This window comes from Ixodes scapularis, unplaced genomic scaffold (assembly GCF_016920785.2).
Source record: "Ixodes scapularis isolate PalLabHiFi unplaced genomic scaffold, ASM1692078v2 PGA_scaffold3__209_contigs__length_174095766, whole genome shotgun sequence".
Classification (NCBI taxonomy): Eukaryota; Metazoa; Arthropoda; class Arachnida; order Ixodida; family Ixodidae; genus Ixodes; species Ixodes scapularis.
Window position 1 is genome coordinate 68,300,078 of NW_024609868.1, and position 72,089 is coordinate 68,372,166.

General features: G+C 43.1%; 1 protein-coding gene across 1 annotated transcript; it reads left to right on the forward strand.

Annotated features, from left to right (window-relative positions):
• The first annotated feature begins 6,480 nt into the window (after positions 1 to 6,480).
• Positions 6,481 to 58,459, forward strand: LOC121046936 (nose resistant to fluoxetine protein 6). The gene is made up of 15 exons (XM_040501686.2): positions 6,481 to 6,745; positions 14,657 to 14,865; positions 15,596 to 15,716; positions 18,258 to 18,345; positions 18,424 to 18,518; positions 20,966 to 21,142; positions 21,232 to 21,325; positions 22,118 to 22,219; positions 25,947 to 26,112; positions 34,566 to 34,648; positions 36,598 to 36,720; positions 43,210 to 43,330; positions 48,046 to 48,232; positions 57,077 to 57,219; positions 58,280 to 58,459. Exons 1-15 carry the CDS (start codon positions 6,481 to 6,483, stop codon positions 58,457 to 58,459), a joined length of 2,154 nt encoding a protein of 717 aa, XP_040357620.1.
• Positions 58,460 to 72,089: the final 13,630 nt, after the last annotated feature.

A 72,089-nucleotide genomic window follows, 5' to 3' on the forward strand; every position in this document is an offset into this window, starting at 1 on the left:
TGATTTGTTTTAAGTTTGAATATTGTCTTCATGATAGTTAAAAGAACTGACTACCGGTCGAATATTAGGTGTAAACTAACTGAAATACGGTCCGATGAATTACATTAAAAACGACTTTCAAACTCGTATATCGGCGGCCTTAAAAATACTGAAAAAGTAGGCAGAGCTACTCAGCAAGCAGAAGGCAATGGCGCTAAGATATATAGATACGTTTTATGCAATCCATTCAGTCGTACTTTGGCAAAAACACGACCGTAATTAACATTAACACCAATGTTGACGATGTTGCGACATTACGTACACCAACTTCTGCCCTATGGGCAGAAACAGGGTAACTGGGGGAAGGTTGAGTGCATGGGCGTACCAACCGGGGGGGGGGGGGGGGGCAAGGGGGGCACTTGCCCCCCCAGTTCTCAGAGTGGGGGGGCAAGGCATGCGTTTTGCCCCCCCTGAGACGGCCGCCACTGGGCAGAGCAGACACAAGCTGGCGGCGCCCAAGGAATACCAAGGGCACTGCCCCCCGACCCGCGCGGGCATATTTTGAACGCGCATGCGATACAAACCCTAGCAACGGTGCTCACGCACGCCGGATTGGCTGGTTCGTAAAGCCTTGCTCCACGAACAAGGCTACACGGTAACCTTACGGAATCCATCCGCGAGACATGGGCCGGACGGGCCGTCCAGACCAGGACGTAGGCCCTTACACAAAATAAAGTTTTGCTTGCTTGCTTGGAGATAGGCGCTGCCGCCGTCAACATAGGCAGCGGATGCAATGCGAGTTTCCGAAGAGGTAGCGTAACTTAGTGGTGAGATGTCTGCCTCATACGTGTCAGACCCGGGTTCTATTTATGGTGTGGGCCGGCTTACTTCTTTTTATTTTTTTTCTCGAACATTTTGTTTTGTCGAGGCATTTGGCGATATTTACATTTCTTTTTTACCATTAACACTAAAAAAACGAATGTTGTTGACGAAACATCGCTAAACTAAATCGTATCGACTCTATTTACGGAAGTGCATGGGGGGCAGCGGGGCTTGGGTTGCCGACCGGACGCCGCAAAGCGGCGTGTACGGGGGGTGGGGGGGGGCTAGGTGGGTTAATAGATTTGTAATTAGCAGCCGCACACCGTCACCGCGAAGCGGCGTGAACGCAGGCGCGGGGGTGGGTTAACGCGCTTCGAGTGATACACGAGCAGCCCATCCGGCGTGAGCGTCGTTGTTAGGGGTTCTATCGCCTACACCGTAAAATGAGCAGTGTGTGCACCTCCTGTAGTGGGCAAGAATTTCTACATTGGAGAGAAGCGGGGACAAGCCCTTTCTTCAAATGCGTCAAGTCTCCTTGAGCTTCGGAATACAAAGAAACGCCACTATTCGGAGCTAATCCCACAGTTACTCGACCTCTCTTGCGTCGTGTCTGTTCGCTCCCCGCGCCTCGTAGCAGTGTTGTTGCAGTGGGGGGGCTCGTTAAAATTTTGGGGTTTTTTGGACTATCTAAATCACTTTCTTCCTTCCCATCCCCCCCTTTTCTTCTCCGCATGCTTCCCCCTCTGCAAATATCAGCTGACCTTCCGACCTCTGTTCTCTGTTGATAGCCAAACAACCACTAAAATTAGAAAGTAATTTGTAATTTGAGTGGAAGTCACTCGGAAAAGTAGTTAAAGTAAACTAGTGATTACTAGAATAGAAATGTAATTAAAAGTTACTAAACTACCCAGAAAAGTAGTTCAACTACAGTAACTTGAGTAAAGTAGTTGAACTACGTACAAGTCTGGCCTGGCAAGCGCTCTGCGTAAGTGTTTTCACTGATCTGTCTAGCCCCGCACACCATCACATGGGCCAAGAAAGGTGTAGTTTTACTGCAGAGGAGAAATCAGCAGGGTCCAAGATGGTGACAATGGAGGATGGGGGACTGTTCCAGTGGCTGATGGCTTGAGAAAGGAATGACCAATTGAAAGCGTTCGTAGAGCCAGAAGTGTGTTTGATGGTGCAGACGTTGTTGAGGCGAGAAGATGTTCGGTCGAGGTGTAATAACAAAGTGGTTTTGAGGTCGGGAATGTGGTAGTAGATTTTGTGAATAAGGCACAGCTGAGAGACTTTCCTGCGAAGCTGCAAAAAGGACATGGTTAGTTCAGTTTTTAGCGCCGAGACACTGAAAGAAAAGTCATAAGTGGATGAAATGAAGCGAGCAGCTCTGTTCTGAACTGCCTCTACAGCGTATTGATGAGGTACAGTCGATGGGTATTCCAGATGGTTGAAGCATATTCTATTTTTGGTCTGACGTACGTGTTAAAGGTTAGCTTAGGGACAAAGGGTGGAGCGATTTTTTAAGTTACGTCTGCTTAGTCCAAGAGTTCCAGATGAATTGGCGGTAATTACTTCAATGTGGTTATTCCAGGGAAGGTTAGATGTTAGTCTTACACCAAGGTATTTATACACAGTAGCGGTCTCAATCAGATCGGAGTCCAAGAAGTAATTAAATGACGGAGTGGTTTTTTTCTTGGTGAAGTGGATTAGTTTGCGTTTATACTTGTTTGGTGACATAATCCACTCTTTGCACCAATTGTTAATTTTATCTAGATCTTCCTGAAGCTGGTTATTATTTTGCACACAAGTTACTTTGATATGGATGACGCAGTCGTCGGCGAAAAAGCGTTTTTTTGAAGAAATCCCAATGGGAATGTCATTAATAAATATTAAAAAGAGTAAGGGCCCAAGTACGAACCCCAGGGGAACACCAGGAGATACATTTATTAAGGAAGATTCATGATCATCATGGACGTGACCTGTACACGGGAAAAAAGAAAGTCACGAATCCATGCAAACGGTTATTGGTCGAGGCAAAAAGATGATAGCTTAGAAAGAAGGCGTTGATGGAGGACACGGCCGAACGCTTTGGAAAAAAAAAAAAAAAAAAAGCTGCGTCAGTTTGGACGTGACATTCAAGGTTAGTGTGCAAGTCATGGATGAAGTCGCAGAGTTGCGTTTCGCAGGAAAGTACCTTTTGAAAACCGTGCTGCTGTTTAAAGAAAAGAAATGGGATGATAGGTGCCTCATGATATTGGAGTAGAGGATATGCTCAAGTAGTTTGCAAGAAATTGAAGTCAATGAATTAGGGCGATAATTAGATGCGGAAGAGCGGCTGCCCTGTTTAAAGACTGGGAATTACCCTTCCCACCTTTTGGTCAGATGGAAGGCAGCTTTGAGATGAGGACTGAATGAAGATGAGTTTCAAATACTCACTAGAAATAACACGGGTGTTTCTTTTAAATTTTAGGGTTGATGTTATCGGTTCCAGCGGACGAAGTAAGTTTTAGTTTATCAATCAATGTTTTAATACCAGCGGAGTCAACGTTAATAGGATGCATGCGCTCGTAAAGCTCTTCAGGGAGAGTGGGGACGAAGTCCAAGCACTCGTTAGTAAACACTGATGAAAAGTATTCGTTAAACACAGAACTATCATGCTCGACGTTGCACATCCGACATTCCTAACTCTCCCCATCTTCCTAAACGTCCGTGTGTGTCCTAACGCCAGAAACCGGAATTTTAAAGGTGAAAAACGGCACGTTGCGAATATGGAACGCGCACTTTCATGCAAAGCTGACGTCAAGTGACTCAAATCGAAAAACATGCATATTTACAGTATTGTTATCTCTTCTGGTGAAGGCTAAACAACCGTTGCATTCGTTTTCGCGCACGAAACGGTGACTCCCAGAGAAAGTAAGAACGCAGTGATTGTCTTTATTTTAACAATGTAAACACACTTGCAGGCGTGCGCTGATGAAGCCCCAAAATCAAAACTCTCGTAGTGTGATTCGTAACTGCTCCGGCTACTACCCAACCTCGTTGTCACGCCACTTTCTGCAAGCAAACACTAAAATTGCCAGTAAACACACAAAAGCGACATCGATACAATTATCTTGTAGAATATCACCTTATTTAATCATAACTGTTTCAATAGGCACTACAAGTTGTATTTATTTTAAGAAGAAGAAGCAAAATTTTTTTCGTGAGAAAAAACAAAATATTAATGTTAAGTCTCGTAACGTTGTAATTTTGCCGAATCATTGCCACATCTTTAGAAAAGTTCGACAAAAGTTGCGCCGAATTTTCGATTAAGGGGGGGGGGAGAGGGTCGGGTTTGCCCCCTCACTCAAAAACAAGTTGGTACGCCACTCGTTGAGTGCATATTGTCTGCGATGGAAAATGAATCTTTTGTGGTTTTTATGGTAAACATAAATTTTGCGCTAAAGTTTGCGCAAACCCACGTAATCTCTTGACGTCATGGCGTAAATTGTATTGCATCAAAAGATAGAGCAACGGGCGAATGACGTCCTGACTTTGTACAGCAACCAATAGATAGCGTAACCGGCGCGATAAACCTCCCTTTGCGATTACTTCAGTTACCCTAAGGCGGTACTCGCAATCCAAGATCACTAAAAACCCAAAGTGCTACACGCACCCTCAGAAGAAGAAAAACCCACGGAACGTCCTCCTTACCTCCTCACACACTCCACTGCTAAATACAATTACATTTGCCTTGATCCTAATCATAAACCCGCGGAGCAGAAGAGTGTGTCGTGTGTGGAACGCATCCAACACCACGTAAATCTTGACGTAAGCATAACAAAATACGACGCGTGCTTTATGCACGCGTAACACGTCCTCTGCTCTCCTGGTTTAGTAGAATGATAAAGAAAAGTTATTTTAATTCAGCTTACTGCACTGGCGATTGTCCTGTGCGAAAACCCAGACACTCAATATGGTTCATTGCTATACACTGCTTTTGTTCTTGGCGTACAATATTGAATTCTGACGTAGCTGAGTTGGGGAAAATAGCAAACTACTTTGCGTGTCGATTGGAAGGCGCTAGAATTCAACAGATTCATGCCAATATTTTTACTTTTTTTATATATGCTTTTTGCTTTAGTTACGCTTAAACAATTTACTTTAGTTTTTGTTGCTCGACACAGACACGTAAACGTCACCAAAAGAATGTAACTAAATACACTTAGTCGTCACTAACTCGAAAAGTAACTAAATATGTTACTCGTTACCGATACTCAAAAAGGACGCGTTACCTTAGCTCAAAAGTAGCGAGTTACTTTTACAGTTAATTTGACGAGCAAACACACAACTGCTTTCGTTTCATGATTTATTTCTTGTTTTCAGCAGTCGTTGCACTTAAGCAGTAGCTGCCTCTGGTAGTTTTTATCAGCTATTTTTCCCCCGCTTCATTGAGAATACATCTCCGGCGACGCTAAGGAGTCGTTCTACTGACACGCTCAAATGAGCGGCAGTGTTGAGCTTCAGGAAGAGCTGGTGAATCTGAGATTCCCTTCTATTGTTTTATATCTCTGCTTCTAATGTTTGCAGTTGACAATGAGTTCTGTGCCTTCCCACGTTGACAACCTCTGGGTTTACATTCGGCCTGTACACGATTCTATACTCAGCGATTAACGTTGCTCTACTGGCATACTATTTAGCTGTATTTCGGGTTGCTTATCTGCCTTTGTCGCAAGAGACGCATACTCAGGTTAGAATTAAAACGAGACAGTTGAAACTGCGTTGTATACGTTGCTCCTCAAATGTAACGAAAGACCGTTACTCCTTACTTGGCCTTAAACTAATTAAATACGTTACTCGTTACCGAAAAAAGTAACTAGTTAGAAGTAATTCGTTACTAGTAACGCGCTACGTACGTGTCTGGCCCAACACCAATACGTCATATTTCAATATGGCAACCGACGCCCGAACACGGTTTATACCTCGATTAATAAATAAATTAACCCAAGTGAATACGTAAAAAAAAAACGCTTCGTGTTTCAAAATGCGTGGCATGCGTTCAATGCAATTCACGGTCAGCAGGCGGCTGCTACAAAGCGTTGCATGACCTGCCACTGAACCTAAAGCACGCGTTTATTTTCTGTTGACGCCTGACCCGTATGTTCTCTGGCTCAAGGCAACGGGGAAAAAAAAACGAAGAAAAAAAAAACGAAAAAAAAAAAACGATTCCAATCTGAAGAGGAAGGCCACACGCTCCACTCTCTTAAATGTCCTCGCCAGAAGCAGTGATGTGTACGATTAGGCTGAAAGATTATTTACGCCGTACTACCGTGGCGCTTACGTCCTTCACACAAAAACACAATCCGCGGAACACCGGATCATTACGTGCACTCCGAAGTGAGATTTACTCAGAGACACCCTTTTCATTCTTGAAAAGACTAGGTCTGGGGTTAAACCAGGAGTGTCGTCACTAGGAGAGGCGGAAGACCAAGTAAAGGAGACTGACTTATCACTCTCTCCATTTGAATGTATCGTTCCCTCTCCGAAACTGAGTAACACCTTGAACAGCTGGAATCAATTTCGTCAGTCTCGAAAATACTACCTTCCCTCTCTTGGCTCAAACGTCACAGTTGCCGAGACGCCCCAGTCTTGAAGTATTATATAGCGTGCCGCCGAAGTTGTGAGGGTTTTTGTTCCGCCATGGGTCTCTCGGGCTGGTGGGTTTCGCTGGCGTTGCTGCTAGCGGCAACGCCGTACACGCTGCGATCCTCAGAAGCGCAAGATGAAGAGAGCTTCACACGAAACTACGAGGAGGATATGAATGAGATCCTGAAGGTGGCCGTGCAAAAGTTCCTGCCTCTCATTTCGGATGTGATCACAAGACCCGAGGTGTCGGGAGATTGCTCTTCCGCCCTGCTCAAGACGTTTCGTGGATTGCAGCAGCGAAAGGCATGGGCACTCCGCAGTGAGTCGGTGATTGGGTTTATGAACTCATATCGAAAATTAGGGGGATATGCAAATATTGAGTTTACGTCCTAGGAAATTGCTGAAGATGTCTTTCCTTGATATTAACTGAGAGTTTAATCATCTGGGCCTGCTTGCTAGGAAAAAACGTCTTAGTTTATGATTGGGCTAAATAAAGCACTCCCTAAGCTAGTACATGAGCGGAGCGGGAAGTGAAGTCGAGACTCAAGCGGGCTTTCTTTCGGCAGGCTTTTTTTACAGCCTTGTGGAAAATCCACATGGTGAATTTGGAGCAATTTCGGAGAGCTTTTTTGTTGGTATTTTTTTGCTTGTCATCCTAAAGTTCTCCATGCTAGCGCCTTTAGTACGGTAAATGCGAGCGCGTGCTTGAAGTTCAAGCATGCGCTCGCATTTACCGCACAAAAGGCGCGAGCATAGAGAACTTTAGGATCACTATAAATTAGCCAAGGGAATTCCACTAGGCGTTGTTTCTAGCAAGTCCGTCTTAGAAATGAAGTTACTGCAGGTATATTTACCGGCGCACTTTGTTCGTAAACACATTCCTACAAAAGTTGAGACATCGCCTTCTCTCTGGTATGATATCCTCGAATGTTCTTGACTAAATGAGGATTCAAAACCCAGGTACATGGTCTCGCACCTGAGGAATGTGTCTGCGAACCAGATGATTCTTGAGTGTCACGTAAACAAACGTCTTAAAGTTAGTCCGGGGCCTGCTCCCTAGAGTCGGACCAAGATTATCGAAGTTTTAAAAGCTCGATTTGTATGTCCCATTTTTCATAACTAAGGTAAACTTAATGTGGCATTTAAAGAAGATTAATACAAAATAAATAAAGAGCGCGCGTAAACAGTTCTAGTCGGCTTCCAATGTGCTTTAGAGCATGTTTGTTAATAGCTTTTTCTTTCTTACACAACATTGTCCTGAATATAGTCCTTGGACGCGCCAGGAATCGATTACAGAAAAATGCTTGTGTGACTCTTTCGTGGGCCGTTTATTTTGTTTAGTTGTATCTTTTCTGACATTCGTCTGTTTGGTGCGTAACTTCTCTTCCAGAGCAAAACACACTAGCGTGGTGGGTTACATGCTCGCTAGACTTTGGGATTTGTCGTATTTCATCGGCTAATGCAACTTCTTCGAAATCCACTTTTTTGAAATCACGGATCCAGAGTCTCTGCTATGGAAACATATGGTAGCGTTCTCTAAATTCAGAGTGATCATGACATACTTTCAAGCAACAGTTTCGTGCCAACGCTTCTTGAAAGCGCGCGTGTTCTCTGTCCAAACATCTCGAATCGACGATTTCAGAACAAGGTGAGGTACACCACTTTTTCGTTTACTTTTGTCCTCAGCCACCCGGTGGACATGTCCGGTATGGACGTGGAAAAAAGAGTAAAACATTTCAACTTGAAAATAGCAAAAAAAAAAAAAAAATAGAGGTGAGACCAAACGAGAATGTGTGACGGTTACGCTTATATACTGAATTGACGTGACGCTATTGACGCTATTGAAGTGGTGATGGCAAAACAAAGCTTTCGCCTATACCGGAAGCGACGACATTCAAGATGACGGCGCCATTGGACTTCTATAATAAAAACACATATTCGGGTTTTATGAACTCACGAGCGACAAATCACATGGTTTTGAGCGAGCGCGTGCACACCACTTGCTTGTGCCAGCGCTCGTGGTGTGCTCACGTGTTCTCTGTCCTAAACGCCTCGAACTGGCAATGGTTGAAAATGGTGTATTGGGTTCAGAGTTGTTATTTTCAGACAGCTGCGGTGCTCCTCTATTGGATGACGCCAGTTTGTGCGAAATGTTCTACTAGCAAAATTAAAGAATAGTGCGGCTACATCGCAGCGTCTCTTGATCTTTTGTCCTTTTTAATGCCAGAGTGACCAGACACCAGAAAAAGTCGAATAGAGTGTCACGAGCGCTGCGTGACGGTTATATGTTAGCTTGGTGTAACACCAAGCCTACGTGCCCAAGGTCCCAACTTTTAGTGGTGCTGAACTTCCTTTGTAGTACACGCAGCAAAAGCAGCTATCAAAGGAACAAGCTCGGACTTGTAGTCCTACCTTCGGTATACAGTAATAATAGAGTTTATAGACTGCGAAGCTGTCCGTTATGACTTTGAAGTCACTCAACACGTATATTTTCCTCTGTTCGCTGGCCTCGTTTTTAAGATTTGTCCGCCGTTTGAATTTACCTAAAAAAAAATAAAGAAAAAAAAAACGGATCGTAATATCGTTTTACACCCATATGCGCATGCCGAAACGCATTCGCCCAAACCAAATTATTGGAGACTTCCCTACCCTTATTAACCGTTTCGGGGGATTTTAAGAAACCCAAAAAAGCTGGATCGATATAATGTTCCCGAAAAATTGGACGTTTCTGATTCTAGGTTAAAAAATGGAATCATCAGTATTTTAATAAATTTTTTACTTATCAATACTGCAGGCCCCACAATGGATCCAGGCAGGAGGGTTTTTGCCACATGACAAGGCAATACAAAGAAAAGAACACAAAACACGCATTACAGTTTAAGAAAATTTGTTGTTAAAATACAACTCTTGTCTTTACCTTGGCTTTTAAAGCGAATCTTTTAATACAATATTTCTTATTTCAACACAAATCTTGCAGTTTGTTTAAACTTCAAGTGCGATGATTTTGTTATCAACAGAGACGCATGTGTTTCAAGCTCAAGCTACGTTTTGGTTTGAAGATACTAAGCCCATAAAGAATTTAAGTGCACCAGTATATGTTCCATTTGACTTTCGAGACGGTACTACATTAAGAATATCTCGATTACATTAACCAAGCCCAGAATGCCATCCTTATATCATAATGCGTGGTGGACAGGCATCTTGAAGACGTCAAACGTGCAAACCACCCCTTCAATAGACGCATATGCCGCAATAATGCTTCTTTCCCCGCTTTAGGATAACATTCCTTACTCAAACGTATTTCCCTTTAGCATACGTACATAAAAGGAGCTGACGGTCATGAACGTGAGCGTAGTCTTGCTAAAACCTCGTCAGTTCGGAATGTGACATTATCTAGCCCTTTATACAAATATTTACCCCCAGTAATCTGGAAAATATATAACATTAGGAGCCTCAGCGGGAAAACGAAAATCGCGGACTCTAGACTGATGGCGAAAGACGGCGCATAATGAGATAATGAAGTATTTACGAGCAGGTATTCTGCATTGTTTTGCGCTGCGCTTATTATTTTTTTTTTTTTGTCGTGGCAGAGGCAGGGCCAAGGTCAATCTCGTGCAAGCGTTTATCTCTGGTCTTGTTGCAAAGCGGACGACGTGCAAGCCGGCTGTGAACGTGGCCATGTCCCCCTATAAAAAAGACCCTCAGTTTCTTTTACTTTCTACTGTGTTGTAACTCTAGCTGAAATCCAAATTACGTGAATATAAAATCTGCTCTGCAATCGTGAGTGGGGACTTCGATGTTGTTTAAGTTGAATCCCACAGAGATCTCTATCTTTTTAAAAAATGATTTGATACTTTTTGTTTGTTTATGGCTATAATAAAAATCTGCTGAATAACAGTTTGAAAACTACTGATTTCATTTTAGGCTCTGGTAACTAAACTTCCGTTTGTCTTAAAAGAAGTAAAACAAATTACGCGCGTCTGTTAAATTATTTTGTTTTTAGAGTGCTACTCTTAGGCCCCCGTTTCCGGCTTGAGCGGCGTCGGCGTCGGCGTAACCCGAGGTCACGTGAGCCCCCCCCCCCCCCCCCTGAGGAGGAAGGGGAGGAGGAGGAGGTGAAGGAGAAGAAGGGGGAGGAGGAGTAGCAGGCAGGATCACGAGGTGAAGAGGAGGGAGGAAGGGTATACCCTCCCCTCAGTACCCTTCCCTCCTCCTCCTCAAGAGCTGCTCTCGAATTCGGTGTGACAGGGAGTTGTAAACGGCTTTCATTTTTTGTCTTATTATATGCAATGTCATGTACCCCGATTTCACCAGGTTGGTGTACTCCTAAATACTTCGGGGAACTATACATATTCTCTTATTTCTTGGGTTAATGCCTCTATCTTAACTGTTTAGCTACACCTTTTTAATTATTCTTTAAGCTGCAATTCGATTCGCATTTGTAGCAACGCAGCTTCACAAATGAGACAGAGTATGGATTAGGGTGTATGGACTATACGAGTGTGATGCCGTTTAGAACGCTCAGGTTGTTTTTGATTATATATTCTAATCAGCAGGCTTTTGGCTCACGTCACGCTGCGATACCTTTTGTTCCCGCCTTCCTCTCCGCATTAACTAAGGACACACACATGAAAAAAGGAAAAGGAAGAACGAAAGAATGAAAGCAAGGAAAAGCGCCGAAACTGAAACAATCAACAGACGCTTCACGTACATGAATGCAAAATGATTACATGAACAAATTGAACGTTACGTAAATTGATTATTCGGGTAAAGGTAGAATATTACCATAAAATTTGATTAAATATGACATATTTCAGCGATAATGTCATTCTGAATAGTTATTACCTTCTTTCAAGTGGCGTAAATAAAAAAAAAGTTCCGTTAATTATCCGGGGTTTAAATAGGTGTTAGCGTGCTATTTCTTAGAATGGGCCCTTCAGGTAAGTATGGATATGGTTTAGTGGGCATACGCTGTTTGGGAAATAACTCTACGTAAGTTAGGGAAAGAGAAATTGGGTAATCTGAAAACGTGCTGTCTTTTTTTTGTATTGAAAGAATAAATTACTGTTATATAACATTCAGCACTGATACAAATACAAAAACTCGGCAGCAAGTGTACAGGCACCCGACGTTTTGGTCACTGAGAAGCGATATTTTACGCGGCATCATGAATAAGAGAAGGTGGCTACTTGCCTTTACTCTGTCTATTAGGTTTTTCCTCACTCGTTAGACTTTGCATTCAAAAGCGACAAGCTTTGCCGGGTTCCCTCGAATTTATTTGCTTTGTTAAAGTTAAAAAAAAGCTAACTGCTTCACTCACTTTATTTCGTCACCTATAAAAAACAAAAACTCGGAATATAAAATGAAATTCTTGAGTCGATATATATTTTTTAATCGCATCGTTCATGCATCTTTGACGTATGTGATTGTTTGAACATGTGGAAGGTTGAGGTATTCTTATTATCACCCGAAGTCCGAGGCTCGTTAATAAAAATAATAAAATACCCTCAGTAAATTCCCCATGTAGAAACTCCGGTTTTCACAAATTTCTACACCAAAATTGTAATTGAGGTTTACGGTTTGCATTAAAAAACTCCGCGTGCCTAGTACATTTTTTACATTAAGAGCTGTACATTTTCTTTAAATTGACACATTAAGTTTTAAAGTACATTTAATGTAATTGTTTCCAAATGCAGATTATTAGTTCATTTTCGTTCACGATACTGTTGGCATCTATCTCTTTACAACAAACGCTTAGTGCTGCTAGCTTTATACATGCAAGCAAAAATATGCAAGCAAACATGCTTGCATATATAAGTGCTTCACATGGTGCAAGCTGGCGCCATACTCTTGTTTAGAGTACGGCACTGTTTAAAGACATTACGAATACAATGTTCGTTGCGTTGCAATTGCTCAATTTTAATGTTTTTATGGTAGCTCCTATTAAACTGGCCAGTGACCTTTGGTGAACTTCCGTCCACGCTGGGACTGCTAACAATGCGCGCTTGATGCATAGAAAAGAACGTTCATCGGTGGTGAAGGTCATTAGAAAAGCATTGAAGGTACTATGTTGAGCGGCAACAATGAAAGATGAACCAGAAGTTGCAACTCGAGAACAATAAAAATGCCTTGATCGCTCTTAATTACTAAAGGTATAGTGAAAAAGCAGTCAAAATGACTCTTAGAAAACATGATTGCGCTTTGAAGACGGGGGCATAGGAAGGACAGACACAACAGAGCGCTCTCACTCACTTTAACTCAGAAAAAGGTTTATTCGAGATATCTAAAAAAAATCAAACACGTTATTTTTGTATTTTATTACTCCTAAACTTTATTGGTTTCTTCTAAGTAAAGGTTGTGTTCCTTCTGAAAAGATTATTGTGTAAACCAGTTTTTACTTTACTTGTATAAAGGTCCTCCCATGTATGGGGTCAAATATGCAGCGAAAAATTTAGCCCAGCTCGTGCACCTTGCGCCCGCCCGACAAACTTCGGGGATTGTTCGCTGAATATTTTTTTTTTCACCATAGCTTCCACCCTTAACAAGCAATATTTATTTAATCTGGTAAAAACGACAGGTGCGCAGATGTCATGCGTTCACAGCGCCGGGTCGAAAGTGCCATATCCTTGTTTCAACGGATGTATAGTTTCCTTAATCTCACAAAGACTGCAATACAAAACGATGGATTCGATATGCCAATTACTAACGCATCCGCATATCACATAGATAAAAAAGCAATCCCACTTGTATAGGAAACCGTTTAGAACTTGATTAGGACTATGTGTCTCTCTTTGTAACTCGCCAGTTTTCTTCATGGTGCGAGATCTCAGAGGATAAATGAATGCATAATTTTTTTAACTCGTTGCATCATTATTACTTAAACATCTTGGCGAGTATACTTGTAGGCACTCAGTGCAGAATTGTATTAATCCACGGAGGAAGCTTGGCAAATAATAAGGCGCAGAAATTGGTCGGATCTCCATTGAAAATACCGAACTCGTCAAACGTGAAATGCGAGTTTCGAGAGCAGATTGCATCCTTGGGTCCAATTACTGTACAGACTTCGTGATTTACCATCTAGCCACCAAATATTGCAGTGCTGCTTCCTCTGTCCGGACGAGGTATTTGAAGTATGTTTAATGTCTACAGTTCGGCACCTAAAAGCCTACACCAAGTTTCTTCATATGTTAAGGAAACCGCAATAATAACTCAGTGTGTTCCTTCCTCTTGGTGGTCGTACAGTATTGACAAGCGTGATGCTTTCAGGTTGTCAGATCTCAAAATGTGCAATGACATGTAGTTGTTATTGATAAGGAAGTTATATTAGAAGCGGGAGTAACAGCTTGTTAATTTTAACATTCAAAAGAACGATCGGTAACGGACTGTTTTCTTTTTTTGTAATGATCTGGGAGTTTATAATTTTCATTCTTCTTAAACTTTGAATTGTATCGAGGTCGACCTCAACCTGCATTTTGATATTAGGATACGTTTTAGTACATTTTTAAGGCGTAATTAAAGGGATTTATCACGGCCGGTTGCCAAATTGATGAAGTATATAAAGCTGGCGTAGTTCGGAGTGACAGTTTTGTTCGAATGAATATGCAGGCGCTTATATGTTGTAGCACGGGCTTTACTTACAGTCAGGGTTAAAAGCGTAATGTTTCACTCCATCTAAGAAATAATAATTTCATCAAATTTAAAGTAGGTTTTAAATTGTTTGTCAAAGGTTTCGCTGTGACGGTTGCATAGAGGGCAAACTACAAAAAAGAAATCAGCTGTTAAGCATGCAGCTTTTATTGATATCTAAGGGATTGTTTTTTTTTTTCTTCTTTTTTTTCAGCAATCGCAAAGCATACACGCGTATATTCAACCTGCCTGTTCGTAAGAGTTTGCAGTCATAAAGAAATGAAACGCGGTGCTCAATTATACCTTTAAGCAAACTTTAGGACCATTCATATGGAAGTAAAGTTGAAAATGTTAAGTATAGGTATTCACAGGATATAGGCGCAGGGTGTCTGTTTCGGAGCTTACAGCACTCGCTTATAGCCTCCCGTCGTGCCTGGGCCGAGTGTGCGCACACCAAGGTCACCACAGGTCGTCAAATATCTATCGGGTGAAGAACTTCTCCGCGGTTCTGTCAGTGATTGATAACATTCTGTCAGTGATTGATAACTTAGAGGAGAGTAATTATTTTTACCATTTCTTATAATGAACACTGACAACCTTGCAGTGGCCATGTCCAACGCGTTATTCGCGCCAAATGCTCTGGAAGGAACGTACGTCAACATGGGCGGCTACGAGCAGTGCCTGAGAGCGAGGGTGCGCTCTTCCAGCGGGGAGCTGTACTTCAAGGGCCAGTACTGCTCTCTCTTCTTCGCACTGCCGAAGGACTACTACACCAAAATAATCGAGAGTTTCCACGAGATTGGTGAACTCCAGGTATGCGTTTTTGGTTCCTTGCGTGAAGGTGAGGTTTCCCTAGATCGTGTAGAACCTATTTTCCTGAAAACGTAGACCAAAATCACATTGCCACGGTTTATGCTTTGTCCTTTTTGGAAAATATGTAAACAGCATAGGTCTCGGAAAATCAGTTTGGTGCTGCACCATTACGTTATTTTGAGGGCTGCAATTGGGACATGGGCCATCTGCAAGTTTCACGTGCGATTGCCGTGACTAAAGAAATCAGAGGGATTCACTGATACCTGCTCTATTGAGCAAGCAGGGGTAGTCAATATGAATTATAAGTGGTTCATGCTAGTCAATAATTCATGTCCCATAGGGTATCCAACTGTCAAACCCATCTAGTACGTGTGTATAGTACGCAGGTGTACTTGAACATAGAAACAAGAGTTTACGAGATTGCCTTGAACGCAATTATTACATTATCTTTATCCCTGCTCAGTGTAAAATAAGATATATATCATTTTAATTAATTTTATGACGCGTGCCTCACAGTATACAGAAAGGCGATGGTTAACGTCCGCAGGCGCACTTATATTACTCAATTCGTAAGTTTTCAGGAACTAATTTTTGTTCGTATTCTGCCTATCTGTTTTCAATTCCGGCTAATCTTTAAAATCAGCTATGAACATTTAACTACTTCTTCACTTTGTTGATCAAGAACGAGGCTTATTTGGGTTTAGATCAAAACTCTGCGCTTCTTTTTCAGGGACGCCTCAACCCGCTCGCTGCAACGTCAGCTGAGCGTTACCAAAACGTCGATATCAGGGGAGCCATTTGCATACCATCTCTCTGCTCGTCAGAAGACATAAATTTTGTGTTGAGATCCGGTAAGTGGAGTGGTAAATTAATCTATTTTAATAACTCATGTAGCACTCGCAACAGTATTGCCGTATTTACTGTTTCTTAAAGGAGCAATAATCTATGCCTTTTTTTTATTGTGGCACACAAATGAAGTAGACCCCAAGCGCAATATGCGGCACTGTGTGGAGATTCTGAGCACAGAATTATGTTCAATGACCTATAGAGTGGCTCGCTGTATTGAATAATAACATTTTCCGAGCCGCGCCCTTCGCCCGCTTATTTACGTCCATCCAGACGTTTATCTCGCCCTTGATCTGCGGGAAAGTGAACGCTCGGGTTTTGTAATTAAGAGGTGCAAACGATAGATGCGATTAAGGGAAAAAGGCCTAATCGATATCTAAACAAGCAAGACGCGTTAAATTGTGTTTGTTGCTGTTGTAAGGCTTGAAGAAAAAAAAAAAAAGGAGATAAGCGCAACACTGCCACCGATTTTCATACTGGAAATTTGAAGTTCTGACATTAACATTCATGACTCGCACAGGTTCTCCTAAGTCACTAGCTGCCGTGTATTTATTTACACTGCGCAATAGGGTTTACAGGGTACTTTAGACTGCGCTTTCTAGCCTTAGTGCAAGCTTAGTGCAAGCAAGCGTCACTGTTTAGCTTCTAGGTTCAAGATTGGTTCTGCTCATACGCGCTCGATGACTAATGGTTTGATGGTCACTGTCTACCTGTACAACATAAAGAGAAAGAAAAAAACAGTAATAGCGTGTATGAGATGTACGAGCGGCGATATGTATACACAGCGCGACACTTTTATCGCGAGCGTGACATCGTCGCTTCTCGCATTTTAGTCGTTCAGAGCATAGACGGGCACCAAATCTCCTCGCTGAGTTCATTCCCCTCAGTGAGTAATTTCCGTTAGACTAGTATGTAGATTTTATGGCAGAATTTGAATTTCAAAAAAGAAAAAACAGGAAAGACAGCGCGGTAGCTTGTTCTCGCTAACAGTGCTGCGCTGTGTACCTTCTTTTACTGGACGTTTATGGAAATGCGGTCCGTCCGGCTTTTCTGCTTCAAAATGCCGGTCTCATCACATGCTTCGTCTGTGTTTTTTTGAAAGAGTGCAGAAATCACGCGGCATGGCACGCAATTTTCTATAATAATTAAATCCTACTTGAGGTTCTGGCAAAACGCATCATTCGCTTTCTCAACAGAGTGGAAGACCTCACGCTATCCATTTCGCGTACTACCCGGACGTATGTTTGGACGTTTATACAGTAATAAATTTGCGCGGACGTCGTCTTTTTTTTTTTCTTATTTCTTTGACTTATGCTTATGAATACAAATCTTTGTCAAGCCAAAGTAGGGGGAATTCTTTCCTTTTAGAGCGCAGCTCTTAGGCGCCCGTTTACGGGTTGAGCGGCGTCGGCGTCGGCGTAACCGCGCATTGCATTATGGGACGTTTCAACGCTAAAGTTAGCGGGAAATTTTTTCCGCTAAATCTAGCAGGATAATGCTTTCGCTAAATTTAGCGGGGGAAACTTTTCCGCTAAATTCAGTAGGAAAATATCCCCACTAAGTTTAGCGGAAACATTTCCCCGCTAACTTTAGTGGGTTAAGTTTCTCCGCTAAATTTAGCCGGCGAATTGACGTCACGTGACCTCAACAAGTGGCGCCAACACGTGAGAGGAGGAGGGGAGGTTACGAAAGAAGAGGGAGGGGCGTACCCTCCTCTCCGTACCCTCCTCTTCTCCTCCTCAAGAGCTTTGCTCTAGTTTCGCATTACAAAAATTTGTAAACGTCTTTCATTTTTTAAAACTAATTGTTTTGCTCTCTGTCCGAAAAGGCACAGCATGTGGCGTTACTTTGTCAATTGGGGTTGTCCATGATATTCCTTTACGCTGAGATCTTTTGAGTATGAAGGTCTGATTTAAATGATAGGATTTTGACCGATAAGGAAAGGCACAAGGTAATAAGATTACTAAGCACTTTCAAGAATGATACGAAGAGTTCTGAGGTTTTATGCATAAAAGAATCGGGAAATAGGAGATGTTAAAGAACGGTTATGACTATAATATTATATAGAAAATGTATCAGCCAACGCCACTTTTGTCTAGTTGAAAACAACAAGTACTTATGGGTTTTAAGAATGAGTGTTGTTGAAGGCTCTCCCCACAGTCTTCGAAGTGGTCCAAGTATACTTTTAGGCGTCATTTTAAGGTTGTCATTATCATATCCTGTATGTTTAAATTACCAAAAAGCAATTAAGTCTGGAAACAAATGTGAAAAAAGTGAAAAGTGGTTCTTCGCTTTTAGGTTGGTGCTCCCAATTTCTTTTCTTTTGGTTTTGCTGGAAGAAAGAATAGACAACCAAGCTAGCTAGAAAGCACCATAGTCCAATCCCTGAGACAAGGAATGCAAAATAGTCGCTTGGTTTCAGATGCTTGGTGTGCTTTTCACCTTTTGTTATTTTTTAGTCTCAGGTTGAAGACGGAAAAGACGCATAAAAACTTGCCTGCGTTTTCACCTTTTCTTCGTGTTTTTTTTTTTTCATATATTCGTAGTGCTCTATTTGTACGGAGCCAATGCCACTGCGGCGAGTTGCCGAACAGACGATCCGAAGGAAATCTCGTCTCTTCAAGCGGTTTCAATGTAAGTGTACCATGAATGCCGTTGCTGAGTTTTGCCTGGACTAAAGCGTTTTGAATCGTGTTTCATTTTTTTTTCCAGCGCAGTCCTTTCCACTCTATTCATCCTTGTTGTGATCGCCACTCTACTCGAGTGGATTCTTGAGCGTCACTGTCCCTCAGAGAGCAGAACTCACGGTCAGTATGTCTGGTTAAGTTCTGTTTTTACATCTCTATTGTTATCTACGTATTTTAACGTCTATTTATCATTTTGATTGCTAGAAGACTTGCGCTACTAAGTGTCAATTTATCTTAAAAATCTCGATATAATTGTAACTCCCCAGGTGTAGCACGGGTAATGCGAGGATTGAGCCGAGCTCAAAATAGGATATATGCAGACTGCTTGACCTTTCATCACTTTCCTTTGCGAAAGTACATTTCGTGCCCATTATTAGGTCACGTTAATTTAAGCCACTGACCTCTCGTGATCGTACCATATCTTGATTGTGTAAATAGCCTAGGACTTGTTCATTCTGGTAAAGAATTTGAAGTTTTTTGTATTGGGTTTTTGAGGGTTATGATTTGGATCCATACGAGATGCCACCTTACTTGATAGCATGAGCTTTTAAGTACTTGAGTTAATTAAAAAAAAAAAAGGTTGACCTGCCACCTAGGGTTGTATGAAAAGTTCTTATTTTGGTTCGTTTTAATCACTTGCCGTTACTGGCAAGATGATAGAAGTCATATAACTGCTCCAGTTATTCGAAAATTATAGCTTTAAACCACTATAATATAATCATAGGTAAATATTATTTTGTAATTATTTTGTAACCTTCTGCGGTGTAAAGCTTTTTTTTGTTTAAGGACGTGGCACCTAAAATATGTTGACAGCAAAGAAATCCATGGTTTTGTCTTACCCCGAGAACAATACGTTTTTAAAATGGCTTCATCATGTTTCCACAAGCCCATCATATTGTTCAGATGCTCATTTATTATGCACTTCGAAGGAAATCAGCTCAATGAAAAATATTATTTAGTCTATTATTGGGGAGCATGCAGCAAGGCAGCTTCGCGTATCATAACTTTGTAAGAAAAAAACAAAAGTAATTGCTTAGATGCTTCAAGCGGTGGGCTCCTGCATACATCTGTTCACCAGATGCACCGAAGAGCGCATGACTTCAAGGTGTATTTTTGCTTCTCTTGAATGTACAGAGATCGCGTTATAGTAGCATTCACGATGCGCCATTCTTGACAGTATATTTTGGGAGAGAAGGTGGCCTTGAGGTTTTGTTCGAGCACCTATTCCGTCACGCACTTCTTAAGGAAAATGAAACCGGCTGTTTTGTCAGGTACTCTATACATATGTTTTTTTTTCACACAAAGCACACTATGATAAAAATATACCATATACGCAAATTGATAGCTACAAAATATTAATATGGATGTTGTGTTAATATTTATTAGTCAACAACCCAAAGGCGCAACAATAAATCTGACGCATTTAACCATAATGAATGATCCCAAATGCGGCTGATATATACGCAGAGGTACAAGGGCATGAAATGACATACATCGCATTCTGATGTTTATGTTCAGTGTATAATGCTCCGAAGTTCCAATATTTTATTTGTGGCAATTAACATTGTTCCCTCTTTGCTTCAGCTGAAATGAACACGAAACGCAATTAACTACATTCTTTCTTTGGCAGCGTCCAAAGAGGCTTGAGATATACATAACACTGAGTAGAATACAAGTGAGACCTTAAAAATATACGGTCTCGTATATCACCCGGTTTGTTTATGAATTCGCTGGCACAACATAAGAAAAGCGTGATAAAGCAAAATCGCGTCTTAAATACGTTATGTAGTGTCCTTGAATACGGATAGAACACACAAAGACGTTATCACTGAGTAAATGATTGAGCAATGAGGATAAAGATGGACGGTATTTAGTTGACCAGGTCATGGGCAGTACATTTCGCTGTGTGTATTTTTATTACTCGCCTTGGGCACATCGCCCAGATGCGATAGGGAATGTGACGAACACTTTTGTTGCCAAAGAATATTCCCCCAGAAGCTATTTAACACGCACACATGACCTTCCAGGAACCAAGCTAAAAAGAAAAAAAAAAAGCCTTTGCGGGGGTAAAAATAGCGCGCTTTCATGGGTGAATGTTGTGTGATTGACTACGTGTTGAAGGGCTGAGGAAGTTAGAGGTTCGTGGTTTGCCAAGAAGAATGAGGTGTTTAAATCAGGATTAAATAAGTATAATTATTAAAACGGAAATCATACAGCTAGATGTTCGGAACCAATAACTTTGATTAATCTTAAACAACGTTTTGTTTGGGGGCAACATATATATTGTATACTGCGTGTCTTTCATAAGGTTTTTTTCTACTAACGTTCTATCCATTACAATTTTGGAAAGTAACGACCGCTAGGAATTATGAAAATATAAATGACTATAGGAGACAGTTAAGGCATTGTATGGTTTTCCTAGCCCACTACATTCTTAATCATTTGTGTTAACAGTGTGCATGTTAACGATGCAGAATGATTTGATTTCAGCAATTGTTCGAAATACTTAACTTCCTTTTCCATAATGTTTTAGTGTGCTTACAACCAGTATTGCGTTTTTTTGCCAGGCATTCCTATGCAGATATTGCTTTACTTCTCGGCCATCACCAATACGCGGTTTCTGCTGAACACGGACATTAAGCCAGAAAATGAACCTCTTCGATTCATTTCCGGTTTCAAGGTCATTATGGCATTTTGGGTGGTCTATGGCCACGCGCATATTTTGGTGCAGACAGGATTTTTCCGTGAGTCTTTTTCTTCCAATGCCGTGGGACTACTCCGTGCCAATATACTTGCCACAAGTAGAGCTGGCTAGCCATGGCATGACTTTCAGATGCTTTGTACCGTTGGGCGGACATCAGTGAAGACGTTTCGTTCCAGTTTATTCCAAATGCCTTTCTAAGTGTGACCAGCTTCTTTTTTATGAGGTGAGTGTTAATTGCATATATCAAACAAACAAACAATGAAATGAAACTAGTGCTTCGCTGAAAAAAGTGTTGTTTTGTAGCAGTTCGACCTCTCCAGTCTTCTGCTGCCATATTATCACGAACCAGGTTGCAACTGCATCATGTCTTACTATAATCTAAATGTCTTTTTAGGCGTACAAACCCCCTATATTCCTCGTTTTATTATTTAGTTGTATTAAGATTTAAGTTTTTCTCTCCAGTATTACATTCGACGTTTAGGAGTTTTTTCCGTGAGATCCAACTTGAACTTTTTTTAACAGACTGGAAGCGCGTTTATTTTCTTTATGAATGCATATTGCCTGCTTATGTACTGACAACATTTTTGAGTATATAGCTTTCATGAAGAATTCCTAAACAAATGTATTTAAACACTTTTATTGATTATGTCCTTAAAATACGTAATTCAGTTCGGATTAATGAATCTAGCTTTATTCATTTTATGTTTCGTAGTGATCCAGAGGTTAACTTTGCTGTCATTTTTTCAACTTGAGAGTACATGTAACACAAGTTTAGTAATCCTTGCGTTAATCATTATTCATTGTGAACAAATCATAAAGATATGTTGAGTGCTTTTCAGCTTCGAACAAGTACCGATGCTTCTTAAGATAGTTATTTTTTATTGTGCCACCACTAAGGTAACCTGACGTGTCGGGTTTTCATGAGTGTGAAGGAATATACTAGAAAACGTTACATCTGTGATGTTTCTTAAAGATCATGATTTCTTTCACTTCACAACGCGTCAATTCCTTGCAGTGGCTTCGTCGTCTCGTACATCGCAACTAAGTCACGAGAACAGATACTGAGAAACAACATGCTTCTTGTTTACATTGGTCGAGTGGTTCGTCGCTACATACGGTGAGTGTTTTAAAGAATGGGGAGGCAATTGACCTTTTCGGTTAATTGCATTGTCCTTATCCTTTCTGCTTAATTGATTTTTCGGCTCGGCAAATTCTTGACTTACAGGTCATTTATTTGTGGTAGGAAAAAAACTAATACAAGTAAAAAATAAAAGTTGTAGCGTAACTTTAATTTAGGTCACCCCCAGGCAATCTGAGAGCGGGAACGAACACAAGAAACAAAAAGAATGTCGTGCATGGCATTATAGATCAAGGCTTTAGGATGTAAGCTGCTATGCACGAGAACTTTGAAAGCTAACCGGCTTTTTGTTTAAGTACCAACCGCCGAATGACTTCAAGGATTGACGCTAAACCCCAGTGCTGTGTTCGAAGGCCGGGTTTTAATAGGTGTTTCTTAAATGTATTAGTTTATAAACAACTTGCTGAAGGTCTGACTAAATACACAGCCTAAGCTGCTATGCACGCGAATTTCACAAGTTACCCGGCTTTCTGTTCACGTACTAATATACTATATAACTTTAAGGATTGACGATAGACCCCGATGGTTCGTCCGAAGGGCGGGGTTTACTGAGCGTTTCTGAAATATATTATTTTTTGACTGCTTCATAAAGGCCCGACAAAATACACGAAGAATAAGAAAATACCGGATCCCTTTTTATTTCCCAAGGAAAGCGAGCCAAATAATCCATGATAAGCAGCAGGAAATTATGATCTGTAATATCGGAATCCTTGACGGTTCGAAGCGAGCTTTCAGATAACAACAAGAAACTACTACGATGCGCTATCATTTCATTTACAATTCAAATTTTATCTGTAAGTCTCAGAACATACCTGCATAATTTATTACGCAAATCTTATTATATCAAGATGTCACCGTTTGATCCAAGGTCAAGCCTAAAGTGCAAAAATGCTTTCTGCGAAATAACGCTGTTTCCAGCTTACACGATTGTCTATTTTCTAGATCAAAATCCACATTAAGCTGTACATACCCCATTCCGTCTTAGCTCCAAACGCTACATATTGCCGCTAAGCACCAATTGGGTCAATCAAGCTTCTCGAAAAGCTCTAAACCATAACATTTTTGGTGCTTCCATGCGCGGGTTACCGCCATCGGATCTAATCAAGCGCGAAAAATCCGTTGTGTAAACACGTTTTGATCCTGTGCTTTTGAGTTTGTGTTGAAACTACTTAAGAGACGGTGAAGGTTTGGCTACTTGGTATATATACTTTTTGTTTTGGTTATGTAGAAACTTGCTTTTGGCCCCGCCCGAACTTAAAAAAAAAAAAAAAAAAAAAAAAACGGATCATGAAAGCCTGCTTATTTTTATTTTTTTCTTAGTTCTGCAAGCCCAAATTTTTAATCGTAAAGATACAATGATTAATATTAGACGAAACTGTATCGTTGTAACATTCTTAATGCAAAAACTCTGAAGGTTGGTCGATATGGTCCAACATGTATTTTAAACACTCGAAAGGCGTCGTTTTTGCCGTTAAGCCGTCAAAGTTGCTTCCGACTTGCAGCAAGATTCTTTTATACACCTTCGAAGCCCTACCAAGTCAACTGCGGACTAAAAAGAAAAGAGAAAAAAAAAAAAACTATAAGTCCTTACCGGCGCCGATAAGTATCAAACGCGATAAGACTCGCCAACGGCCATGGAGTCTGGCTGGGTGTATTTGCGTGAAAGCGTTGACACGTGCACCGAGGTCATACTCCAAGGCTTCGCGCTCGGGCTTTCTACGGAAACGCAGTCACTTTATTGGGGAATTGTAGTAGACCGTTTCCGCAGCCCGCTAAGCACCCGGATAGCGCTCCGTAATCCGCCACAAGACCTTGAACTATGCAGACAAAGCTGGCGACGCGCACGCGCAGCTGCGGCGTTTCCTTCAGGGATACCGTAGCGGAGGAGAAAAACGGTCTACTACAATTCCCTATTATTACTTTTTTTGGCAACGTACGCTATTTTTTGGCAGCCGCAGAACATAAACCTCCTATACTTTTTTCCAAGATAAGTCTGACCACAGCGGACGTCACGAGCCAAGCGGCCAATGAAACAGAGACGAAAGGGCGACGTCATGGCGTTCCCCTTCTTTATGTGCGTGCTCAACTGCCGGCGCATTCAATCAAGTCCAGGGAGTGGTTTCTGATGCTGCACTTCTAGCCTTTTTGTGCGTACTCAGACCTGACTACCAGGTTTTACAGCGCTCTGACTTAAGAAGGAACAGAATAAACATTCTTCATTGTTCCAAGTCCAGGACTCATCCAATTTTAGAAGAAACGAATTAGAGATGTGGCAAAGTTCAAGCGCTGAATTAAGATTGCTTGTTACTCGCCATTTAAAACATACATTTTTTCCCACGTTTCTTTTGTTCTTTAGATTTAAAATTTTTAAATATTAATAAAGAATTTTGGCGCCCAAATTGTTATTTTCTTCAATCTTTGAGCCTAAACCACCTCCCCCCCTCCCCCCCCCCAAAAAAAAAAAAGAACAAAAAAACAACAACAACGTAATTAATATATATCTTGAAAAATGCATCGACTAAGCGCGTCTGTTCCAATTCAACGTTGATGGCCTTGTAGCAGTAGAGATGGCTAGATTATTTTGACTAGTATACTACCTTATGCGTGCTCATTGGACGTCTTGTCGACTATTAACTTTGCGACCACCATTCCCTTTACATGAAATTATTGTTTAGGTTATTCGTTAAATTCGGCAAAAGGATTTACTATTTAGGCGTCGCAGATAGATTTATTTACTGAAATTTAACATTTTTTTTTGTAATTGGCTGAACAACCCACGCTCTTGAGTGTCAAGCACATACCTTGAGCGCGAAGGATTGCGAACTTTTTCGCCGCCGACCATAAATGTCTCCTAGCTAAAGGTATCTTTGGGATCCTGTGAATGGGTTATTACCACAGCTCAAGGGTTCCTGTCTAAAGTACTTATTGCATTTACCAATTCGCTAATGTGAGTGGTCCTTAGGTTTATGACATGCAAGAGTATACGTATGCTTAAGCTAGGAGCAGTCACTAAGTGGCAGCGTTCACTTCACGAGGCTTTGTTGTCACACCGCTGCAGTGGTACTGCTGTTGGCCCGGCGCATGCGCATACGCTTCACCTCGTGCAAATTCGGTTTCTGTGTGTGTGTTTTTTTTTTTTTTTTTTACTGTGGTCATCATGGGCATTTAGAAAGCATGTTTTTTTGTAAAGGCAAACGGGAAAAGCTCTTTTTGTAGGCACCTTTATTGGAGATTAGTACAAAAAAACAGGAGCGTGATTATTTTATGAACTTTTAGTAGACAAAGTTTTGCGGCACAATTAATATTGTTTTTAAGCAACCATGTCTCACCGGTGATTTCAGGTACCGCGTCTAGAACTGGTCGCGTCCCAACTTCGTTGGTAATTCGCGGCGCGTCCGCTCAGGAGGCAGGAGTTGGCATCCCTTCAGCCTCTTCCACCTTATATGTTTCCATGTCAAATTGGCCGATCAAAGCTGAAATAGAACAGTCGGAGCGGGCGTTAACGAAGGCGATACTCTGGAAAGTGACTCTAGTGCGGGTAAATTCCCGCTTGTTTGGAAACAGCGCGTTGGACCAGACGTGATTTCTGAGGAGCGGGGAGAACATCGGGAAAGTGCGGACTCTCACCGGTTGTGCGTCCGTACCCAAAAAACTTCGGCTTCCTTCAACTTCCGTCTTGTTTCGTTTTTTTCCCCTTCTTTTACAGCATAACGGTTCCCGCAGCCATTCTCATTTTCGCGGCCTTCATCCTGCCTCTTCTGGGATCCGGCCCCGCCGACGAGGACACCTACATGCAGATGATCAACGGCTGCATCAGGAACTGGTGGACCGTTCTAGTGCACACCAACAACTTCAACCCGGACGGAGAAATAGTAGGGCTTTTTTTTTTTTTTTTCAAACCTATAGGTTTAGGTGATCTCCGAGTGTTGTGAGGGAAAGTAGAAGCACGGACTTTTTTTTAGAGTTACCGACAGTTTAAGAAACAGAGGGAGGGCGGGGCGAGTCGTAAGCATCTTCTAAATTACTGCGCAACCGATCACATTGCGACGTGAGACGGTGAGAATGCCAAAGAATGAACCACAAAGATTGAAGCGCAAAACTATTATAAACCACGCCCTGTTTTTTTTTTTGTCTTTTTTACACCATCGGTGATTTTATGCGGAGCGCAAGTTCGTCTTTTTTATTTATTTATTTATTTGCATACCTACATCGCCTGAAGAGGCATTATAGTAGGAAGGGGCGGGGCACATACATAAAATGTGTACACTACAAACACAAGGTGAAACACAGTTATTCAAGAAGTAGTGCACAACGGTAGTTAGAAGAAACATTGAATCTTTTGAAAAAAACAGATCTGACAATGCCGTTTCAACAATACCACTTGGCAGGTTATTGCAATCCTCAATGGACCGCGGGAAAAAAAGAACAATTGAAAACATCAGTTCTGCTGTGAAACGGACACTTTTTTTATTATCTCTTACTTCTGATACATAGGCAGGCTCAAAAATATACGAGAACCTACTAATTGCTGTATTGTTGTAAAACAATTTTGTTTTATTTTGAGACCGAACCATTTCCGTCGTTGACTCAGAGGCATCCAATTTAGAGACGATTTAAGTTCAGTTCTGCTAGCTCTAAAATCATAATTACCGGCAACATATTTCGCAGCACGATTCTGTACGTTTTCGATTTGCTCTACAAGGTTCTGACTGACGGATCCCATAGGTCACTGACGTAGTCGAGAGCAGACCGCACATGGCACACGAGAAAAATATAATGTCTCCTTCAAAAATGGGGGAGCCATCCTAAAATTGCGTTTAATGAATCCCAGTGACCGGCTTGCTTTCGCTGTAATAGAGTCAACATGTTTATTCCATCTTAAATGGCACGCAAAAAAAACTCCCAAATATTTAGCCTCCGACGCCAGTTCAAGTGAAACACCACCAAGGAATAAATTTAGTTTTTCTAGTGAATCCAGCGCTAATACATTTAGCTACCCCAACCCCTGCGTCTTGCGCACGGGTTGCGGAGACGTCAGTACGACGCCCAGTTCTGACTGGCTCCAATTGGAAGGATAGTGAGTGGACCTTAATGCCAGCTGCCTCGAGGTCTACCCCCTATTCTTCCAGTCGGAGCCAATCAGAGCTCGACATCGTTCTGACTTCCTCGCAACCCTTGCGCACGAAGCAGACTAACATGCGCTTCGCATAGCGATCAGAAACGCAGGGCGCTCTTTATTATGTTTACGCTTCCTGCTTCGTGATTCATTCGTTGCGGTTCTTATCGGCTAATACCCGTAAGCTCGTTGGCCGCGAAGCGATAATGAGATTTGCGGGGCTCGATACGTCCTGCGTAAGGCTGTCAGTGACCTGTATGAAGGTTGGCGAAGGTGAACGATTGCGAATAACAGCCTCGGAAAACAACGAGGTCAGCCGCGGGGAAAGGATGGTGGTAATCCAGCGAAGATATAATTTCGAATGTTTTTTTTTTTCTCTTTTTTTTTTTTGGTGACTGATCGAGGTTGCTCGTTAAGTGCGATAGGTGCCTGCTGTATACAGGGTGTTTTCCCTCCCAACGGCTAAGATTAATTTAAAAAAAGGGACGCTCGAAATTAAGAAACTATTCCGTCGGAATAACGTTGTGGGTGGCGACGGACGTGAGGGTACGAGTAAAACGTGATGGATGTATATTTAATTACCCCAAGTCCACTCATTACCTTTTCTTCTTATGGTCAATTCCACTCGTAGATCCGGAGCGCTTTCCAAAGTTTGCAAGGAAGGTAAAATTCCGCTCCGCGGTACCCACTCCGAATCCACGAGGGGAAGATAAACTTGCATTTTTGGAGCGACCTCCCCCACACTTCTCCCCACCGCTTCTCCCTTTGCCGTTCAAAATGGCCGCTGCTCGAACTTGACAAGCCCACCAACGCCTCAGCCGACTAATCTTTCCGACGACTAGTGACAACTGTCACTGGTTAGCTGCAGAAATAACACGCGACACAGACCAGGCGAAATTATACGTACAACGGCGCCCATGTCACAAATAACGAAGATGTCCGCGTTCGGCACAGTCACATACCTTTCGGACGCCTCGAAGCGGCGGGGCACGGACAGCGATTGCCAGCGGTGGAGTTCAGATTTCTGGTACGACTTTAATAAAAACAGAGGTAACAAACCATCACTTGCGCGGTCGTTGCCTAATCTCTTCTTGCTTTATTGCACGGGAAAACGCCGGCGGGATGCAGTGTAAAAAGATAAACAAACATTGACTGCACAATGAACAGGCCTAACCTTGGGCATGTCAGCGCTTACGATTTACCACGATCTACAGTCCCGGCTTTGTATCCCTGATCTACGCGAGGTAGAAGCGTTCGAGCCGTCACAATCCCGAGTAAACAACCGACGCACGGAACAGATCCAACTCGACGACCCGACAGTGGCCGATCGGACCGGCCCGGCGACCTCTCCAACCTCGCCGCGCATGCGCACTGCCGATTTAGAAGGAAATCACGTGGGCCGCTCTGTCAACTTCCGGAAAGATCCGTGAAATCTCGCAGAGCAAGTTTGGCGGTGTTTGAGGCGTTCCGTGGAGTGGGCGCTGCCAGAGATCTACGAGCGGAAGATGACCAGCTCGAGCCAGATCTGCGAGTGGAATATGCGCGCTCCAAATGGAGCACTTTTGGAGTGCTCGATATTTGCGAGCGGAATTCACCATTAATTTTGTTCTTATCAGGGACATTCCAATCGGACATTTATTGCCCCGGCTTCCAACCATGTCACAGCAGTTGTTAAGATAGCAACCAAAATTCCGAGGACACCTAAGCACTGGCTATGAAATGTGACTGTAAAAGCATGAATGTCGAAATGAACGCCGCTGAGTGCTCCTTCGAGTTTTGCGGTGCGAGTATTGAAGCGCGAGAGGAGCACCCTGCTCACCCCGCTCCCGCCGGGGCCTCCGGCGAGCGCGCGCCACCCTGTTCCATTTACCGGCGCGGGGGCCGCCATTGAGAGGCTTCTATGTGGGGTGCCGTTCGTTGAAACTGACGCGCGCCAGCCAATGGAAATTTATTCATCAGTTGGCTGCTACAGACCACAGTCTTCGCTCCATAGGACAAAAGAATTTAGGTGCCGTTTGGCGAGGCTTCAAAAGCTGATAACGCCCGTTCGCTCCATGGGACCCCCCCCCCCCCCCCCCCCAGTTAATGCTTTCGCATTAAAAACTCAAATATTCTCCGTGCTACTCAATGACGAAGTTATGTTGTATATATACTGCGTTTCATTTCACGTCAGACCACAGCCGAATCTATATACAATTTGATGGAGTTAATCAAGCGGCGCCATGAAATGCACCGTCATGACGCTCGCTCGCTCGTTTACTTTTGTGGTACGCTATGACCAACTAAACCAATCACGCAGAAAGAAAAAGAAAACAGAAAAAGGGAGAATTGAGCATTCCCTGTAAGGCGATTGGTTTAGCCGGTCAAAGCAAACGAACAAATGTGCGAGGGCCGCAACGAGGCACTCTTGGCGCTGCTTGATTAGCACCATCAGGCCACGGCGTCGGCTGGGGTCTGGCTTAAAGTAAAACAGAGCACAGGATAATCAAAGTTTGTGCGAAAAAAAGTATAACGTCATGCCAGTGAGATCGACACAGAATGAAAATGAGCGCTGCGTCATCGTTCGGCTGTACGTCGTCTCCTGTCAGTGTCGAAGGACGCTTCGCGTCAGACTAGGGCCCAATGCGCACTGTGCAAAATAGCAGCGCCCCAAGCGATTCAGATGCACCCTGGCGGCAAGAAATTGTCAACGGGAAGTTTCGGTTCCGTTTTCTCCGGGACCTGCATCTGTCGTCTGCAATCGTCTCATCGCCCCCATTGCTCACATCGTCGTGGTTTGCTCCACACTTATACGCGCGATGCGGTAAGCACCCCTTTATTCTCTTCGCTATATATAAGTCGCAGCGAATAAGGAAACAATTAAGATTTTGCTGGCACGGGGTCTTGCGAAAACGCCGCAACGGTGAAGTCAAGTGAACGCAGATCAGCGAATAGGCTGAACGACCTGCCAGCTCACTGCGTGCATTTCTTTGCAACCTCGAGGGCACCCACTGAGACTGACTAGTACACCAGTTTTATGATAACCTTGTTCCCGTGGCCAATTTCCTCACATCCACGTAGCGAGAGGTGCTGGTGTGCGCTTGAAGGCACTCTCGTACAGCGAGGTTCGTCATGTACTGCGTTAAGGCCCGTTCACACTCTTGCGACCGAGTACGACTGAGAGCGACTTCTTAGGACCGGATGCGAGGCAGCGGAGCTGGTCCTAAGAGATCGCAAGAGGCTTAAAAACCGGTCTGGTCTCTCTCGGTCGTACTCGGTTGCAAGAGTGTGAACGGGCCTTTAGCCTGTTTGAAAATAGCGATCGGCGAAGCAAGGGCGTTATAAAATTGGAGCACTAGTCTCAGTGGCTGGTCTCAAGGCAGTAAACAAATGCAAGGAGTGAGCTGGCACGGCGTTCGGCATACGTCGATCGGAGTTCGCTTGACTCATTGTTGAGGCGTTTTCGCTCCATTCATATGCCAGAAAAAAAGCGTAAATGTTTTGTTTTTCGCCGTGTCTCATATGTATGGACGAAAAGAAAATGGTACTTGGTGCATTGGGCGTAAGTGTAAAGCAATCCACGACGACGTGAGCAATGGCGGTGAGGAGTCGATAGCAGACGACACGTCCTCAACCCGACAAAACCAACCCCGAAACTACCCTTTGACAGTATCCTGATCCCAGAGTGCATCTGACTCGCTGGAGGCGTTGCTATTTTGCGTATTTCCAATTGCGGTTATAACCATCCGAGCGTGATGACGCTACAAGAAGAAAGAGGAGGCTATATGGCACTGGCTGTGATTACTCTGTGTGGTGTTGCCCGCGCCCACTACGGATGCTGTCATCGCTTTCTGATGGCGCGCTTCCGCTTATCCATCTACAGTCAGAGCGTGACGAATCTCGTGAATTTTATTATTGCTCTGCGCACAGCAAAACCGCGGAATCACCTAGTTAGAACGCTGTAAAAATTATTCACAGGGCGTCAACGAGGTTCGCGTTTAGATGAAGTATTTTATAACTTAATCTTAAATCGCAAAAAAATAATATACCTGCATTTAATGCAAAACACACAAAGCGTGCTGATGACAAGCCGTTTGCGGCTTTCGGGTGGGCAATGACGTGTTTAATGTGCTCTCGTCCTTTTTTTTTTTAAGGTTTGCAAGCGTTCATTTTTTCTACAGCCTCGCAATTTAACATCACCTTTTGTTGTGTGCGTGTAGTTACAACGGTACGGCAGTTGAACCCCTTGTTTTGCGTAGTGCTACGGTCCCAGCTGTTTGGCCTTGAAAGATCTCATAAACAGCATCTAATCATAAAAAGACTGAGGTACATTGTAAGAAAAGAGTAATTATGGGACTCATTATACAAACCAATTCGGACAAAATAAGCAAAAATAAGAGCAAAAGGCGCGAAAGCAGCAATTTGGAACAAGGTCTGCTTTTCGACCCCCGAAGTTAACACCGGATGTGGGTACACCGCCTCAGTTAGGTTCGCCAAAGATCGAAGATTGGTAGAAGAGAAAGCATGCATACTGACGGGTTTAGGAGACGTAAATATAACTAATCCCCGAGGCGAGGTAAAATATGACGAGGCTGTCTTGTGATCTGCGATATCATGTTTTCTCCTCTCGGGGTTCAATTAGCTTAGTAAAGAAAAAAAACACGAAACTATTAAAAGCTTGTGTTCCCCTGGCCTTGTCTCTTTCCCTTGCGCTTTGGATTAGAGGCAAGGCTTACCTAGACGGAATGTACTTTTGCTGCCAGAGAAGGGCCACTAGTAAACGACTCGGAGCACGGAACCCGAATTAGTTATGGTAATTTCCAGTTTGGCCTTGGAAATCAGCATGGCAACTCACACTCAGATCTAGACATAGCTAGGCGAAAAGGGCGACCAAGGGCATGATCAAAGCCGCAGTTGTACCACTACAGCAGCCATATAGCAAAGAAAGAAAAAAAGAAAGAAACTCAGCCATGCGCACCCGGGAACGAAACAAGAAACCGTGACTCACACTCTAAAAGCCCACGAGCAACTATTTCCCCGCAGAGCAATTGGGAGAGCCAATTGCTGCAATTTAAAGAGGAAGCTCGGCGACAAATAACAAAACATTAAATATGCCTAAAAAACTTTTCCGTAGATGGTACTGGTTTCGGCAAGTGCTTCGCGGGTATATAAGTAGTCGCTGCAGAGCTGTTAGGGTGCAGAAGGCTGAAAACCACACGGTAAAAAAGTTTTAAGCCGACTGGGTGAGCGGATTGCAGGTTACAAACAATTCGTTTGCTTCTTCCGCAATTTAACGCGCCAGAAGTCGGACGGAACTGAATAATATGTAGGGGGTTTCACCCTACCTCCGCTAGGGAAGTATTTGAGGCTCGTGACTGACCCGAAGTCGTGTCTGCGGAGACGCCCCACCCGCGCTCTACTTAAAGTCATTTCAATGTTTCTCTGTCGCCCGCCCTAAATAAATGATCAATCTCTCCATACACGGCTATCTGGTAAAAGCGCCTTGATAGCGGTCGCATACGGCTGTTTCATGTGTTTGACCGCCTCCGTTCATTTCATCATGCTTAAAGATGGGTGTGGTGATGGGGATGTAGGCGTAACTTATTAAACTTCGTCAAAAAAAAAACAAAAAAAAAACGTGTGTTGGGTATGGGGTTTACCGTAAACATCGGCGGTCGCAAAATTATTTCGGCGTCATATCATCGTGAGGCAGGAGGAGCAAGAGTTACCGGAATTCTGCTCACGATTGCGTGAAAGTCCTCGCTGTTGTCACTACTTTGAAAAAATTTGAGCGAACTTAAGCTGCCTCTATAGCTGACTTCTAATTTCAAGCATGGCATCTCTAGAAGAAAAAAAGAAGAAGAAATATGGCGTTATTTTGGCATCGAAAGCTGTTCTGCTTCAGGTGTAAACAATCGCAGTAGTTTTCATTGATGACACGCTTGAGCACCACTTTTACAATGACGTCAAAATTTTCATCAACATTTTATCTTTAGGTATTGTACATATACGTAAAGTATAGAGAAAATATGTTCCATCAGATACCACTTTAAATGCAGGAAACTTAAAAAAAAGAAATTGGGTTGTGCGTATGTTTATACAGCCTAGAACTTGGTCTGCCTCACAGGGGCGACGAGTCTCTCAGCTGTAGATGAGAAATTTAGCCAGTGCGGTACAACCGCTAGCCTGGGGCCTTTAACGTGCATCACGCAGTAGTCATACACGACCGCACGCCGGTACGATGCTCATCCAGATCGAAACGGGCAGGGGTGGGGCTCGATGTCCAAAAAACCAATATACAGGGTGTCTCGTCAAACTTGTAGTTTCATACTATAAAAGCAACAATGACATACAAAAAAAGCCGATACTTCGCGGGTATATACACATGGCATTCGCAAGAAGTTGTTATGTAAATATTATAAGAATAAAATAATTAATTGCATGGCCTCAGTTCGAAACTTGCTGGGAGACGTCAAATGTCGTCATTTCATTTTCGCTCAGTACATTTTACCCTGTTTTAATCGCATTAATAAAAAAAAAAAAAAAAAAAAAAAGATGAATTTTTTTTTTTTTTTTTTTTTATTCCGTAGATGGTACTGGTTTTGGCAAGTGCTTCGCGGGTATATAAGTAGTCGCTCCAGAGTTGTTAGGGTGCAGAAGGCTGAAAACCACTCGGTAACAAGGTTTTAGTTTGGCAATGCAGTCAAAGGTGCGGGCACGCGTGCCCTTTCCCATTTCGAGCGCGGACCAAAGCTGTGCGCGCGCGGCCCTGCTCTCCTCAAAAATGACCAGAAAAGTGATCCCCGAGTAGAGTAAACCTGGAAAAACTGTGCCATGCCCCTGCCAAAGAAAGCATTTTATTCCTGTATTTTTTTGTAAATGTAAAAAATAATACTAAAAATGTACGGATTCATAGGCTTCTTCACAGCGATTGACGTAGTGGTGTTCAAGAGAAAATCTATTACCAGTAGAATTGTACATTACTTTCATTGAAAACAATTGAATCAATATTAAAACAAGCCTAACGTTTTAAGGAAAAATACACTGTGAACGCCTAAATAATCCCCTGAGGAACCTGACAAATGGCAATTTAAATGCATGCATTTATTTGTCTGAAATTCTGTGCTCATGAAAAGCTGATGCTTTGGTAATGATGCACAAATAGTGAGTTTACAAAATATGGAAGTCATACACTGCGTTAAACTAACTAGTTGTGATTTTGCTTTTCAGTGTTTGCAGCATTTATGGTACGTGAGCGCAGATCTTCAGATCTTTGTGTTCATCGCCTTCCCTCTGGGGTTAATGCTCCTGAAGTAAGTTTCTCCTTGTTTCTTTTCTTTTCTTGCTAAAAATGCGCTTATACGTTTAGCGTCCTAGTTATACCCGTGCCACACGGGCAACTCGAATGCCATTTACAACGAATGACATTTGAACGATCGGCCAATCAGCGCGCGACACTCCAAGCGTAGCGCATTCCACGCGCGACAGATCGCAAGCCGATTCGTCGATCACACGAATGTCATTCGTTGTAAAAGCCATTCGAGTTGCCCGTGTGGCACGGGTATTACTCTACTTCATCAAGGCAGTCTACGAATGGAATAAACGTTTATTGCTTAAGGCCTGCGGTCGCTTTTTGGCTTACTATAAACAGAAAAACGTACCACGATAGAGGACGAAGATTCTTATGGGGGTCATTGTTTGGCCTACCCTGTTTCCTCGCATTTTTTTATCTATATATGTGATGCAGTATAGATAATATATTCACTACGCGGTGCTATTTCTCGATATTTTGGAAATATGATGGCATTGCTCAGAAAGCTTGCGCACTAGGAGGAATTATTTTGAACAGTAGGCATATATCTGGTACGAAAGGTAGGCCAATGTCCCAATGAAATGCGTTAATAACCTAATCCCCGATATAGTTCCCCAAATGTACAGCTTCACTGAAAACATTCGCGAAAATAACATTCATCTAAATGCTCTTTATAGCGAACCAGCATTTGAGGTGATGAAATTGTTTTATGTCGCTTCAGAAATTTGCCTTTAGATTAAACGAGGTATATTATTTGGCCATAACGCCTCGAAGTCGTTTGTACGACCAAGAGTGCCTCACATCTGAGCGCGCCATCTCGATCAGTATCTTTGCACACTGCAAATGTCCTTAAGCCACAGACGACGTATTGTCCCGTCTTCTGCTCAGAGTAATTGTGCCTTAAGGACGTTTTCCGTCCTTAAGGCACGATACTCGTTAAGATGGCGCGTTCAGATTTGCGGCACTCTTGATCGTAGAAATGACGTCGAGGCGTTTTTGCCTAAATAATATTTATTGTTTATTTATAGCCAGCTTTCTTCAAGCGATATAAACAATTTCTTCACCTGAAAAGTTAATCCGCTGTAAAGAGAGTTTAGACGCATCTATTTTCGCCAGTGTTGTGATTTAAGCAGTAAAATTTAGCAACTATATCAGGAATATGCCGCTGACGATACGAACCTATTCAACCAATCAAACAACGTCAGGAATGCAAGTCATTGACACCTTCCTGTACACGATTTGTTTAGTGATGATAGAACACGTACACAAACATGACGAACAGTATATTGATGCGCTTTTGATGCCATTTGATTGATCTCGTCAGCTCGTAGCGTCGGCTGCGTGTGGACTTAAGGGTAAATTAAGTATAGAGTCACTCCGATAGTTCAATGCAAATAAAAATACAAACACCTAATTACCTTGGATTGTAAACAATGATTAGAATAACAATCGAACGGGCATTTGCCTTTACCAAAACAATTCTCCTGCCTTTTAAACTGTGAGTGGTTTCGGTTCCTCACCTCTACTCCTTCTTTGCCATGCTTTTCGCGTGCCAGAGAATCGCTTGCTCTACATTATATTCGACTTTAGCGAAGGCTGGAACACAATTTCAACGTTTACGCTTTTCTATGCAGTCATTGTGACTTTAATCCTAATGATTTTCAAAACGTTAGAGAACGCAAAATTGTTGTTTAGTGTATAAAATATAAAACAAACAGAAACTAAAGGTTGTTCTGAAACAACCTTCCATGAGTGAGTGTATGCTAAGCTTATACTAACTGTCTTTTGACTTATTGAATAGTACTGTGAGCCTGTTGTCGCCTTGTGGCCTCTCTGTAGTCATCACGTGACCCAGTAATTGGTGTCACTGTACACATTTATTTGTATTTTGATTCAATTTCAAGGCCTCAGAACATTAAACTTTTCGACATGGGCTTCATTCTTCTCCAGGTTCCCCAAGTCGGCATGCTTCGCTGCAGTGGTCGTGGCGATAGCGTTCAACGGCCTAATAAGTTTCCAAGTTTACTCGCACAACTTGTTCTACGCTTTCACTTCAGGAACTAATGACGTGGCGTAAGTTGATGCTTCATTTGATCATGTTTTGCTCGCGACTTTCTCAAGCCCCAGATGTTCGCTTATTTTCGACCTAGAACGTCAAGGTCGCGGAAGCACCGTGGCCAATTTCGTTATGCGGGTTTTGAATTAGAGCTTTATAACACAAATAATAATAAAAAAAACGACAATTAAAGGAGAGGTAGATGCATTTTCTGGTAATAAGCAGGAGGTCCTGTAGTCTCGCTACTACCGGTTCACCCCAAATTTAGAGAAAAGAAACGAAAGTTTCTTGTTTGTTTCTGACGTAGTGTTCGGCTGACGTAGCACAACGCTGAGCCAGTGCTCGGCGGGGGCACCGACTGAACACGAACAACGCGAACCCAACGCTGACGCGACGTTCGTCTCCAATCAGCCCCGCGCTCGATCGAGGTAGATGACGTAAGAAATCAAGGCCACTAGCTGAAGAAACATGGACTATGGGAAAGTAGATTTATTAATGCATATGACTCAATTTTCTTAATCGGGAGGTAACTTGCGTCACCTATACAGTCCTAATTTTGCAGAGCTAGCTTTTAGGTAAACAACAAAATAAAGTAATAGATTAATTTTACTCCCCCCCCCCAAATAAATTTGAGGGTAAGGTATATTCGCAGTAATAGGTCGGGAATGTTGCAATGACTTCGGAGCATTACTTAACAATAAATTGCTTTATTAATGCCCCTAGAAGTTTTTGACTTATGAGGAATAAAATGGAAAGATATGAAAAGAAATCAAATTAAATCAAATGAGGGCAGCAGCTTTATTTCAGGACTTCGGAAAGCGACTCACCTCTCGAGTATCCTTAACACGAGATAATAATAATAATAATAATAATAATAATAGTAATAATAATAATAATAATAATAATAATTTTATTCCTCACATATTCACATACACAATGAAAATACGGGTCTTTCCAAGCCAGATGCGGCTTGTGGGACAAAACCCAACAAGTAAACGACGAATTTTTTTTTATGTGTCCACCAGCAGCACTTTATAACCTTAAGGAGTGGTACACTTTCGTAAAAAAACAACAACAACAACAACAAAAAACATGTACAAGGTAGAAGAAAATAAGATACAAACAATGTCTTAAAAATCTACACACTAGTGTCTCGATTGATCGTCACAAAGTTTATCACAAAAAGAATGCCTATTACATACTTGTCTAACTTGCTAAATTCGAGATCCATTCTTGAAATTGACGACTTATATGCGGTATATGCGATCGTGACATTCCTTTGTTTTTGTTTCTTGCTTTTTTTTCTTTTAATTGCTTCTCGTTATAGCTTGTATGAATAGTTGTACGGGGCAACGTGCGAAATAGCAATGACTAAAAAAGCTGTATTTATGGACGAACCATATCTTGTTGCGAAGTCGTCCTTAATACTGCGGTTAGCCCGATAATGTGAAACTGAACTATGGTTTCGTCCTCTAAATGCGACCTTCGCCGTAACATATTTCCGCTACTCTGTAGGCTGATTCATAATCGATCGTAAAAAAAACAGTCCTGCGAAGGAAGTGAAGGCAGATCGTTCCATGAACTGCGCCAAACGCGGCCTCGATCAAATTATTTAAATACCGTGGTTGAAAGCATTATCCACAGATGGCGCCACACGTCCCGTCTTCGTAGGGTTTTATGGTCGTTACGTAATAGAATTATACTTTCAACGACGGAGCTTCCAGCCAGGAGACGAAATATTGGGACTCGTTTTGACATAGTACTTCATAAAGAAGTTAGCAATAAAACATGTTTTCTAGTGAACTAAAACGCAAAATTTGTAACAGGCCATTTTTTTTACGTATCAGCTCTTTATTACCTTTTTTTTTTTCGGGGGTCCCGAAGTTAGGGGGTCGACCTATACGACGTATCGACCAATATGCGAGTAAATACGGTATGTTGAAAAAATAAAAAAAGCACAGCTTTTGTCTGCATCTGTTGTTATTCTTATGATTTTCTCACTGTCTATGAACAGCCCCACGTGCTACTCTTTTCGCAGAATCTGTGAATAACCAATCGTTGAGATGTAAATCAAAGTCAAATCAAGTCAAATCTTTTTTTTTTTTTTACTCGTTAAATCAAGAAAAGGACATCTGGCACGCCCCAGCGGAGGATCGGTGATTAATTTCGACCACAAGAGAATTTTTGGACGTGCAAGCGAAAGCCGCGCGGTTACACGGCGCTTTTTGCAAAATTATCCTCCGTCGGATATCAGGCGCACCTCGGCCGGGACCCGGCAACTGGATATTCGTAAGCCTTCGCTCTGCCTCCGAGCGACCGAAACGGCTTCGGAACTGAGAAATCGACGGACCAGACATAATGATTTCAGATGGGAAGAATATTCTTGCTTTAACGTTGATTATTATGTTTCACTGGCCTAAAGTTTACGGTACACTAAATGCTTGGATAGCACCGCTTTCGGAGTCTGGCCGCTGTTGATGTCTTCAGCGGATTAAAAGCATAGGATATTGTCGTGGTTTATAAATAAAATAACACAGGAGGTCTAGTTCATAAGCATTTGAAACTTATGCTCAATCTTGAAAAGCATGCGTGGAAATCTACACCCGCAACACAATGCAAGAACGAACATCACATTAAATTTCCATTGGGCAGTATATATATTGCCATGCTTTACAGAGTGCATAATAAACATCATAAACGCATGTGGCAAATTTAAAGACAGTGCAGCTAATGGGCGCGATAAGTGCCCCTAAAAGTGTGTGTGGGGGTGTGTGTGTTTTTGCGTATTTCAGCTTTAACGGTTTTAGAAAATAATATAACTTAGGTATTTTGGAGATTATGTCCCGTGATGCAGCACGAAAATTTGAGGCCCTTAGAAGGTAATGAGGATGCCCAACAATTAGTACATTCAATAATACGCATTCAAATGTCCAAAGTGCTGTGTTCCAAAGTGTGTTCAAAAGTGCTGAACTTCTGAGCAATGCTAAGTTAGAATTGCGAACCACGCCAAAAATTTACACTGTTAATATTTAGGAGAAAAAAAAGCGACTCTAGTTTTTTTAAGACGCCACGTGTTCCCCGTATCCCTATCTAGGCCTAGCTCAGGCAGGCCGTGGGTCGTCGCAATGTCGGGGCGCTTCCCTTACGAGGCGAGGTCTCATTCCCTTGTTGACGGCTCTCCCTTTCCCTTCTCGGGTGACCTGCCACTGGCACACCCTTCTGGATCATTCAGTCTTGGGCGCATTGGACCCTCCGGGGAGCGAATCTAATTCCGACAACGCGCGTGCGTCCATTCCAGCAGGCTACATAAGCCGGCCCAAAAGACGGACGAGGGGCCGAGGGGCTCTCCTCTGGGAAGGGTCTTGCTCCACCGAGCTCTGTTCTTTTTTAGCCTCTTCCCCTTTCCGTGAATCTGCCTATCACGGCAGGGCGGGGTCCTACCGGTGATCATGTCACAATTGGGAGTTTTCGTGGATCGTTTCCGATGTCTCGCAACGCTCTCCACAACAAGGTGAAATATCCGGAACTTTACAGTCAAAGCCATCGGCGCGCAGGCGCATTAGCGGCTTCGTTGCGGAGGGCTTAGCGGAGGGGTGAACGCGGTCTACGCAAACTCCCTAATTGGAAGCTTTCGTAGACCGTTTTCACACCTCCGGTACGCTCTCTGAAACGAAGACGCCACTACTGCGCATGCGCGGCGCTAGCCTTGCCTTCAGAGTCCAGGATGTCGTAGTGGGTTCCGGGGAACGTTACGGGAAAGCTAAAATGATTTACGAAAACACCCTAGTGAGGCAGCACCGATACTGCGAACTTATCGAGAGCAAAGCGTGTCGGCATATCCTGACAATAAGCACGTCGTTCTACGGGCCCACAAACATACTCATACTGTGTTTTTAGGAAATACCCTGCCCCCCCCCCCCCCCCCCCCCCTCCAAGAAGGGGAAACCCATAGTACTTGCATTGCACGCTGGGGTTGGTAAAAATTCATTTTCTCGAGATGTTGATTAACCAAATCTTAAATGTAGGTAAAAAATATTTTGCAAATAAAATGACATAAAATTTGGAACTAAATATATATACCAATTTATTATTTCATAGATTTTTCGAATTGATTGACAAGCCGAATAAGAACCTACTGTAAAATCAAATAAAATTGGTCAAGGTTCGAATGACCCTTAACACATCAATTAAAAAGCTAAATTCGGCTCACCGATTGCTCTATATAACTTCTAAAGGTGCCAATAAAAACTAAATCAACAAGAGACAACATGTGTAAGCCGGCGAATTTCCCGTGCTGCCGAATATGCTCTGCCGACATTTTGGAGGGCACATTCCTAAGTAGCACCGAACGTTGTAGCAACGTTCACATAACGTAGTGTGCTAACGGTGTGAATACGTGAATAATGGAATAGAATTTCCATGTCACAGCAACATTACATGGAAAAGTTGAATTAACGTGATGGCACACCATTGTGATATCTGCTGAAAAAAAGAAAACCTGTAAACTAATATGCATATACTGTCAATAAAAGAAAGCACAGCTATGTTTATCTTGAGCGACACAAGTAATATGTATCAACGAGGAGAACACAATTGCAACAGTAGGCCACTGGGCACAAAACCTTTTTTTTCTAAACACCATAAGTGGTTTTAGTGAGAAGGATTTTTTTTTGGTTGGAATATGAAAGTAAATGTGTACACATGCACAGTTAAAAATTGTTCAAGGTGTTCTTTACTTAGCATATTCCAAGTACTGATATGTACACATTCTATCATAGCCCAGGATATATATAGTCATGACGTTAATTGAACATAGTTATTGAACTAAATCATTTTTGAGACATTGGCAAAAAAAAAAAAAAAAGAATTTCGCACTATTTAAAACTGTTTTTTTTATTACAGATAGAGTGTAATCACCCAGTTAGTTGCAAAGGTTTTTTTCATGATTATATCCAATTATATGCAAAGGTGGGCGAGAGCTGGACAAGAATTACGAAAATAATCCCTGGAGAAGGGGAACAAGAGGGACAAAGGACAAACACGAAGCTTTGGAGATTTGTGTTTGTCCTTTGTCCCTCTTGTTCACCTTCTCCAAGGATTATTTTCGTCAAGGTTTCTTCACGTGTGGTTTTCTCCAGGAATTTAGATCACAGTCCTCGATTATTTCGTATCAGATTGAACTAATTTCTTATACCAGATCTCCACGAAGTCCACACAATCTGGACATTTCTCGAATAAAGTGCCGTAATCTCAAAGTCCGCGATTGCTTGAGATCTCTTTGAAGTTGGGTTCACCTGCATTATACATAAAGGTGAACCAGTGTTTGCTGCAACGCGTTACAAGGGACGACGTCACTTGTAACGTGCTACTTCTTTCGGTAACGTAGTAACGTACTCGTTCTTTTTCAAAACAGTAACGGGTAGCGTGCTTATGTTACTTATTTCAAGTAAGGGGTTACGTAGTTACGTTACTCGTTACATCTTCCCGAGGGAGGAAAAAATATTAAACTTTAAGATTATTGGTATTTCTAGGCGCCAAGATATGAATGAATTCTTGCACTCCTCCCACGAACCTTCAAAACTTTGTTTCTATACCAACGCAAAAAGTCTCACTTTAGATGAGCCACGATGCCAACTACATTTGTGCCAGTGTCGAAAAACGCTGTCACTCTGAATTTATAAATAACAAGTCACGCAAAAGTAACAAAAAGTAACGTGAGTAACCTTTCATTGGTAAGAGTCATATGTTTCTTTTATTTTGAGGTAGCATACGTCGGTAACGCATCATTTTATTTGCAAGCAACGAGTAACGTATATCGTTTCTTCTGTTTTTCCTTATCTATTTCCGAATTCGCGGGCGGATTCCCGCAGGCGGAAAGTGTATATTGGAGCCGGGTGGCGAAATTAACTCGTCGTTGGTGGGCAATCTGGATCCGTTCGGGACCCATATAGAGATTTTCCGGCAGCGACGAGTCGATTTCGCCATTTACTCTAAGAACCACGTTCCGAATGCGGGGATCCGCCCGTGAATCCACAAGTGAACAAGTTCCGTAACGCCTACAACGCTGAGGTGAACGTATACTCACTGCTTCTGACCTCAGTTTCCTTCACATTTCCCAACAGCGTTTCATATAACATCAATATATAAAATTTGCGAAACGTTACAGGAAACTCTGATAAAATTGTGTTAATGTTTTCAAATTATGTTACTATAATGTTACCTTAGTAACATCGCAGTTACGTTATTTTATATGATATAACATCACGCAACGCTAGCCGCATTCCAGTAAGGTTGTGGCTGAATGGATGGATGGATGGATGTTCCTGGCTATACCCTTTGTAACGGGCGGTAGCTTGCGCCACCTCGTCTTTGCTACAGGGTTGCAAAGGTGCTACAAATCTCAACTAACCGTTCCATTTAGTAACGTCTGCTACTGTATACTGCTCAGCCCAGGTCACACTTAATGGACAGAGATCATTTTCCCTTTTTACTTTCCCCATTTACAGAAAGCTGGCGCGGACGATGAAGTACACGTACCTGCGGCCTTTCTCACACGTCAGCTCGTACCTCACCGGAATCTTGTGCGGCTACGTCTCCGTCCAGCATAAGAACGTGTCAGTTCGTCCGGTAAGAAGTACTCACATTCCGACAGAGCCAGCATAAACAATCGTTACCACCGACTGAGTGGTCTTTTGCAATGAAGAGTGACCCTCAGGGGGACAGGTGTCTGCCACTGCCACCACCGCTGCCGTGACACCACCAGGATCGCGACCGGCGACAGTAGGATACTTTTATGACGTCATCAAGAAGATATCGAGGGACCCCTTTTTTAGACACGGTAAACAGACCAGTCGGAGATGCGTTCCGGACGCCGTAAAAACACCTAGAAGCTCTTTTACAAGACTCTTATGCCAACACAAGAGCGAATTGCTGGATTTTACGCGCCGAGTAGAGAGGCGAGCGCACAATGCCCACGAATGCCGCGTCATCGCTTGGCTGGGACTTAGGTATTTATTAATCAATGTGAGTCCCAGACGAACGCTAACATAGCAGTCGTGTCAAATCTGCGCTCCGTGTTGTCCTCTTGTATAGATTGCCCCACTGTTTACACAAAAATAGACTTTCAGATAAAGAAAAGCTTTGAGGAGCCGTGATTTATCATAACGAAACAAACTGCACAGACTTTACGTAACAAAAGCAACAATTTAATCGGACGTTTCTTCTCTCATACAGGAGACATCACCAGAGAAGCCAAGAGGCAGGAATGAGACAGACACCAACCAGAAATCCTATTTAAGGAAGTCCGCTCACACCTCGGGAAGGGGTCCACGGTTGGAGTTGCAAGCCGTCGAACCACTCCGGATTCACAATGACTCTAAGTACCTTCGTAGACAACATCTTTGTTCGCGCGCCAAGGTCGACGTATTCTCGAAGTTAAAAGTGTGACTCGCTGTCCAATAATGGTAAAGCAGTCCCGCCTTTGCCAGAGTGACATGCGCAGCCTTTTCCACGTCACGCTTATGTTCTTTCAAATAGGTGCGACGTTTGCGGCCAATCTCCCTAATATACAATGTGTCACGTTCTAGACAGCTCAATTTATGCACAACACCACACCGGAACTGTGGCCGAAGGGGGGGGGGGGGGGGGGGGGTTGTCTTTTAGTTTGGCAACCATTGCAAACTGTCATGGAGCACGTGGAAGAAACCGCTTTACAGCGGACTGTGCACCCAGTAAGGATTTATAGACGTTACGTAAACGACACTTTTGTGAGTTTAAACGCAGGCCATGCCAGTGACTTTAATTCCACTTTGAACAGCGTTGAACCTTTAATCCGATTCACACGTGAATTAAAAAAGGACAATCACACAGCCTTTACTAGATGTTAATGTATGCCGAAAAAGCACCGGACACATGGAAAGAACTGAGTACCGCAAACATTGTGTCGCAGTAACATCTTAAAGTGCAACTCACATCATCCGATTGAGCACAAAAGAGCAGTCTTAAAAACTCTGCTACATCGGTCAGAAAACATTTTTTCTCATCCGGGACTACGCGCATCTGAAGATAATGTTATTGTCGACTAGCTTGTGACGCGAGATAATCCTAGACATTTTATCGAAAACACACATAAGTAGTTGAGGCAAGGAAGACGTAATGATAAAAATGGTCTTAGACCAGGGAAAGAAACAATTTCGTTCATTAAAGGCGTTTTTTAGTTTATTCTCAAGGCCCTTGCATCTTTCAACGGGTGTAGCACGATTGCCCCGCGTGCAAAATCTATGTCGCAAAACATGCGTTATTAACACCACGCTAAAAAAAAAAAAAAGAGAAACGCGTTTGATTATTTTGGTTTTTATTCTACCCTGCTAAAAGCCTCGTTTTCACTGCCCCCGTCCACCCGGCCGTTTGAAGCAGCACTGTTCAAATCATCTTCCAAGTGAAAGGAACAAAATAAGGCTCACTTGTACCGCAGAAAAATTTAGAATGGCGTTCAAGTGTCCAATCTTATAAATCTGCATAACCAACAATGAACTCTGCTGTGATAGAGGTATGTTCAGACGCAGAATTACAAACTTAATCTACCTAGATAGATACAAATATTTTTGAAATGACGTAATAAGAATAGATGTGGTGTTTGGTGCTGTGTGCGTAATAAGCATGGCGCCATGAGCTGCGGGGTAATAGTTTTGACAGAATCCACTTCGTCGGAACCGTGAATCCTCGCATGCTTCAGAGTCGACAAAAGCTTTGGTTAATGTTTTGCCAGTGACTGATTTTTTTTTTTTCTGTTTGTTCTCACTCCTAAGTCGCAAGACGTGAATGTGTATAGGTACGCCTGAAGAACGGGAAGCTTTATCCAGTTATTCCCTGTTTAAATCCCGCGTATGGTATGATTATGTTACAGAAGTTTGCCTGCGCACTTACTGTCTGCTAGTTTAAAGCAGAATGCTCCGCCTTCGCGCTGAGGACCCGGCCACCTACCATGAGGGATTCGCGTCATCGGTTTATGAAAGCGGGGCAAAATGGCCGTAACGTTTGCCGCGGGGCGTTTGACACGGGGCTTTTGACATCGGGTGCTTTTAAGCACCCCCTCTTTCAACATCCAAATACCTTTTAAATGTCATCTTAAACTACGTGAATTCGTCCATCATCCCCCCTTCCTGAAATTCCAATGTGGCGTTGTGTGTAAATTGGAGTATCTATGGGGCTTCTAAAAGACATTAGAAGGCCCGCAAAAATCGGTTTCTCAGCATTTTGCGCTGCGATTTACTACTGAAGTGCCACTAGGTGGTGGAAGCATAGGGTGAAAATATCAACGGATGAGCTTAAGTTGCTCATAAAGTAAAACAAGAAAAAAAAAATAAGTAAAACATGTTTTGGGCACCGGCATCCGCAGAGGATGCCATGACCGGGCTCGAATAGTTAAATCTGCCACCGACAGATGTTGGAAGCATGAGCGCGCCGTTGCTGACCTTAGCAGACAGTCTTCGAAAAGTTTTCACCTATGGTTTTCTCTGTGCGGGCGCGCGTCTCTCTAATGTTAAATTCCAATCATGCGATAATTTATTCATTTATTTATTCAAATACGAAAACCAATTTATATCCCTCATGGCTCCCTTATTTTTGGTACCGAGAAGATCGGTCGAGTCGCTGCATTGCTCTCGTGTTTCACGTTGCGTCTTCTTTCGGTAGCACATACAACTAGGCGAGCCCGGTCATGACGTCGTCTGCGAATGCCGCGGCAAGCAGCCCCAAACTGTTTCTTTTTGTTATTTTTTTTTATCAAAGTAAGTTTATTTTTTTTATATTTTCACTCGATGCTTTCATCACCTAGCCGGACCTCTGTAGTAAACCGCAGCGTGATACCTTGAGAAGCCGATTTTTGAGGACTGCCTAAATTGGATGAGAAGCGTAAGTTAACTCGCTTTATTATGACGCCTCGTATATTGGGGAGACCGGGCGCAAACGTTGCACCCGTATAAAAGAACACAAGCGTGACATGGCGAAAGCCACCCATGCCACTAGGGCAAAAACTGAGCTGGTTGACTTTTGTTGGACAGCGGGTCACAGTTTTGACTTTGAGAATGCGTCGACCTTTGCGCGCGAACAAAAATTGGGTCTTTAAAGGTACTTGGAGTCATGGTGCATCCGGAGTGATTAATCGGCTTACAACTCCACCGCGGCCCCCTCCCCGAAGTGTGCGCGGACCTCCTTAAATAGGATTCCTAATTGGTGTTCTTTTGATTCCTTCCTCTCGGCTTCACCGATGATGTCCCCTCTATGGGAGATGAAAGTCCGACTAAATTGTTATATTTGTATCGTGAATTCGGTCTGGCTTGCTTCATCAAGTCAGCGTTCACCCACATCTACAGATCTACAGTATGGGCAAGGCGCTTGCGCAGAAACCTGATTCGCGAGAGATGACGTATCTGCGCATGCGCAGTACCCGGCAGCAGCGCCACCTCAGCGGTGTGACGTCCGAGAGTTGAGTTGGTGTCTCAGGGACGAGGGAAATCTGACGCTGTGGCTTTTCTGTCTGTAGGCACTGTCAGATGAAGTCACACTGAGGTGGCTTATTATGATCATACTTCTCGCTTCACGATTTTCTGTTCGGCAATTTTATTTACTGATGCCGCCTTCCCATTAGCTGAGAAACGGTAATAAAATGCGTCAAACGCGCCAGGCCCCGCGCTTTTTAAGCTGCACGTGATTTAAGCATAAACCATTCCTGAGAACTCGGCTCAGAGAGTGGCCGTAAGAATTCTACTTGTAAATCCTTACATATCAGAAATCGAGCACCCAAACGCCTTTTTACAAAAAGTTTTGTCTATTTTTTAGAGCTCAATTCATATGTGGATAAATATTAAAAATTGGATTAAATGACGGCAGTGCATTCTCTACGTCCTACTCCGAATGTTCATCGTCTGCCCGCTGATTTGCTGGCTTTCTCCCAGATGCTCATCGTTCGTATATTTCTTCCAAATGAATACTTGTCGCGATTATTCTTTGTAGCCAGCCTCTCTACTATGTCGTTCTCAGCGTTTCTGCGTTTATCAAGCTACCCGGGAGCGAGCTTGCAAACTAATGTGCAGGCGACGAACAGGCTGGTAAAGAACATAGAACATGCACGGCCGTCGTTTTTGTTAGATTTTTAATTCTTGAACACTCCTGAGTTAAGCTTTAATAAAAATTAAAATAAAACGTCTTGCGAGGCGTGCCGGTTGTACCGGTCGTTACGGCAGCTCAGTGTACGTAAGGAACTAGAGTACAGTTCAATGTCAACCACTGCTAAAACTATTTAAAATGATGGAGTCTTGTTTTTATCTTCTTTTTTTCCACAGATATTGCAAGCCGCTTTCTGGGTCACGTCGTTTGGTCTGGCTTGCTTTGTCATGTTTGTGACTTATGACTGGAACAAGGGACATCTACCAGGCGTCGTCACGAGCGCGCTTTATGGCGGATTCCATCGAAACCTCTGGTCGCTCGTGTATTTTTGGCCCTTTTACGCATGCGCAACTGGACGTGGAGGTTCGTTTGTCAGTTTTGTTGTCTTAGGAAATACGCGGACCCCCGCAGACTTATTAAACAAAGGAAATAAATATTACGAAATGTGTACAGTAGCATATACGCATATAACATAGACTGAGATAAAAAAAAAAAAAATCTTTTACCCTACTGAAATGGAAAAAAAAACACACACACACAGAAAAACGTATGCGCCAATACGATTCATATTTCTCATAAGTTTTTAAGGGTAATCCATATGAATAAAATTCAGAAAATTAGGTAGTTTTTTATACTTAACAATCCGTATTCTTTTATTTGTTTCAATGATAGCAAGATCCAGAAGCACTATTGAAGGAAAGTCAAAAGAAATGATAGTATATAAGCACATTTACTACAAGAATGCATTAAAGACATGAGCAATCAAGGATTAACAAAAATATTTTTTATTTCTATTTTTGATGGATCGATGATAATAGAGACACTCAAAATAGGGGAAGGCGGTTCTACTTTAAGTGGTTCAAGACAACCTCCTTTGTCACATCTACTTATAATAACATAAAACTCAAAATGGTGTCGATGCAAGCTGCCCTATATATATATTTAATGAAAATATCGCTCATCGCGCAATCGCTAAAGACAGGTGGAAGAATTTGATACCAGGAAACTTTCGACAGTCTTCAAGGTAAATGAAACTTTGCATTTTACGTTTATTCAGCCATGCATTGAGTATCCATCGATCGTCTGGGATCCACCACAATTTATAAATGGACAAGCTTCAAAAGGCACAAAACAAGTGCGCTATATTTTTGTAAAATAACTACGAATTTGGAGCAAGTGTCACCAGCAGGAAGGAAGAGCTACATTGGGAATTACTTAGCACAGAAAATATTTTGGGTTAAAGTTCTTAGATAACATTCATAACGTGAACATTCTAATCGACACGAGCATGCTTTTACAGCAACCATTTTATATATTGGGAAGAGCTGATCACCATAACAAAAAACGACCCCATTCATGTCGTTTCGTTTTCCGATACATTTCAAGGAAAGTGTCTAAAATGGTTTTGATGTATAGGATTTGATATATAAATATGACTTTATGTATAACCGTCTGCTTTAGCGGTTGTGCTCGAAACGTATTGTTATTTTGTATTTAATTTACTCTTTTTGTAAAGCTCACTTCTTCAATAATGCATAACTGCGATGCAGGTGTATTGTCGCGAATCACAAATGTTGAGGCGGCAAATAACTATAGGAACTAAATGTTTAATGGGTCGAAATTGTACCCAAAACAAAATACAAGAAGGTTAGCGTCGCAGCCATCGATGTCGGCAAAACAGCAGGATTGAACTCTGTGGCGAGACTGACTCCTCTCGCCATGCGGAGTCCTTATGTACACTCGTGGGTTTCTGGAACATTCGGTATAAAACTTCCGGCGCGTAGAACATCCGGAACTAGATCAGACGACAATTTTCCCGTACTTACGAGGAGTTGAAAGAATAAATAAAAGAACACTCCACTGACCGGATTCGAACCTGCACCTTCCACGCGACAGTCAAGCTCGGCAACCATTCGGCTCCGTACGCGCTCGCTTACCGACGCGCGTGGCAATATCTCTAAATAAGAATATATGTTCATATACGGCGCCCGGCAGGGAGGCTGTGGCAGACAGCTATAACCAAATGTCGAATTGACCTGTGAGCTTTACATTAGGAAAATTGCATATATATTCTATGGTTCCTTCATATAGAGTTATAGCAAATGGGTCATAACGGGGGGCGTATATTTTTTATTCAATAAAATACGCCTCACATATATTTTTTTTTTAATTCGCAATTACGCTGTATAGCAAAAAAAAAAAAAAAAACTATATTCGGTGACAGGTTGAGCTAAGTGGAAGTCCCTGCCCCTCTTTGCACTTTAGCAGAGTGAACGCTGGAGAAGAGGTCGCCCTCTCTCCGGCGTTCGCTCTGCTAAACTGGGAAGTGGAGGCAGCCTCCACTTTACTCTCAAACTGTCACCGAGTATTACTCTTCAACCTTGCCACTAAATATTGAGGGATCAGCCTAACGTCAATTTTATCTTAAGGAATTTTGAAATCCTATAGCATCTTTGTTGAACCAAATACCCGGGTTTCCAGAATAATGAAGAGCACTTATCTTAGTGGTAGCGTAGGTTATAGGGGCATGTTTCATTACCCGTCCAGAGCTTGATATTCTCTCTACTATTTTCATGCTATGCAACTCTATCGCACAGCTCGGCGAGTATTTCGCTGTAGGAGTTGATGAAACTGATTTGGTCTATGCGGGTCGTTTTACCAGTTTAGAACTTCAGCGATTACTACAGTCATGCCTCGCTTATATAAACCCCGTTAATATGGTTACCCCGCTATATGGGCACCATTTTTGCGGACAAACTGGGGAAATACACGCATTTTTGTCTCGTTATTACGGACAACTGACATTACGGACGATTTTTTCGGGGGAACGGAGGTGTCTATATAAAGGAGAAAGCACCGTATTCGTATACTGATTGAAAGGAGAAAAGAAATAAGGATATATAAGACGGCCACAATTAATGCAATCGCTGTAAAACGAGCGGGAAATATCGGCCCTTTCAAATAAATGGTCCCAACTTTCACGGAATATGGACCCAGATGCTGAATTTTACATTCTATATTTTCAAGGCATGGTTGTCTTCTTTTAAATAATGAGACCAATAAACTTGAAAGGTTCGACGACGGACGTATTCACAGACGACCGAGTTAGTTATTATTTTAATCCTGGCGCCACCTTCTGATACGCGAAGCGAGCAGACGAGCAGGCTTGTGCACGTTACTTGAAAAATGTAATGGATTACAATTACAAGTTACCGGGCCTCAAATGTAAGCGATTACCATTATAATTACTACAGCTAAAAAGTAACGAATTACTTTACTCGTTACGTTATGAACTACTTTCACGTGACTTTTCCCATACACTATATGGCGCCTCACTGCTGCCGCCACCGGCCACCGGACCGCCGTACATTGCTCGCAGCGCCTCTTGTGTCTGCTTTATTCCTTGTCACGATAATCGCCAAACTCTCTGGAGGCACCGAAACCGTCCAAGATATTCAGTTCGCCTCACTGTGTACCTAGGCCTAAGGTGATAACGGCGTCGGCCGGTCGCTTTGTGAGACAATCATCCGCACTACTTCTCTTGATCGCCGGTGACATCTGCCCGAACCCTTATCCTCGACCCGCATGCCCACGTTGCCCTCGCACTGGTTTGGAGTCCGTTGCAGCTCTCCAATGTGATGGTTGTGACAAGTGGTATCACCGGAGCAGTGAACTTATCTCGCTCTCGGTGTATCGCTGACTCGCATCGTCGAACGGAGAATGGCTCTGTGGAGCGCGTCTGCTTCTGCCCCTTAACTCCGAGTTCTTCGAGTGTGCTCCCTCTCCTTCATCATAACCCGCCACAGTCCCCGCTCCTCAGCTCACCACGTCTGGGCCGCTTGCCCCAGAAAACAACCGCCGATCCCGCAACCGTTTGAATATCTGGTATTCCAACGTCCGCTCTGTCATTAACAAGACGAAGGTAGTACACGGGGATGATGCCCTCCTCGCATCATCTCCTCGTGGTACCCTGTTCGCTTTCTTTGAAACTTGACTTGAAGCCTCAGTTCACAATGGCAAACTGGTGAACTGTAATGAGTATGTGGTATTCCGCCAAGATCGTCGCAGTGGGGTTCGTGGAGGTGGCGTGATGATCGTCGTTCCCTAGACTGTTCGCCGCCGTCGACGCACCGACCTGGAACATACTGACCTTGAGGAAGTTCTCGAGGAACTGGGTTTTGGTTCACGCACGTTCCTCCTTGCGTGTATCTATTGCCCGCCTTCTTTCCGCGCCAACTCGTACAACCTTTTGGCCTTTCTCTTTCACTCCTTCACTGTAACAAAGCATATACTGAAACTAGCTTCTTCATATGGAACTTTAATCCACATATCGATTGGAGTGAATGTAACACTCCTGTTGCAGTGGACTCTCCATCATCTTATCTTCCTGATTTGTAGAACCAATAGGCTCTCTTGCAAGTCTGCTCAGCCCCGACGTACTAGAGTCCATCCGGAGCTCCCTCCTTTCTAGACCTCTGTTTCATCCCAAACCCAGCCCTTATCGTGAAGTGTTCCGCTCAAGAAAGCCTTGACCGCTGTGATCCCCTGGCCCTCTACGAACAATGCTGCGTTGACCTCCCTCGTATTGGTCAAAAGGTCCGTATGAGCCGTGCCTACTGTCACACAGACGCCACTCACCTGCAAAACCTAATTCACTACGCTCCCTCGTGTGTTCTGCTCGACGGCCCCTCGCCTAACGAGATGCACGACCTTTACCTTTATTTTATGACAGCTATCCCTCAGAATGTATCCCTATATTCAAGGCGCGACGCAAACGCACCCTACCTTGGATCAGCCATGACGTTATTGCTCTGACACACCAGAAGCGCATGCTTCTTCGCCACGCCAAGCACCGACGTTGCAACCGAAGTTATCTGGAAGCTAAGGTAATACAGAAATTCATCAAGAAAGCTGTCCACCTGGCTCACAGGTCATACCTGGAGAACATTTCTGCCGGGCGTTGAAGGACCCAAAAACTCTTCCGGAGTTAATTTAAATCTCAACTTCAGCGCTCCTCTGCTGGTCCCTGCTTCATCTCAGCGGGGGCCCCTGTGTCCTAACCATGGGACATAGCCTATCTCCTCAACCGCCACTTATTGCTCTGGTCAGCCTCTTCCCGTTCAAGCCCTGGTGTCTCCCACTCTACTGTGCCCACATCCTTTCCCGTTTGTGCTACAACGCTAAGCAGGATTACCATCACAGAGGATAGCTTGTCCGACACCCTCTCTCTAGTTCGCGTACATCAGCGTGCTGACCCCGACGACCTCCACCCTCTGATTTTCAATATGGCCTTCTCTGCCTGTCCTCCTGTACCGCTCCCAATGTTTCAGTGTTTCCTTGACATTAGATCCGTCCCCACCGCTTGGAAGGTAAAATATGTGACTTCCTTTTTAAAGGCAGACAACCTACCCTCCGATAATCCAGACTCCTGTCGTCCTGTAGCTTCAACTTCCGTTGCCTGACGCACATTAGAACGGATCATCAACACGAAGTTCCTGGTCCATCTTGAGTCCTGAGCCCTCTTAAGTCGTAAGCTCAGCCCAGTATGGCTTTCGACAGAGCCGATCATGTGAGACCGACCTTGCCACCCTAGTGCACACAGCGAGTGCCCATATTGACTCTTCTGTAACGTGCGAGGTTGCTAAAATAGAACTCTCCATGGCATTTCACCGGATTGATCACCATCTCCTTCGAAAGCTCCGCTGTGTTGGTATGGGCGGTTGCCTCTAGCGTTGGCTGACCAACTTCGTCACTGGACGTACTCAGCCCATCCGCTGTGCAGGGGCGTTATCAGATTCCTGCTCGTAGCGTCCACAGGTTAGTGTATTGGGACCAACGCTTTTCATTTTATTCATAAATGACATCACCACCCACCTCCTCTCCACACATTTCCTCTACGACAATGATCTGGCCCTCCTACACCCTATCAAAACACCTCCCTCTTACACGTCCCTCCAATCAGACGTTAACCACTGTTACCGGTGGTCTCTGGAGAACCACCTGCCCTACAATCAATCCAAATACTACTCCATGACTGTTTCTTTGCATCGACCGACGTTTCGTCCGTCCCACAATCTCTCCCTAAATGGCACCCTCATTTAACATTTCTTCAAAATGCATGTTCTGGGGGTTTGTCTAAACAGCTAGCTCTATTTTGGTGAGCACATAACGCTAACCAGTGCCAGAGCTCGGAGGCACCTTGAATTCGTTGTGCGCGTCACCCGGGGGAATGAGTACCGTGGCTTTCCGCCAGCTATACACTGCCCTGGTCCTGCCAATCCTTGAATATTGTTTCACGGTTTTGCACCCACGCCGGTCCTCACTAAGAACGAGCCTGGAAGCCGTTCAACGTCGGGCGGCCAATATATTCGTCCGCCGTACCGATCCTGCCACAGAGGTATCCCACAGGTGTGCCACAAAAGCTGCACACCATCAGGCTACGGGATGGCGCAGTCTGTATCACAGGAGATAGCTGGCCTCTCTCCGGCTGTTCTGCCATTTTATGCAACCCTCCTTTGACATTTCTGCTTTTCCTCGTGTCAACCCACGGACTGGAACTCTTCAACCCGTACTTGCTCATACGCTCCGCCACCGCGAGTCGTGCATACTGCATCCCCACTATGGCGAAGCACTGTCTTCCTCACTGACACAAGTGATCCCATCTTGTCGAGAAGACATTCGGGACCTTCAAAGTGATGCGGCAAAATATTGTAGTTTTTGCTTTAGTTTGTGTTAGCATCTGCGTGTGTAACTCATTTTTTTAGAGGGGTATAGATGGTTAGTTCTGCGGGCCCACCTGTCTGAATGGGGCCCCGCCTTTCCGCAAAGCTCAACCCCCCTTATGCTTCCTTCTTGCTTTTTTGAAAGTGCAGTAAGGTAAGAAGTATGAAAACATGAGAAACAATTTTGCTATTTTCCAACATGTTCTGCAACGCTACTTTCCATTTCTCATACGTCCTGCAATTCATGTAAAATGGTAGTCCATGTAAAAACGGTAGTCCCTTAAAATATTGTAGTCCTTGTAAAAATAATATACTATATTTAAGAGAAAGAATGTATGTGCACTCTGTTCGCCAGTAAGCTGACAAGGCATCGAAAGCTTCAACCCCACCCGCCATCCCGTTACCTTACGGCGATCGAAAATGATTCCTGAAATTCTTCAGACAAGGCTAGCGGTGCTCATGCTCAGTAGCGGCGTCTACCCCCGCTGAGAGATCAAGGAGACAACGCATACTCGGAGTTGTATTCTTGATCTTTGTTTTTCGTATATCTGTTTATGCCTTGCATGTTTTTCTAGAGGTTCGAATGAGCGGTCATTAAAAAAATCGTGTTTTATTTTCGGTTATGGTCCTCCTAATGATGTTTTCTCATTTGTTGAACTTGCTATCTTTATGCTGCTAAATTGCCTGCTCATATTGCTCCAGTTTCTCTATGATGTTCACATTTTAAGAGCACGTAATTAAAATATTTCGCTACGAATGTTGTAAAGCAATTACATTAGAAATTACTGCCGCAAAAAAAGTAACGTGGCGATTACACAATTACTTGAAAAAGTGACGGATTACAACTTATCCGTTACTTATAACGGGTTACTTCCCAAGTCTGCAGACGAGACGCTCGGTTGTCTGGTCGCTGTGCGTATACACCAACTCATTTTTACAAACAAACCAGAGCGCCCCTAGCGGTCGCCACCGGCGCCGTGCAGACGCGATGGGGGTGTGGGCAAGAAGCTCGCCGGCGCCCTTAAACAAACAATTGAAATGCGATGTGGTCGGCCTCGGTGTGAGTCCGCCTGCCCTTTTTCGCGTTCGAATTGTTGAATCTACGCCTTCCTGGCGATGTCTTACTACTTGAGCGGCGTCAGCGAAATTACCGAGGCTTGTTACACCGCATAACTTCGCATGAATAATGTGATATACGGCGATTCATTCCCCGTGGACGCCGCAGTATGCACCCTAAAGCCTGATTCGCATGATGAAATTTCGCTCGAAATTTTCAGTCGCGACGCCTCGGGCTGCAAAAGCGTGAACCGTAGCTGAGATGGTCGACGTCGATACTGAAAATCGCAAGCAGAATCGAACCAAGTGAATGAGGCATAACAAGTCGGTGATGGTCAGTGGTAACAATGATCAACATCTCCTTGTATCTACTGTTTCATCGAGCCTGCTTACAAACCTTCAAACTTAGTCTCTTGAGGCCTGCATTTACTTCTTATCGCAAGTACCGGGCCAACAATTGATCTAAGGGCCAGGGTCGTCTTAGAAAGCAGACGACAAGCAGTAACGTTTGGAAGAGCAGACGACAGTTCGAACGATCAGGCGGCCGTTTGAACTTTAAGACGCACTGAACGTAGTTCGCAGGTGGTCCGCACAACTTGACGGTTTTCTGACGTTCATGTCGGAACAAAACAAATAAATATGATAACCACAAGTATCCGTGAATTCAACCCGAAATGCTTCCCGCCCAAGCAATCGTCGTCCGACGGCGTCTGCTTTTCCCCTTTCACGGCACATATCCAGATTCTCGGACGAACCGAGCACGTGAAAACTGACCTTCAAACCTTTCTCGACTCCTTTGGTACGGCTTCAATCGCGGCGTTTTGACCAGAAGGCAGGTTTTTGTCTGGTTCCTTTCAAAACATCGCAGGAATACACGTCTGGCATGGGGACTTCTGTCCACAGCCCCAGATCCGAAGTGCGCCCGACGCGCCACCACCGCGCCGTGACGTCACAGAGTTGAGTTCGTGTATAGGGAGTTAGCGACACAAGTTCCCCACCTGAATGCACATTCGGTAAAAGCTCGAGTTTTCTGTTTGCTGGCAGCGATTTTTTTCGGTTCGTTTTACGGCGCTAGGATCCGCTTGTGACCACCTTATAGACGTTCGCAAGTACGGCCACTGGGCGCCGCCATCTTGCTGCTGGTGTGGGTAGATCGTTTGATATTCGAGCATTGCTGAGGCCGTGGGTACACCTCAGCATCGCTTGACTATCACACGGCCTACTCACACCAGCAAGATGGCGTCGCTCAGAGACCGTACTTGCAAACGTCTATGCAGCCTTAAATATTGAGGATAACGTACCCTATATAAAGAACTGGGGAGCTTCTCATTAAATGTTTTATTTTACTTACATGCAAGGAAACCGATGTGTTTTGAGCAGTTTTAGTTGTTAGAGTTTAATTTTCAATTAATGTTTCTCGTTTATTTAGGACTGTTCAACAAGTTCTTCGGATGGGCGTTCTTCTTTCCATTTTCACGTCTGACGTTTTCCATCTACCTGGTGCATTTCCTTCTGTTTCTACTCAGACAGATGCGCTTAAGGACGTACCTTAACGCGGACGAATATTTTCAGGTGAGTTGTAAACACCTTTGTAAAGGTTCGATGCACATTGTAAAGATTGCAAAGATGACTCCAGAATAAAATTAAAACTGTTTATGCTCTATGTGTCTTGTATAAACGGTCGTATGAAACAAATGGTTAGAATCGAGATAAAGGTCTTGACGTTGAATTTAAGTTATCATTATTAAAATGTTAGATTTTGTCAAAATGTTTTGACGTAACCTTTTGAAATATCCACATTACTATAAATTGTGTGAAAGATAAAAGTCAAACTATATCGATCGCAGAATGTTTTTACTAAGTGTATTGAAAATATAGCTGGGTCATAAAACCGTCGAGCAGAAAGCGTCCCAGTAGGCTACATATATAAAGTGCAAAGGAGAACCCAGAACTTGAAGAAGACAGGGCAGTGCTGTCCTCTCTTCTCCATGTCCTTTTCTGCCTTTTGTCGTTTATAGGTTTAGTAATTTAAACCAACTAACCTACCTTAATATTTAGTCCCGGTAGGCGATGCACTTTGTGCTGAAGCTTGTAAACTGATATACATTCTGTGATTAAAGCATAAAAACAAGTATTTATAACTTTGCTTTGATAACGTACTTCTTTATAGCAAGTAGAGGCCATTAGTTGGTAGCTCCTTTTCGAAACATCAGAAAGTTTTTTTTTTGTTTTATTACGACGATTAATACAGTGTTAACACAAATAAAAGCTATGTGATTTGTGCACTCATCAAGAACGCTGCCATCATATGTTCCCAGTGAGTGACCGTTTTAGCCCGACAAAGTTCTAGACTTTAAAAAATGCCATTATTTTTAGCAGTAAAATATTTTACCTGTTCAGATAGTGTGGTATCACATAACAATTAGCATGCTCGTGCTATTCAGTTTGTCTGTAACTCCACAACTACACTACTCTATACATTTGTGTAATTAAAAGTACAATTTCGCTGCAACCCAAGGCTCTGTTCAAGCATGTGTGTGGTTGTAGCATGCTTGCAAATTAGGGTTCTCAATCGGAAAGTTGTGTTTTGGATAACTTTGTTTTTCATCTTTTTCCCCTACTCTTTTCACAGTTTATTACAATTCTTGGAGTATTCTCTTTGAGTCTATTTTTTGCCTACCTGCTCTACCTCACCGTGGAGGCCCCCCTGCTCCGTCTTGAGAAATTGATCTTCGAACGGCCATCCAACCTAAAGTCAGAAACAAACGGCAAGCTCGTCCTTGAAGTGAGATCGGAAAAGTCGCAACTGTGAGTTCTGGGAACTCTATTACAAAACGAAAGTCCTTCGATTATGTAGAGATTCTACCATGGCTTTTGCCTCCACCCAATTTTTGGGTGCGGCAACTTTCAAAATCGCATTCACAAACTCTGCTGCTAGAGGAAAAAGAAAAAGCTGGGTTGAACTTTTAGCAGAACTTACAGCTTCTGGTTGGCAATTTGTGTGGTGCGACACATTGTGATATGTTTTCAAGTGCGTAAGAAATGTTTATCTTTGTTGCTAATTGTTCACTACATGGTTGTATTAATGTGTGCATGGTGTATTTACGAGGTGTGTAATAACAATTCTATGCGTTCATGTTTATGTTCGATGTGTGTTTTATAACTGTGCACTTATGAAACTCAGGTCGTGGCACAAAATGTGTGCATGTTTTTGAATTAGAGATCCTGTACTAATCGCTTCGCTATTGGTGCCATCTCATTGAATGAGTGCTAATAGCGTGTTCATTGGCCTGGTTACTCTTACCGGTTATGCAAGGGTTACTGGCTAAAACAAAAAGAGGTCGATTCGCTCGTAGGTTTTACCTGGGCTAAAAACATAGACTTTTATAATATACGAAATTGTACATACCATGTGTCAATCTTCAGTTAGTGTATATAGACCCAAAGCGTAAGTGTATTTGTGTGAGCACCATAAGTACGCGCTTACGAGTTTGACTGGTAAATAAAGAAGACATAAACTGGTGTGAACGTGTCTTCCTGTCTATGATTTACAAATATATGTAATTTTGAATACTAAATGGCATGTTCTGCATAACTGGATTTAAACTAAACTGATACCACAAAAATAATACTTCAACGTGGAACATAAGAAAAAAAATTAAAGGGACATAGTTTTTGGTGTGTCTTTTGTTGGCGTGTGCGCGTCTTTCTGTTGTGGGTGTTTGTCCGTCTGTTGCGGGTGTTTGTCCGTTGGTTGACACGGTGTATATGGTTATCGGTTTTTGCATTTGTTACCAGTCTTGGGCTTACCCTATGGAGCTAATCCACTAGCTTTCATCTATTTTTCCACTTTCTTTTTTTTATTGCTTGCGGGTTTGCTAAAACCAGGATGTCTCTTTGTCTGCACGTTTGAACTGTAAATATATAGGGCAGCCGACGAACTAAAACGCTGTAGCATCGTTAACAGCTTGCCTGCAGTTTGTTTTTTGTAATTAGTTTTGTAAATATATATATATATACATATATATATATATATATATATGCAGATTGTCTCTGAGAAAGTCTCGGTAGTTCTTGTTCTGGAGCGAAGTATCACGCTCCTCAAATCTCTTGGGTTTAGAAGTTTTGGCGGTTTCTGTTCCAGTAACGTTTTTTTATGGAATTCTTATTGTAAGACAGGTGTCATGGTTTATGTTAAAAAAAAAAGAAAAGATTGAGAGAAAGGCAAGGGGCTGCCCGAGAAAACAAATACTTTGACAAAGTGATCACATGATCTAATTTGTAAGCATTATTTATGGAAATGTGAACGCCTACTGGGCACGTGTTTGAAGAGAAAGCATTTTGTCAATATTACCTGCTGCAGGTTGATTGGATAGATGGCACAGAAACTCCTCCAGTGTCGCTGATACTTCCTTTTCCGGCCCTTGATCGCTCGGAGTGTTTAGCTTCGCTCCTTCATACGGCGTCACTTGTGCGCAGCGGCAGCCACGGACGTTATTTTGACATCTATCAGGAAGCTGCCTCCTCTTCGCAACTCTAATGTGCCTAGAGTGCAGAAATGTTCAAACTGGCCGGTCGGGATCACGTGGTTTACGGACCGCGTTTGCACTACGAGCTGCGAAGAGGGGACGAAAGCGTCGATTATCTGCAAGCGTCTCCGCCTCTCTGCCGCTGCTTTCCTCCCCAGTACGCATGCGCACTTGCGACCAGTCTGCCCGAGATGTGTGCGCCAATAAATCACCAATGCTCTCCATGGTTTGAATTGCTCCCTCTCTTAAATCGGGGCTTTCTACGCAATTCCAGAGGAGGCACCGCCACCCAGCGGATAAGACGCGAAGGAGAGAAGCAGAGAGCTACATCGTATCTATGTGTGCATCGAAGACTGCCAAGGCCTAGTGGCTGAAGTGTGAAACGAAGGAACGGGAATTAAATGCACGTCGTTGAAGTTGTGATTAGAAGCTGCGTTTTAAAATGCTCGGAGGGTGCAAAGCCTTTCTGAAGACTCGAGAAACTTTTTAGAGGGGTATATGGTGAGCAAGTCGATCAACGCGCGTGAAAAAGACGCGAAAAAACGTGGGGGAGATCAGATCTCGGAAGTAATTTATTACAAGTAACCGATTCCCTGTAGTCTATTGCTTTTTAAACTAATTTTGTAATACAGAACCTTTTTTTTTATACGTGAGTAATTTGCAAGGTAGTGTGCTCACGCACGCACTAACATACAGCGGCTCCCGAGAGAACATTTCTTCGCTCGACTCGATCGGCTCCTGAGAGCATCGGAAAACGATATCCGATTCAGGTGCCGCGTCGACGGCGGAACTTGCTGCACGCTTACATCAGTTCCGCGCAATATCCAGGTTTCATAACATCGGATAATAACCTCATGGCTCACCATCGCACCGCGGAGACTGCACTCTCGTCCTGTTGCCGTGTTGCCTCGAAATTTCACCAGTTCGCGCCACCTTGTGGTAACCCAACGCAAGGTCACCAGAGAGTTTGCACAGGGAGACTTCAGAACAGAATTCCACCGGGTTGCGAAGACTGCGCCTTGTCTTCGACGCTATCGTAACTAAATAAAGAGTGTGTGTTCTTACCGACCGTTCCAGACCAGTTTAACCGCGAGTCTAAAACGACACAAGACGCTACCATAGTTTAATTACAAAATATCTGTAGCAACTTACTTTAAATGTTCGGTTACTATTTCAAAATATGAATATATGACAATAATTCGAGCACTACAGAGGTAGAGTTCCCCCCCCCCCCCGCCCCCCCCCAAAAAAAAACAACAAAAAACAACAACAACAAAAAAACAAAAACAAAACAAAAAAACAAACAAACAAACAAACAAACAATGACATGAAAAAAAATTAATTCAGATAACGCAATCTGAAACATCGTGCAAACGAAAACACAAGCCCCCTAAGAATATACGTGTAACTGGAGAACGTCGATAGTCATTAACTAAGTTTAGCATAACAAGAACTCCAAAGCCGTACGTTTAGGAGAAAAAGCAAACATATGAGTGGCAAAGCGGATATATATATCTTTATTCTTTTGTACTCTGTGTGGGGGAAGAAGCCATTTATCTAATATTTGTGCTGGTTTGCTAATCTGACACCGCTTTTACCCTTTTCGGCCCACTCAATCAAACCTGCCATTTCTACGTAGCACATCCGATAAGAAATAGACTCCCCTATTAAGATTCAAGAAATTTCCAGGGCCTTTGTTGAGACTGTTCACACGGCAGTACACCACGATACGATTTACGGGTTATGAATTGCGTTGGTGATTATATATATATATATAATCGATAATATGAAGATGAATGAACCGTAATTGGTAGAATGAATCAATGATATAGGAAACCACCCAAAATAAAAAATAAGTGGCGGAGCCAGGATTCATTCCATCAAGTACAGTTCATTCATCTGCATATTTTCGATTGTGCCCTCTTCGGAGACCACATATGATGATTAACGGATAGATATATTAAACAAAATAGGCAAATTAAACGTAAAACAAAGTTTTCAAATAAAAAAATCGCATGCTGTGAAACGGCGAACAGTCTGGAGAGCCGCTCCCGTTCATCGTTGCGAGAAACTCGTGGAGCGCGTTCCTCGAGTTACTTCGTTTGGAGTCAAGAAAGATACAAACGCGCCCATGCGCTCTAGGCGGTAACGGACTCAATTGTTTCCCTGCGCTGTCAAAGAGCGCGCCTGTGCAGGTTCCGTTTGTTCCTTGTAACAGCTTTCCCATCACGTGACGGAAAAGATTAGGAATCAAAGTCTTCTAATAGGGTCCCTGTTAGTACATAGAAATGAACACCGGGTCATTTCCATGACGAGCTTGAAAGCCGCAAGTGGCTCCGACAGTTTCCTAAGATTAAAGCACATTTCTGGCAAATCGAGAAACGATTCGTACACACAGAGCAGTTCGTTAAGCAGAAAGTTAAATCGGTTATCTTGATGTCACACAAAGGTTCAAACAACTTAAGGTTCTCGCCTATGAGAATTTCTAGCCCTGTTGTTGGGTTTATAAAAAATTTGCCTGCTTTTCCTACATTCTCTTGACTAGGTTAAAATATTGGTGGACAGGATTAAGTTTTATGTTCGACTACTTTTTTACCAATAGGGAAGTTTCACAAAACGCCTTATCACTTCCGCAAAGCCGCCTTATGCCATGTTCATAAACAGCGCGTCCGCCACTTTCGTTAGTTTGCAAGCAGACGTTAAGTAATTCGCCTCAGTTTTGGTACTGATGAAATGCACAAGCGTGGCGAGTGACTTCATCGACGACAGAACTCATCAAGTACGACCAGGAACATATTCGGCCGCATAAACTCACGCTTAGTCCGCCTTTTTTTCCTTTCGAAACCACCCGATTGCATCTACAGGGGCTAGTTTGGCTCCTACGCGTCGACTTTTAGATTGCTGACACGTCTACTGAATAAAGACCAGTACGTCAAAATAGAGGTTCAGCCGATGCTCTCTTATGCTCTCGAATACTCTGGATTGCGCAGTCAATCAAAACGCAAAAAAAAAAAAAAAAAAAAACTTGCGCAATTTGAAAAAGATGGCTTTCCGCGTTTTCGAAGATAGGGTGAATGTACCTCAAACATGGCCCCCGGCGAGAGTTCGTTAGTGAAATATGCCACGTAAAACTGCCCTGTTGGTACAAATATCTAAAATATTACTGTTTTACTAATTTTCCTTGCCCGCAGGCTCCTTTATTCCAGATACAAATAACGAGGAGACACTCACACATGTTATTAAGGGGTCAAAGTGAAACGTTATTTAAAAAAAAAAAAAGATCCTATGAAGGTTTTTTAACCAATCTTTGTTAATTTCTTTCGTCTTTTAACAATTCCGTTTGAGTTCTCAGCGTTTTAATTGATACGCCTGGTATTTGCTAAAGAACGATACAAGAGATTGATTTTAACCTTGTAGTTTCTTGAACATTTAGAATTTATCTAATAGGGTTTAGCGTTTTTAGAGGGAGATGCAAATCTATTTAGTCCTAACTTAAATATAAAAACGGAATCAGTTGGAAATATAAACGATTTACTGTACTTAAAAAGCTTTCTGGAAGAATTAAAAGATACAATTTTTAAAACTATATAATATTAAATCCATGCTTCATAATCGTTGCAGCTCGCTATTACATCAATAAAAATATAAATAAAGCTACCTTTCAGTTTGAATGCTGATTGACAGTAGTACTATGAAAACGATGCATTGTTAATAATGTTAAAGATTCTGCACCACCCAATTAGGTAAGGCTTGATTTCAACTATTTTTGCTCTAATTGTATAGCGTCAAGCCGTTACACAAATTTACCCTTTGTATTTTTGTTCATTTTTTATAATAAGGTTCAGATGCCCTGTAGTTTGAGTTAGGCAATACTAGAGGATTATTTAACTAATCTTTATGATTATCACCCATTAATTGCACTCCTTATCGGCACCAGATTAGAGCGATAAGTTTCGAATGACTGCTTTATTCATGTAACACTCACTCCATTTGCTTTTCTGCACTTAATTAAAACAGGCACCGTGCATAACCGCAAATTGTAACAGTAAAACTCCGTAGGTGTTATTCGAATATTCTCTCAGAAGAGAACAATATCAGACGTTTATTCAGGTAGAGCTATAAGCTGTAATTTTCAAAACTCTTTCCTTCTTTTTTACCGAACTCGCCAACGATGTCAAATATTCATTTTTACGTGCCAAACCAGCCAAGGGCATCGGGTGCGCCCCACCGAAGGACGACCAACGAGAGTTTTCTTGACGGGCATCTCAAATCTCGCTTACGTGGCGCCTTCTACCTAATTGGCCGTCGTCAGATTGCGGGAATCTCGGCTGGAATTCGAACTCGACAGCTGGAGATTTCGAGGCTTCACCGTCAATGTCAGCGAGCTGGCTGAAATCTTTAACGTTTCGACACCTCTACTCTACAGGTAATCTCTGCATTGACTATCTCTCACGAGATAAATACTGCGGCTCACGTACACTTCTCTCGAGTCTTTTCCTGGAAAACGCATGTTCACAGCATCCTATTCTTTGCAAAAAGCCGCAAACTTTGTTTCTTACGCTGTAGCCTCCGTATCGCTTCTTCGTATATCAAATGCCCGCGTAAGCTAGAAGGTCCGTCCAAAATGAGAATACAAATCATCAGTGTGAGATCTTAATGAAATTATCTTGTATCCTATCTAAAAGCAATCAAAAACCTGCCAGCTCGCTTTGGAACATCCCATTGTACTTGTTTATTAGCGACACTAAACTAAAATAAAGTTTATCACGGAATATAGATCTGTCAACTCAAGAAACAAAGAACGCGACGAGCCCCGCACATGATATTGTCGCTCACCATCCAATGAGATTGCGAGGTTAACCATTAAGAATGCCGATGATTGAATCACGAAGCAATTGGCGTGAACATAATCAGTCACATCCTGAGCTTCTTAAGCTGTCAAAGGACCTTCGTGCATGCATGTACGTTGCAACACTTCGATTTTTAATATTTAAAATTTTTAGACTTCAACGACGAACTTCACGGATCATTCAACTAAAGACCGCATCGCATATTTCCTCGCATTTGTTACCATATAAAGGTTGGTCACCCTGTTTCCAGAAATGCAGCATTCTTCAGTTTTTTTAAAACCTTTCCCAGCGATCTCGGTAGACTCAAAGAGTGCGCCTGCAGACATATCTTTTACTCAATACGTCAACTATGTTTTTGGACATCTTAGTTCTTTCTTTACTAAATTTTGTTTTCTTAAATATATCCTTATAGAAGGGTATTAAATAAACTGTGAGACACACAAAAGATTATGGATTTTAGAGACTTTCATTGTGATAGGTGATAGGTTACATATTCTACGAATGTTCACGGGAAATTCATAGTAGCAGTATGAGAGAAAACCTATTCCAGTCCGAAGCGACACGGGGAAAAAATATAAGAAAAAAATATTCGCCTCATGAAATATTTTATTGACCCGGAACATTTAATTTAATTACAGTTGTGTTTTGATGTTTAGGTACTCAATGACAGCTAGAATTACTAATGAAGAAAAGTAATAAATTAATAGCACAAAGTTATTTCTGAAAGCAATTCATTAAACAAAAATAAAGCGAGGATTTAAGCAGGCTGGAGAAGTTTAAACGATGGCTTTACTTGAGACTGCGGTTTCCTAAGGAAACACACAACCAGAAAAAAATGAAAGCCGTTTACGACTTCCTGTAACGCCTAATTAGAGCGCAACTATTGCGGAGGAGGGGGTACTGAGGGGAGGGTATACCCCTCCTCCCTCCTCCTCATCCTGCCTGCTATTCCTCTTTCTGAGCGGCGTCGCCGTCGGCGTAACCGTGAGGTCACGTGACCCTCGTGACCTCACGGGTGTCACGTGACCTCATGGGGGTCACGAGACCTCACGGGCGTCACGAGACCTTACGGGGGTCACGTGACCTCACGGTTACGCTGACGGCGACGCCGCTCAAGCCGGAAACAGGCGCCTAAGAGCTGCGCTCTGAAAGGTAATGGTGCAGGTTCGCCGACAAAAAAGTCGTTGTGCATGACTTGTGTGCGGGGTACATAGAGGGGTGCAAGAGTGAGCAAGGAATAATACAATTTGTGAAACAAAGAGAGGCTCTTTCATCATGCAATTCCTTTATGCACCACCCCGACCTCCGAGTTTTTCAACCGCGCTGAAACCAACGACCAGGCAGCACGCCAAAGAAACGCCTCACTCGGCCCAGGTTTTGCAATATTAAGTAACTCAGTTCAATGCGTTACTTCAGGTTAGAGTACATTTTCGGTGACCCTAATAAACCAGAGTTCGGCTGTCATTTAGTTCTCAAAACATGATTGCCGAAGTGCCAGACATGAGCTAAAGATTTCATTCGACAATCGAACAAGTGACAGGGAAGCCTAATTCAGGCATTCGCTCGGGAATCGAGGCCCCAAAAAAGCACTGTGAGTACAGAACAACCAGGCAGTGACGCCCTACTCTTTCAGTTGTTTGGCAATATGGGACCGAAATACGCAGATTTCGGCCAATGTACATCAAGTTTAGATATACCTTGGCTCCTTTGGGCTTTCATGACATTTTCGGGCTGAATGGGCTAGCGCACACCAGCTCAGAGCACCTGGAGCGCAAGCTCGCGCTGCAGAACCCAGGGATCCTGGGTTCGATCCCCACCCCTGCCCGTTTCGATCTGGATGAGCATCGTACCGGCGTGCGGTCGTGTATCACAATTGACTGCGTGATGCATGTTAAAGACCCCAGGCTAGCGTTTGTACTGCACTGGCTAAATTTCTCAGCTACAGCTGGGAGACAAGCGGCCCGTTGAGGCAGACTAAATTCAGGCCGGATATACATACCCACACCCTTCTTTTTAAATTTATTTATGCTTCGCCTTTAAGAGTGGAGCGCGTTTGCGTTATCGGGCCCCGTTCGCAGAGCCTTCTCATATAAACCCGCGCTCACTCCCAAGCCGTGCAGGCCTGTGTGCGTGGTCTAGTCGGCAGCGTTGCGTGTCCCGCGACGTCACATGACGTCGCGTGTGGCGTCCTATCACGTGACACGTGACGTCACACGTGGCTGTAACGTTATGACTTTATCGACCTGCTAAATTTAGAGGACCATCTTTCGTTAAATTTGGCGGGGAAATTTTTCACTAAATTTAGCGGGAAAACGTTCCGCTAAATTTAGAGGAAAATGTTCCCATCAAATTGAGCGGGTCGATAGGGTCACGACGTCACAGCCACGTGTGACATCACAGGCGTGACGTCACCCGCCCGAGCCGAGCGAAGTGGCTGCATGTGTTGCATTATGGGATCTTTTGGTCCCACCGACGCCGACGCCTGATTTTCTGCGACACGAGCTCCTAAACGCTGTCGCCTTGAAACGACGAGCGACATAAGATTTGCGGCGCTGCTTGTTTGGCTCCACTGAATCCTAATGATGGCTGCGGTCAGACTTGATGTGAAATAAACAATAGTTCTTATAGTAGAAGACAATTACGTTGCATTTGAGTCGGAAATGAAAACGCTTCGGGCACTCATGCGGAGTTGGTTCGGAAACGATGGATTCCGTCCTATAGCATGCCATGTAGTTTGACCCATCTCAACACAAGCGCAACGACTTTATCTGACAACGAGCTACCACGGCCCGGCCTTGGTTCAATGATGATGACTTTGCCGTAATCTTGAGGACGGAATCACTTCAGCCACTGCCTGATGACCTTAACCGTTTAATAACCAGCGAAACTGGGTAGTTGACTGTCTTTGAGTGTTACCTCCAAAGCCAATATCATATATTAGCGCGCTGTTGAAGCATTACAACAACAAAAAATACATAAACCAAAATACACAAACAATAACATGTTTTTGGTAGGGCCAAGCACTCATAAGGCTGAAACGAACTCCGTAGAAAGAATATGTCTTACAAAAAAAAAAAAAAATATTTCAGGCAGTCCATAGAAATCTTATCCACATTTTAAGTCCTCTTTTAACTTTCTATCCAGGCTCGTCGTATCGACAATTTTCAATAAACTTTCTATATGCACTTTTTTTTAAACCATCGTTGAGATACCCACGACAGAAATTCTATATATTTTTTATTACCCCGTCTGACAAGATTTTCTGTCACCATATTTGCATAGAACTCACATAAACTAGAATCAATAGGATAATAATACCCGTGCCACACGGGCAACTCGAATGCCATTTAAACGAATGACATTTGAGCGGACGGCCATCGGCGCGCGACACTCCGGGCGTGGCGCATTCCACGCGCGACAGATTGCGAGCTGATTGGCCGATCACACAAATGTCACTCGTTGTAAAGGGCATTCGAGTTGCCCGTGTGGCACGGGTATAAAATGCAGTGTGGGGAAGTGACGTCCCACCCAGTTGGAGCCTTCTTGCGGAGGCTGCTTTTTCAAATGTGTCAAAAATTATCGCCGCTTGCGATGCTTTTTGTTGGAGATGCAGTCCACCAGCTCTATAATCCTTTTTTTCATATACCGTATTTTGTGCGAAAAAAAGCGACATACTTGTAATCTTTTTATCTTCTGGGACGGTCCTCGTTCAAATAATTGCCTTTCAAGTGTAGGGGTAATATAGCGGTGGAACAGTCTACACTACTGAATTACTAGTGTGAAGAGTGATCCGTGCCGTGTGTGATGGTGACGTCTGCGTAACTTCGCATGACAAGTGGCGCCTCTACGTTTCCATACATGCTACGTGATAAACCTAGAATTAGTATTCACATTTTTTTGTTTCGTCAGAAAGTGACCTATTGTTGTTAGCAATGGGATAGAAACGTTGTAACAATTTCTCTCTGTTTTTTTTTTAATTTCTACACAATATATATATACACTTTCTATAGAAAGTCTTCAGAAAAAGAAACAGCCAAAACGCTATTGACTATGGATAGAAAATGGACGCATTTTATTTAGACTATTTATAGCCTCTATAAAATGTTTATAGAAATTCTGTGCCAAGTGAATACATATTTTTGTTAAGCCGGAGTCACACTGCTTATACATAATAAAAACACAGTTCGCATACGAATTCGAACGCGAGTCACCGCGACATCCGTGCTCCAAATGCCGCATGGCAATGAGTTCAAGGAGAAACTTGGCAAGCGGCATTCGAACTACAGATATTGTGGTAAGTCGTGTTTGCAGACTGTCTATTGTATGATGTATAAGCAGTGTGACCCGGTGCAACCCACCGTGCATGATGTTTTGATGCTTTTTTAACGGCTTATAACTTTTGTTCTATGTATGTCACAATTATAAAATTAATGTCCAATTAAAGAGCTGTTTTTATACAATACTTTAATGTCTCGATATTACGATTATGTCTAGTGGTTAGTTAATTACTCAGCTTTTTTATAGACCACAATCTATAATATAGAAAAATATCCGATCGTCCATGATATTTTATGTGAGTGTTCGGTTGGATATAATAAATTAAATAAGTAGGCAAAAACTGCACAGATAATGTATATTTTGAAATAAAAAATAAAGTTAAAAATGGTATTATTTTATGGTGCTATTAAAACGGAATCACGTCAACTAATCAAAATTACGATACATTATATTATGAAGCATCCTCCAATATTACATTTTCCAGAACTTCCATACTGATATATTGCACGTTAAAGGGATACTGAACCAAAGCATTTAGTTACCATAATAAGTGGCGCACGTTCCTTCCACGAGCCAGCAGCCGCCGGTGTGCGCGAGCACACGCAACAAAAATGACGTCACAGACCTCCATTCGCGGTTGAGATGACAGTGAAATGCATGGGCTTCGGACTAAAGGAGAATAAAGACAGGCTTTTCATCTCTACAAGTGAAAGCTACGTACTTGTTAGACCAATTCATCGCTTACCTTTTACACCAGACACCACTGTGTAGATGAAAAACTGGTCTTTGTTCTCCTTTGGTCCGAAGCCCATACATTTCACTGTCATCTCAACCGCGAATGGAGGTCTGCGACGTCATTTTTGTTACGTGTGCTAGCGCACACCGGCGGCTGCTGACTTGTGAAAAGAACGTGCGCCACTTATTATGGACACTAAATTCCTTGGTTCAGTATACCTTTAAGAATGTTACTAGACCTCAAACTTTCCCAATTCAGTTACAGCAAATTGCAGTTTCTTAATATAAAATAAAGATGGCGACACGTGTTCAAGGATAGCTTGATGTACGTTTTCCGTCGTGTGCCGCTTGTAACGCCACGTAAAAGACAGAAATAGGGAACCTCTATCTGCGGGCCGCTTCCGCCGATAGGGTGGAGACACCAGTAGAGCCATTGGAGCGCCACAATATGGCGCCTGAGGTCAGTATTAGCTCCACATTGGGTGTGGGCCCTGTATAGTGTGTTTGACAAAGTCGTAATGCAAAAACGTTGTGTTTAGCGAAGGGTCTGGAAAGATAGACGTAATATGACGCCGGTGAGAGCATCGCAAAGTTCGCCACAAAATGGCGAGTGTCTCCACCCTGTCAGCGGAGCGGCCGGCAAATTGAGGCACCCTAGACAGAAAAAACGCCAAATGTCAAGGTGTCAGAAGCCTGGATGCCCGCAGTGAGCGAGCCAGAGGTGTCAGAACAACAAGCGCGAAGCTGCGGGTGCACCACAGCTGCTTTTGCGCGCGTTCTACTGTACGTCGGTACACCACGGCCGGACTGGAAGCGCGCGCTCTCTTTCTCACTCTTACGGCCTTTGCAATTCGGGCAATCGCCACCTCCCGCCGCAATTCGCGGGGGGCGCTGTCACCTCACCCCTGGGCGACCCTTCACCGCTTGCACAGGGCGCGTCTGACAGTGTATCTCAGCGCTGTCGCAACTTGCGGCCGAGATTTTTATAGCCTTTGACACCTGATCCTGACGTTTAGACCAGCCATTATCTAATGCGCTTCTGATGTGCCCAAATTGGTAATATTTGATGCACATCTCCGAGAGATTCGGGAGTAAAAAGTAGTAAGTAAAGACAGCGAATGCAATTGCGGAAAAACTATACTCGTCTTTACCTCCAGGACTTCCGTCAACTCAAGAACAGGAGGAGACGGACCCCTTCTACGTGGAGGAGCTATACCATTCGTACACTCTCGTGAAATGTAAGCAGGCCCAATCTATCTATTGCCGTGGTCTGCATCATCGTTTCATAGGCCGCACATGAAGTCGGTCAGCTGCTCTAGACGAGGGTGTAATAGTCTATACACTGAAGTAGGGTGGTGATTTGGGCCAGTTGGTAACAGTTAAACATGATGAAACTTGATTCAATTTCCCTTCAATAAACTTCAGTTGCGAGTCAGCCGATGTCCTGTGTTGTCTTTACCCGTTCTTCGTCCCTGTTTATCTGAGGCTGTTTTTTCATCATGTTTAGCCTATACAATTCTAGCACAGTACCTATTACAGCCTAAAGTACTTCCTCGAGGGCTTGTGCACATATGCAGCTGATGTTTCGTCACAGGGGAACGCAGTTGGCTGACGACACTGCCGGTCGGTAGAGTAACTTTTAAATCGAAGCGAAGTTCAATAAACCGTTGCCAAAACAACAACCTACGAAGCTCGAACACCAGCTCAAAGCAGCTCGAAGGGACTCTCCGAGTGGGGTGAAGTGGGGTGAGGTAATTGCGCCCCTAGCGGAAAGCAAGTGAACTGCATACGGAGAAAAAATACCATTGACTCCCGGGCGATCGCAAAGGCCGCAAGAAGAGAAAGAGAGCGCGCGCTTCCAGTCCGGCCGTGGGTATACACATGCCTGACGTGATTTAAATGAAACGGGTGCCATGAAACGGATTATGCCACATATTTGAAAACATTGGAATGTTTTTATCACTTGCCAAAATCATTTACGCAATCAAACTACGCTTGTTGGAATGGCTCGGCTATATTTCGTTTCAAAAACCACTTCGGTGGCTCTTAA

Excerpts from the sequence above, each read along its gene's own strand:
- LOC121046936 (XM_040501686.2), top strand. The coding sequence starts at position 6,481 with ATGGGTCTCTCGGGCTGGTGGGTTTCGCTGGCGTTGCTGCTAGCGGCA. Across the intron at positions 21,326-22,117 it reads ACCAGCTTCTTTTTTATGAG|TGGCTTCGTCGTCTCGTACA; the intron begins GTGAGTGTTAAT and ends AATTCCTTGCAG. Across the intron at positions 36,721-43,209 it reads TCAGGAACTAATGACGTGGC|AAAGCTGGCGCGGACGATGA; the intron begins GTAAGTTGATGC and ends CCCCATTTACAG.